The 58,528-nt window shown below is 39.6% G+C and overlaps 2 protein-coding genes across 2 annotated transcripts; one reads left to right on the top strand and one right to left on the bottom strand.

Moving 5' to 3' along the window:
• Positions 1 to 454: 454 nt before the first annotated feature.
• b4galt5 (UDP-Gal:betaGlcNAc beta 1,4- galactosyltransferase, polypeptide 5) lies at positions 455 to 25,155 on the bottom strand. The gene is made up of 9 exons (XM_028409814.1): positions 24,601 to 25,155; positions 8,468 to 8,584; positions 8,254 to 8,367; positions 7,815 to 7,942; positions 6,391 to 6,507; positions 6,098 to 6,285; positions 5,887 to 6,009; positions 5,310 to 5,411; positions 455 to 4,886 (listed from the first exon to the last, which is right to left on the bottom strand). The coding sequence occupies exons 1-9, from the start codon at positions 24,704 to 24,706 to the stop codon at positions 4,739 to 4,741; spliced, it is 1,143 nt and encodes a 380-aa protein (XP_028265615.1). The 5' UTR covers positions 24,707 to 25,155; the 3' UTR covers positions 455 to 4,738.
• Positions 25,156 to 25,986: 831 nt separating this feature from the next.
• Positions 25,987 to 41,786, top strand: slc9a8 (solute carrier family 9 member 8). Its single transcript, XM_028410206.1, has 16 exons — positions 25,987 to 26,326; positions 26,705 to 26,889; positions 27,909 to 27,989; positions 29,015 to 29,073; positions 33,194 to 33,277; positions 33,716 to 33,817; positions 33,995 to 34,029; positions 34,767 to 34,910; positions 37,371 to 37,512; positions 37,625 to 37,730; positions 37,829 to 37,945; positions 38,048 to 38,130; positions 38,236 to 38,347; positions 38,973 to 39,193; positions 39,939 to 40,085; positions 40,734 to 41,786. Exons 1-16 carry the CDS (start codon positions 26,094 to 26,096, stop codon positions 40,842 to 40,844), a joined length of 1,962 nt encoding a protein of 653 aa, XP_028266007.1. The 5' UTR covers positions 25,987 to 26,093; the 3' UTR covers positions 40,845 to 41,786.
• Positions 41,787 to 58,528: the final 16,742 nt, after the last annotated feature.

Genomic DNA, 58,528 nt, shown 5'->3' with positions numbered 1-58,528 from the left:
TCAGGATTCAGATCTGTACTGTACAAACTATCAGCACAAGCAAGTCGGAGTGACATAATTTGACAATGAGACTAAAATGGGCACACTAAAATGGAGCAGTCTGCTCCCAGGACACAGGAATTTTGTAGCTGTGGATCACAAGAGCCACGGGCCTGGTGCCAAAAATACAGACAATAAACCTCTGTTCAGGGAAGAATGTTTAAGAGCAGACGTGATGCTGTCAATATCTCACAGATATTCAGAGAACTCTCAAACCTAATATTGCATAATAGAGCATCACCCCCAACCCCCCCACTATCGTCACCCACTATTGAAATGACAGTGTATTCCAGCTCACTAGCAGCCTAACTGTGGCCAGTTTGTGCTGTGTCGGTAAGTCATGTGTTAACAGGAAGTGTGACGAGTGTGAGAAGTGTGAGAAGGCAGTGGTTCACAGAACATAGAGAGAGACATCTATCTTTACAAGTTTCATTTTATTGGTGTACTTTGACAATAACAATGATGGTATAAAAGAAAATCTCCATCATACAAATTTCAATAATCAAAAGATAATATGCCAATACACAAACAGATCCACATAAGGCTGACATCAAGTTTTGACAAGTGGCTTCAAATGGCTTCAATTCAAGGAGAACTGCTCTCCTTACAATCAGAGAGTTGTGTTAAATTTAGCAATCTGTATCTTTTTTTCTGGTTTTTTTGTTATTTTTTAAACAGTTAGCTTTCATACAAAAAAATAATTTGTGTGGATTTAGTAGTGGATTGTGTCACTGGTTGGTTGGGGTGCGCATATGTTTTTTTTTTTTATTTATTTATTTGTTTTTATTTTATTTATTTATTTTGGCTGACACATTGGTATCCTGCAGTACTTTCCTTGTGACCTACACCTTACCCCCAACTGCTGTCACTATCAAAGAGACATCACAGGCAGACACAAGGACACAGAACATCATCATCTAGAGGATAGATGCCCACGTCTGGTGTGATCCGTCTCTCCTACTGCCACAGCATGTTAAGTACAGGGTGGGCCATGGAATGCAGAACACCTCTGAGATTGTGAGCGGAATCTAAAATTTATGAGTTTTTCTTTATTCAAAGAAAAAAAAAGAAGCTCCGTGCTGGGAAGCAGTGATGTTAAAAACATTGATGTCACTGTGTAAGCTTCACTAGCACTTAAATGGCACCAGATAAACCCCTCCCCCCTCAGCCAAAACCCCTCCCCCTCCCCCGAAGCCTTGTTCTTTATGCTAGCATCTGTAGTGATTTAAGACCTTATAGAATTTCTAAAACACTACACACAACAATATTTACAATGATCATTAACTTGATATGCATTTTTTTCAATTTAAATATTTTTTTTTGCTTATAAAAAAAATAAAAACTTGTGTGAAAAAAAAACACTGCAATAAATTAAGAAGCTTTAAGGCTGCCAGTCTTGTCAGATGCCCAAAGAATGGTCCCTTCATTTAAACTGGCACAGAATGGATCAGAACAGGTGAGATTATGAAGCCTCTTTAGTGAGCAGCAGTCTTGATCTCAGTCTGGTTCGAGACCATGTGTGTGTGCGTATGTGTGTGTGTGTGTGTGTGTGTGTGTGTGCTGTACGCAACAGGAAAAAGACGACTCAGCATGCTCTTATCACCAACTGAAATGAATGTTTCTCATTTTGGATGAAAGCATGAGATTGCTGGCCATTTTGCACCCGTCACTAATCATCTAGATGACAAAGCTGTCTAGTAGTCATAAAAAAAACATCTTGTTAAATATCCTGTTGGCTGATGGAGCTGCTCGTTCTACGATGTTGTGTATAGAGCCTAACACTGACTCTAAAAATATCTAGATGGTCCAGAGGGCCTCTTTATTTTTGAGAGGTCCCAAATCCTCACCTGAACACTCATACTAAAACCATTTGGCTTTATTTAGTTATATATCCATCTAGCTTTTTAATTTAAAAGCAATGAAATGTTTTTAATAAAAAATACAGTGTATCATAAATGTTAAGAACTAGAAAGAAAACCTGTCAGTTGTTCACAACCAGGTCACAATAAATCAATTTCTTATCAGTGCTGGAAAACAAAATGGAAAAGAAACAAAAAATAATAGATGGAGGACAGTTAGACCTCGGAAAGGTTTAAGCCATTTCACTCAAACACACACGGAAAAGTAAACTCAACACAAACGCTGCCACGGTCTGCGACTTTCACAGCTCACCTCCAGAGTGATTGGCTAGGAGGTAAACACGTGCTTCTGCTTGTGGCAATGAACCAGAAAAATAAATATCGGCTCTACCTGGTACGATGAAAAGGCAACAGGCTTACAAATGTATGGATGTAACCACACGATATCTACTCCACTTAGGATGGAACTGAATGAAAGAGCCATAGAATGATGTTTCGCCTGCCTCGATAATGTCAGGACTGGGCTCCAGTAAGCACGTAAAAGAGAGAGTCCCTCAAAGAAAGGAGCTCTGAAAGGTCAGCACCATTGATTATCAATTATAAAAGGAGGTGATCAGTGAAAGGCAGCGGCCGCTAGCGTTTTCTGATTCTGTGTTTTGCTCTTCCCAGTAGTCGTCACACAAAATGGCCGCCTCCAACATGTCTGTGTATAAGATTAATAACACCAGGCTACAGGTCCATTCCATTTTATCAGAACCAGCTATTTCTGAAGAAAAACTCTGAATGAAATGGAAGGACCCCATTGTCCACATACCAGAACCTCACAACCTCACACAAATACACATAACTATGTTTCAGTGCATCTAACACAGGCTGTCACCTACTAAGTCATCACATCAACCGCAAGAAAAAAAAATTAACAATTAAGGAAAATAAATAAAATGAGGTCCAGCCTCTTTACTTCTTGTTTCATCAATGTGGGAACACAACAGTTTTGTCAACCACCCACATTCCCCCCCAAAATATACGTCATAAGAAAGGCGATTTGTGTGAAATGAAGTAGCTGCATGACTAGAGGGCAGACAGTGAGGAGAGCATGTCTGTGTGTTTTTATCTTTTTTGATTTTTAAAAGGAACTACATTTACAGTATTGGGATGTTTCACTTAAAATCAACACTGTCGAACACACAAATCAGAAAGGAGCATCACGCTGTGGTGTATTACCAGAGGCTGTCAATCTGTGTCAATGCACAGTGTTAATCTAGATAATCTTAATTCACGCAAAGAAACTCACGCACCAAAACCTGGCCACGAGTTATCCAGTGGTTGTCACATTAGATAAGCATTCAGTTTTTTTCATATCCAGGACTAGACAAAGACATTAAAAACAAAACAAAAATAATAATAAACAAGACAGCCACTGATTGATTTACAGCACCCACGGCGGAGGAGGGCTGGCTAACAGTATTACAAACACTAGACAATCTGAAAAATAACAAAGCAAAAGCTTCTGTAAACACCAGTGACAGCAATCAAGTATTCTCTACCTCAAATTCTCTTTGTAAAAATGAAGGTGAGTAAACATTAAAGATGTGGGACCTAAAAATAAAACTTATCTCTCCCTGGCCTGCATTTATACACCACACACACAAAGTGAGGTCGAAAGACTGTCTGTCAAGAGTTTGAGAGACGAAAGTCTCCCCGAGGTCACCTCGATAACTTTGCAGTGACGAGAAGATACATGCAGGCCATTTGCATAGCTCTCCCTCACTCACACGCAGACACACGCATGTTGTGAACAGGGTGGCATGTTTGCTTAGGCAAAGTTGAGTTGAATGTGAAGTTTGCATACACAGTCACTCCTTCTCTGTAGTCAAATGAGGGTATGCTAGCACCCGTGCTATTGCATCTGTATGGTGAAGAAGTCAGGGCTAAGTTCTTGCTGTCTGATATCACAGCTTATTGCTAACAGGATGAGCACTGCACTCCAACACACAGCCACTTGCAGGCAGCCAGAACATTCAATGCAACTATGCAAACACAAACATCATAGTCTTTAAATGGTATGCTCAAAGGACAAAAAATAGTTGGTAAGAGATGATTAAAGAATTAAAAGTCTCTGAACTTAGAATAAACTATTTCACATACTATATATATTTTTAGATATATATAAGTATATAGATGACAAGAAAACACTCACTCTTCATTATCTTCTCTTGCTCTCTTCACCCGTAGATTTGGCATACCTTATGCAGACCAGCTGCAAGAGTCCACTCTGTTGAAGTTGCTGCGTGGTGGTGCGCGTGCATGCAAATGTTTTCACAGGTTTACTGCATTTATGAAATAAGAAGTGCAAGAGAAACATAAAAATCAAAGCCTCAGGACCATGTCAGCACATGAAAGTCAAACTCTTGCGACCGTGCGTGTTTGTGCGCACTTGAATGTGCATGTGTATCATAGCCTGTTTCTCTTTTTTATTTTTAATAACCAAGCACAGCAGTGCAGGGCGGAGCTAACATGGACAGAATATGAAAGTACGTCGATGAATGGATGCTGAAGGCCAAAATGGTGCAAAAGGCATGTGGAGACTGAAGTCTAGATAAGCCCAGATGAGAGGAGTGATGGACTGTGGCACAAACAAGTGCAGCATTTATCCCTATTTTCTTAGATGATTTATCAAACATACTTATTTGCGTCTCCATTTTTTTTGCATACAAACAAAAGAAACAAAGCAAACAAATCCATAAACTAAAAAGTACTACGCAGTGCTGCAACTGGTGAGATATGGCTGACATCCCAGAGGACTTTGATTGGTGTTTTGCAGTCCAGCTCTGCCTACGTCAGTAGTTAGCTATGGGTGCAAGCTTTCTGCTCAAGCTGACTGTGATGTTGGTGTAAAGAGGCCTCCTGGACACTAGGGGGGAGTAGTTTAGGTTGTTAAGACCGTCCACTTTCTGCCTCTCCTTTGAGTGACGTAGTAGACTATACCTGCAATTAAAAGCAATCGATCAGGGAAGAAGAAAAAACAGTAAATGTATTTAATGTTTAAGTTAGATAAATAAGATTAAGTGGAGGTTGAGCATTAATCAAAAATCGGATATGTAGTGAAATAAGTGCTGTGTACTTATTATAGTATATACTCATTTCTTATGAACAAAAAGGGTAACATTTATTCTTTGTGCTCTTTAAGTAACTTTAAAATCTGGCCCCAAAGCATACAAGCACATCACATGCTAAGTCTTTAAAATTGTTGAAATTCTCTCAAAGTCACTGCACTGGCTTTTCATGTGACTGGCTTACATCACATGAGCCTAAGCCTGCAATTATCAGCTTCCACTTTTAAGTGTGTGTGTGTGTTTGTGTGTGTTTGTTTTTTCTGTGTGAATGAGCTGTGCATACATTGACACTAACCTTCCTAAGAACTGGACCTCTCCACGATGGTGATGTGGAATTGACATGTAGCGGCCCACGTCTCCGTGTGGTCTACTTACTGTGTAGTTGGCAAACCGCACCCTATACAAACACATTTAATGTTTTTTTAATTACATGTTGTACTGAACAAGCAATCCTTGATTGTCACATTTCCACAGAATAGTGGAAGTAATTAGTACTCAAAATAGAGATGCTATCTTATTACACACTGTCAGTAGCATACTATAGACATTTACAATACATTTACAAAGAAAAAGATTTCACAGGAACTTCACACAAAAGGGCCTCCGCTTTACATGAGGGAACAAATAGTCATTTAATGAGAGTTTGCAGTGTATATTGAGAATCTGTGTGTGTACAGCTGCCTGTGTGCTGTGTAGGAGGGGGGAATTCTGCAAAACAAAGGGGAAAAAAACACTACAAAAGCCTGCAATGAGCCAACTGGGCCAAGTCATCTCTAGAGCACACCTAAAGTCAACAACACTGTCAGCTTCATGCTCCAGCTCTGTCACACATGGCAATGACTGAGTGTGAGTCTCTCTCACTCTGCTCTCACCTGTTCCAGAGGTCATCGTCTTCTCCTCCCCAGCCCCAGAATGCATTAGGAAATCCATTAATCTTTTTGAACTGCTTCACCATCAGGCCACTGACACCACCGAAGAACTCATGATACGGAAGCCTTGGGGGGACATTTATACATATTAGATTCATTTTTAAGTAAGAATACTTTTGCTTTATACTCCTATGGTGATGGAATTGGGACCCACATGTAGGAGTACTTGTCCAGCTTGACCGCAAAGTGTCGGGGCATGTCTCTACAGCCGTAGTAGTTCCTGTCATTCTCCATGAGGTGGTCGACATCGTGGAAGATAAGACAGTCCCAGTCCAGGTCCTTCATAGCCTCCTTGTAGCCCACATTGAACAACATAGCTCGATTAAAAGGCTCTGTGCCCCCCTAAGGACAGAAACGGACACCTTTATTAGACAGTTATTCAGGACTTATTTCATTCCCATGTGCTTGGTTTCACACAGTAACAATGAATAGATGTGCACTTCATACCTGCTCTATGACATAAAAGGCAAACTGGAGTCTCTGCTTCTGTAGCACTGGCACCAGGTGTCTCAGGAGGATGGGCAAATGTTCATGTCGGTTCCTGAATGGAACTAGGATTGCCACCTGGGGGCACAAAATAGGGTAGAGCCATGTAATAAAGTACTGATGCATAAATACAGAGAAACACACATAGAAAAAGATACAAGGAGACTCAAAGACACATTTGATGTAAAACCAGGTCAACGGTACTGCTGGTACAAAGTGCATAGTATTTCCATGTTGTGATCTCTCAACGGTAGCTAAATGAGAAATGTGGGTGAGGACAGCAACAAAACCCACTAATCACCATAAAGCCTCATGACAAAAGAGTGGCAAGTTTGTAAAATCTCTTTTTCACAATGAGATCTGACAGGCATCAGTCAGAAGCACGGAGGCACTAAATATCTGTGAGAGGCAGTAAATGTCTGTATTTATTTTTCCCCATGGTGCAGTAACTATGGCAGTGCCCATTTTTAAATTTCTTTTGAAGCTCAATAAACAAAAAACAGTGACACTGTAATAGGATGGCACAAAAAGCAATGGAAATGGAAGACAATGAGAAGGCTGTGAGAGACATAAAGAGAGAGAGAGAGAGGGAAGGGGGGGGGGGTGATAGATGTGAGAGAGACTGCTGGCTAATAAGAGAGAGAATTTTTTGGTTGTCAGAACATACACAGTCCTTCAGGGAGAATGAAGAGAGACAGACAGACAGATGGTAGGCAATATTGCTCTGCTGGACAATAAACATGGACAGGAAAAAAATGCATGCTTTGCTTTTGCTTCTTGTATTTTTAGTGTATCTGTACATTTTTTTCTAATGAATGTGACACAGAGGCTTCCGTGTCATTCAGAATGAGGAAGAAAGCTAGACAAAAGGCTGGCATGTGAAAGATGCTGAATATTTTGACCACCACTACCACACTTTTTTGTGACACTAAAGGGGGGGTCAACGCTGTCTCTTATATACTGAGTGCTGCAATATACAGCAATAGGTTTTCTGTGTTATTAACTTACAGATATAAAAGAGGTTGACTGAACAATGGAAACACCTGTCAGTAAAATGTGATACAGATCAACAACGGCACAGCGTGTGGCCTCTGAAGTGATAACACGATAGTCAAACTTTATATCAACAAAAAAAAACTGACATTACACATGAGTTTGTCTCTCTGTTAGGATGTGAAACATTCAACATCATAGAAAGCCAGGTTAGCAGTAGCAGGCATTACAGAGATGTTTTGGTTAAATACTGGCTTAAATAAGATGACCCTGTTCCACAGGTTTCAGGATACTTCTAAACACCCCACTGTATTACATGATGCACACTGAAAATTATCATATTCAAAATAATAGTTGTATATTAGTGTTTATGTAATGTACTCCACTCTTACCTTCCACTGAGGTAAACAATCTGTGGGCTTCCAGTAGCCACCCAGGGCCATGGTAGGCTCTACTTCCAGCAAGGATCTTTCCACCTCCTCCAGAGATACCTCACTCATATTTACCTCCAACCTGCCCTCTGTGTGAGAAAGAAAGTAGAGTCCATGATCCATGACAGTAAGGAGGACTGTGACTGAGTAGGCCATGATTTAATGTGAAGAGTCATAAAGAGATGTGTAGCAGCAAAAAAAGGGAAATATACCAAATATTTGCATCATCAATCAAAGCTGAAAGCACAGAATGTGCTCTGAATAATGTCACCACTCATTCTTAGAACAAAGACGCTGCAACTATGAGACATGTTCCTCATTTAGTGCTTAATATACTGTATATATACCAGGATTGCAAGTCAGGATCTATACAAACTGTTAACAGTAACAAAGGACTTACTCATGGAGGGCAGCCTCTCAGGGCAAACCTGAGAGGGGAGGTAGGTGAAGTCCTCAGGAAGGTATGTGGTGGGAGGAGCCTCACTCTCACTGAAGTTGAAGTCATAGGAATAATCTGGAATTACACATGCACCTGTCAACACTACAGCTTTGTGTTATATTACATGAAAGCCAAGCCTCCCTAACAGTTCTGAATGTCAATATGAATGTTTTACCTGTGCCGTTGTTGTAAGCCCCTCTCACTACTTGCTCCAAAACCTGGGCCCCAATGTTCTTCACATTCTCTCTTATCTGGATCCCTCTGGCTTGAACCATGAACACATACTCATTCACTGTGGACAGAGGTGAGAACAAGAGCAAAGATGAGCTATTATGTGATTATGCACAGACTTGGGGCAGTAATTAAAAATTTGGGAGCAACATCATAACATTTACTTTGCAGTAATAACCTGCAACAGATGCAAAGGTCTGAGAAACAGTATAGAACCGATAAATAATGTCTGCCAGTTAGCACACTTTTCCATGTGATCTGCCCTGGCGTGATTAACGGCAATAGAAACTTAATGAAGGGGATTTCCCAACCACACATCAAGGGGCTTTCAGTCGAAAGACGCCAACAACTGGAATGTTAATCATTGATGATAGAAGAGGAACAGGGAGAACTTTTACTTATTTAAGAAGGAGAAGGGGAGACCAGGAATAATAAATTTGAAATTGATTGGTCGCTGCTTTCTGTGCATGATGATTGCAATGTTTTGCCTCATTATGCTGTACCATTTCCAGTCATTATATACTGCACCATTAATAGAGGATTGGTTGCAGTAAAAGGCCACAAATACAACCAGGGCAGAGAAAGAGGAAGAGTCACACAGAGAGGAAGCAGTAAAAGCATCTGAGTGCATTTGAATATCCCTAACCACCTCTCATACAGAAGCACTAGAGCGTACACTGACAGGAATCCAGTATACCAATATGTGGATTACAGTATGTTAACCTTCTAATACTGCAAGTGTATCAATAATCTCTTATAAGAATGTCCCATGTTGTACATTCCAAACTTAGTAGCAACTTTTCCACTGGCTGTCTAGTCCTATTTTTATGTATAAAGACTGTTGACTGCAAAAGTTCAGTAAATTTAAATAACTGAGTGGAATTTCACCAGAAAAGCTTAGTACAAGTTCTGCTCAGTGTGGTCTGACCTAAATAATACCACAACAGAGGTTAACCTGTCAATGAGAAGCAATGCACTGGAAAAAGAGTGGGGGGATGTGGTCTAACTTTGTGTCAGTAAAAAAGGCCCCAAGTTCAACAGATGCACTACATTCCACCATGTGCTATGAGAAGGTGCATGCACAGTATAAAGCTGATTTTGCACAACTTTGAACAACTTCATGATGTCAACAAGCAACAGAAGTAAGGACACAATTCCTGGAACAACCAGGATCACTAAGTACCACTCTTGTTTTCTTTGTCTTGGAGCAAAACTCCACCACGGTGAAGATCTGCCTTAGTGAATCTGTTTCTAACTGCACAATCACTGGCCATTAATCTAATCAGCATTTATCTTAAAGCAATCCCAATCCAATCCACACTCAAGTGTCTGTGTATTCGGTGCGTGTGTGTGTGTGTAATAATACTGCTGAGCTAGAAATCGACGGGATGTGATTTGTCATTAGTAATTGTATTACAGTTTCCATCACATTCATCTTATTTTACAAAAACTGCCAGGCTTGCAGGACTAGGCACTAGTGGCTAAGCTGTAACTGAAATCAATGTTCTCATTTTAATTTAGCGACATGCACATACTACACTGCAGTTGAAGCAAGTTTGCAAAAAGATAATAATGATAAAAAAAGGAAGCAAGAACACCCAACGGATACTGTTCACACTGTAACACATGCAGGGTAGGCTAAACATATGCATGCTTGCACACATGCAAACACTCACTGATGCCCTTCTGAGGCACCATATGATGGAAAACTGCTAGGAGGCTTCTGGAGTGTGACCCAGTGCAGGCAGAAACATCTTTGGACATGACTTATTCTTATGCCTGCCAAGCATATGTCGATATATTATTTATGTGCTGCCAAACCAGGACAAAGTCGAGGTACATGTCTACTATTTGAGGGGTGAATGGTAAATGCATGGCCTAAGATAGACGGACATGAGTTATACAGCTCACACTACATGAATGTGCAGTTCAAGATTAAGAAACCTTTATTAGTCCCACAATGGGGAAATTACACAACTAAGCACAGTCTGATAAAAGACTTTGGTTATTGTGGCATCATACAGTAATGTATGTTTAAAACCAACCCAAGTCTCTTGATATGTTACCCTTACTTACTCAGTACAGAGAACTCAGCAGTCAGTAGTCATGGTATCTAAGACAGATTTTTTCAGAAATCTGCAGGATCAAGGACCACTGAACCCCACTGTGTGCATTTCTCTGAGCCAAAAACTTCAATCAGACTTGTGCTCTAATATGTATTTCTCATATGTATTTTAATTAATCTTCAGGCTTTTGACATCTGCAAAGCAAAGTGTCTCAGCATGGCCTTTACTTTAAAACATTTTTTCAAAGCATCACCACTAGTTGCTGGACAGGTTGAGTTGGCCTGAAAAATACTAGTTGTCAAGTGAAGAATGTCAAAGCTACTGTATAGAAAGCACCAAGCACAGAGGCCCACTCACATCCACATGCCTCTAAAGACTGCAGTAATGGTTAATGCTGAGGTATTTGAGGCTACAAACTGTAACAAATGCAGAGAGACATGAGACCTGGACGCAGTAAGCTACAACACAAGGCCATTAGTGCTGGACATACTGTGTATGTGTGCATATACACACACACAGCACCTCGATGCATGCATGATAGACATGTAGACCAGTAGGACCCAGCACCACAACCCAACCCCAGTGGCTCATTCTTTCAGAAACCCCACTGTATCCCATCAAGCATGACAGGAGACCTTGAATGACCTTCTCTCTTATAGCTCTCACAGAACATGCTGTTCGCCTGCCAGGCCCAGCCTACCTCCTCCTTGTCTCAGTCTCTCCACATCACTCCTTCCTTTCACTTATTTGTCCTTCCCGCTATCTTACTCTCCATCTTTTTGTGCTGCTGTCTCTGTGTAATGTGGTTTGTATCACTTTCTGTCAAGTCCGTTTGTCCCTATCATCTAAGTAAATAATCTAAATGATAGATTGCAGGCTTATGGGAACAATTCAAGGCTGAGCCCCCTGCACCATGTTGCAATGCAACAGAGGTTAATCGAAAAAGAAAAAGCCAACAAACAAGCAAAAAAAAAAGGAACACACACACACACACACACACACCAGCCCCCATGCCTCCTGCTTTTTCTGAAAGGCAATTAACTCCACATTGATAGCTCAGCAGTGGGAGGTGATCGGCCCTGTTCTGCTCGCTTCCTGATAAGAGCTGAAAGGCAGTTTTTACTCCCAGCTGAAATGGTTTTTATACGTGCACACGCCATACTTACACTCAGAGCTTTCACCCACTCTGAGACGGATAGCCCATCTCAGAGTCATTTTAATGCTATCGCATATCAGTGACACCCACAGACCCACACATTCTTAAAAGATACCCAGGATGTAGGGCACTACAGGGTGCAAATTCATCATACTAAATGTGTTTGTTAGCAAGTCAGCAGAATTAATTACTCTTAGTAATGTAACACATTTAACTGCCTATGCATGACTTAGCAGGCTCTTTTCAATACCTTAATGGAAAGTAAACAGGTGATTACTCAAAGCATTAACACTCTAACTCCTACAATTAACTGGAACAACCACTGTAATTTGAGACTATTGATCTATCGAGGATGTTTGGTATTGGCATGCAATGGTGATGTAAGTCCTTTTTAAAGAAATACAATAAGCGTGTCTGCGTTCTCCTCTAACGATTACTGGATCTCAGCTGAAGGGACAAGCCTGTTATATTGCAACCGTGCATGAGTGATGCTGAGGCAAAAGCGGATCAATATATCCACAGCAGCCACTAAGTTAATGAACACACACAATATTTTTTTCAATATTTTGCACGCTTCATCTAAACAAATGAACTTCTTTTCAGCCTTGGTATTTTAAATTTTTTTCCCAGTTGATGCAAATATACTGCGATAAAAAAAATCGTAACACAAACTTTTCAAGTTGGGATTTCTTGTGACTCAATAGGCGGATGTGTAGTCTGATAGATCCAAGAAGCGATACCAAAGTTTATATCCTGTCTGTATGCCACCATGAAAACCCACTATTTTTGCACAATATGCCATCGTACCATATGCTTTCCCTGATGCTGACTTATTGTCGTGAAAGAGAGACTTAAATGCCTGTTTTAGGGAAGTATTCATTTACAATACTGAGCCAAAACCTAAAGAACACCACTCAATTCTGAGGAAAATTTCAGTTCCTGAGACGTTTTAGCAAAGGCTTATTACTGTCAATCTACACCACTGTAAGTTGTCTGCCCTGATATCGTGATGTATCAGGAAGCCTGCTCTTACTTAGAAATGTTGGAGTTGCTGTAAATTACCGTTTTCACTTCAGTTTTGGCAGCCTTTGCATACATGTTAACATAGGCAACTCAAGGGGGAATACTGTAACTGTAAAAGACACATATTGGCCATAAAAAATATCAAGTTGTTGCTTCAAGCACATTTATAAATTGGTCCAGATATCAAGGCCTGGTTATACTCTCACCAGAGGAAGGAAGGAAAAGAGGTCACAAGCAAGCAAAAGAGGAATAATGGGATGGAAGCGGACGTACACACAGATTGGATTTTTTTTTAGGTCAATCATGACAAAGACTATTAGTGCAAATTAATAACATGTTATTTGCACAGTGAATCTGTTTTCTGAAACAGGCTGACATGAGCATAAGTGGTTGCAGCACATAATGAAGAGAATATTAGTCCAGTGCTAGTTATTGTCACATGGCATTCAGTCATAAGTGGATCATGAGGCTTCCTCCGAGGGAAGGACAAAGTGAGAGACCATTGCAGTTAAAAGGAAGCATGAAATACAGGATTCTTAGAGCAGATGTCTTTTTGACAAATCGAGTACTATCCATTTGCTACAACAGAAGTGACATCATCACATCAGTTTCTGGCAGGCTTCCAACTTCCTGAGAGCATCCAAACCACTTGCACTCCCTCTTTACTGCTTCCACCACTTCCTCTTGTGCAGACAATTTCATCCATTCAATCATTGTTATCTATCTCCCCAGTGTTGTAATCCACACTCTCTAAACTGGTGTTAAACACTAGCCAGTGAAACAGCCTTATAAAAATGGAAAAATCAACAAAAAGCTTTGAATAGTTTTTGACGCCAAGCATCACCTTATCGCCATGTTGGTTAGAGCTAGTAAAACATATTATTGTTCCAGTCTATTGACTTGTGAATTATTGAAACCACCCAATCTGAAAAACGGAAGTTCCAAATCAACACCTGAAATATTTTAATCAATGACCTGAAAGTGGAAGTGACATGACTATTCAGTTCAGCTTGACTAAACACTTATGACAATGCACATTCTTAGGAAAAAAGCTATTCTTTGTGAGTACTCGAAGGCACATAAAGATGGAAGAAAACACAGCTTTCATGTGTAACTTCTCTTCTCAGCACACTGCTTTACTTAATTATTCTTAACTATGGGCAGAGCTGCTTCCTTTTCAATAGCGGAAGACCTATTTTTTACAGGTCCTAGTCAGACTGAACCTCCTCACAGAGGTTTCCTGCTTTCTTAAACTCAAGGCATTTAGACATGCCCAGGTAAATGAATGACACAAACTGACTGCTTTCCCATCCCATAAATGTGTTGATATCTGTGCTTAAAGATGAAACATGGCACTTGTTACTGTAAGGAATGTTGAACTTTTCAGCTGATAATGTCAAATACCAAAGATAGGAAAAAAAGGAGTGGAGCTGATAACATACAATAAGAAGATAAACTAGTGTCAATAGAAACTATGTGTAATGGAAAGAACTATTGTTTGAGTAAAATAATAAAAAACACTCTCCCAAATAACACATCACATCCAAACACAGCATACGGTAACACATGCCAGCGGGGACAACATGGGGTCTACTTTGGGTTCATTATCGGTCTTCCACTAGTCACTCTGCCCCTCCATCTGTTCTCCTGTCCCAAATGTGTGCGTGTGCCCATATCAGCCTGTTTATGTGATTGTGTGACCCTCCCCTGAGTCAGACTATGTCTGCCGAGCCACGACATGGCAGAGAAATACAGGGACCAGAAGCAGTGAGGAGATTACATAAATGGCACAGTAGTGCCAGGACCCCTTGTTTTCACACTACTGCAAGCATATATTGGAAAACAGATCTGAGGGAAGGAAAGTGAGAGATGGAGAGAGAGTCAGACAGATTGTATGTTATGTGTGCTCAAGACAGCGACTTCCTTTTCCTAGTACACATTGCTATTTGTTTTATCCTTTCTGCTGCTAAGTGATTTTTCAAGGTGGATAAAAAAGGAAAGGGAAGAAAATTATGCAATGTTCTGTCTGTCAATATCTACTCTTTCAAAACACTGGTGTTGATAAGGGGTACTATAGCTTCGGTCTGAAGGGGGGGAGGGAAGAGAAATTCAGAGGAAAAGATTTCTGTTGTGATATGTGATCACAACATGATCATGGCATCAAGGCAACATGACAAGAGAAAACAGGCGAGGGTTAGCAGAGTTCTCATTGTACAACTGTTTCAAAAATATGATTCAATATACAGTGAGCATTTAGAAACCAATGGGTCTTCAGAAGAAAAATTAACAAACATAGTACTGAAAACCCATTTCAAACAGAAAAAAGGCTGCATTATCGACTGGCTGATGAATCCAGCAGAGCAACAGCAGCTAAAGAAACAGACACTTCTATCAGACATAGAGACAATAATTTAAGTGAGCTGAAATGTGACTGACTGAATGAATATGTTGCAACAACTATGGGTCATACCTGTCATGGTTTTCCAGCCATTGAAAGGTATAATGTATAAACCAAAATGTGTTGAGCAGACAGACACAGTTGCACACACAAATGAGAAACAGTAACATTCTGGAGAGTGTTGGGTGATTTTTAAATAGTTCTTGGCTCCTGTAGTACACTCACCTGCAGGTGGTGGTTATAACCCTTCCTAACCTCCCCTCTTTCATGCTTTCCTCGCCCCCTCCACTGCTGCTCTTTGTGCCCATTTGACTGCATTTTTAACTAGTGTGGAGCACGTCTGATTTTCAACACATCTAAGCAGCTCCTTCACTAAATGCAACTATACTGCTGGTTATGAAATCAACGACTCATTTAAATCTCTTCCCTCGGTGTATTCTCTGTGGTTGTTGTCTTCTGGCCCAGCCCTTGTTTGTCCTTACTGTTCTTCTACTTTCACAATCTGTGACTGTGTGTAACGCTACATTTGGGCATGTACAGCCTTGCTTTAACAAGTTAACCTGCCTCACTGTAAACGTAAATGTCTGGTCTCCTCCCAGCTTACAGTAAGTGCTGCTGTTGTGATCGGGAAGTTGTTCTTTCCTGCAGTACCCCTGCAGCTCCCTTCTGCCCATTTCCGCCTGCTTTTATATTTGGCAGCTGTCCAGAACATTCTTGTGTTATTGCAGTGGCTTGGTGTATGAGGTGTACGGAGGACATACACAGTCAGGTACACACGTGCACACCCCCCACCCCCCAAGCACATCACACGCACACACACACACACACACACACACACACACACACACACACACACACACACACAGAGCCTATTTTTCTCCTTCTTGCCCCCCCACCCCCCCCCAAAAGATGAGGTCTCATCACAGCTGGAGGTTACTCCTGTTGACTGAACAAATGGGCCAAAGCAGACAGCTAGAATACCACACTGCCACAGTAGCTGCATACAGTGAGGCAAGGCATAGAAACACCAACACATGCCCTTCCCTGTGTATTCTCACATTTACTGTAACTTCTACTATGGGACACATATAGCTGTAAATGCTTCCGGTTAATTTGCACACAGCACTGTGGCTTGAGTAAGCAACCTATGATACACATAATAAACGTATAATAAATTTTGATAATATGACTAATAACATGTATGGCAAACCCTTAAAAACCTTTGTGTTTAAAGTTGTAAACTGTAAAGTTAGTATGATCAATGGGCAGAAATGTATGTTATGTGTATCACTTAACACTAGGATGATACTGTCCTGCAAGTGATGCAATTAATATTTTATTAGAAATGTTTTTGTTTTCATGCACAAAGACTATGTGAACAGCCCAAAATGATAGTAAATTGATTGATGAATCCAAACAACAAATGATAAAACCCCATTTCTGCCAAAGTCAATGCAGGTCATGACACCGATTCTGTTGGTGGTCCACAGAAACTGATGTTTTACAGGAAAGGTAATTTTGTCGTTTTGTGCCAAATCTCATCTGGCTACTTAACCTTACTCCATCTTCTGAGTCACAGTTTATACAGTAAAGTATAAAACAAAGCAGGCGGGGATAAGGCTTTATTGAATTTGCGCTATTATCATGCAGCTCAGAAGCTGTGACTCAGCTGTGGCCATACCTACGCTTTGTTAATCAACCAAGTTGCCCTCCCAAGGTTTCCTTTAAGCAGCCTTTTAATGAAGCTCCTACATTCTTTCTGTGGTGATTGTTTTGCTTTTGCTGCCATGACAAATGTAAGATGCTGATATCTGGCAGGTCAGCAGTGTTATATTCACAGTTTGGTTGTGTTCACAAAAACAAAAGGTCGATTAAATTATTAATCCTGCTAAGTCGGGAGGCCAACAATGGGGTTGTGGGAATGTCACTACAATGGAAACATCCAGCAAAGATCCAGGTTACACCTTTGAGTTAAAACAGTGCACTGTAACACCTAAGTTATTCAAAGCTGACACTGCAGGTAGAGAATGTTGTACAATGTACTACCTGTCAAGGCCTAGTTTTTGCCTCTGGGTGTAAATACAGTTTAATTTTATTTATTTATTTATTTTTTTGTTTTTCATGTATACTTAACAAACCGGCCCTAAAGAGACCCCTTACATTTCCAGTAAGACAGGGAGAGAAAATTCAATGTATGACTCAGCTAACCTAACCCTACGACTTCTGCAGACCAAGGCAGGGTTGCTTCACTGTGGCTCATCATGAAAACACTGAAGGACAGTATTTTATACTAAAGAGACAGTTACTCTGGAAGAGACCTACTTGATTTGCCTAAGCCAGACAAGTGAACCAATATATTAGCTTCACAAGGAATTTTTAATATATTACTGTGTGGAATGACGACTGTAGATTTTGTCATTGCTGTGTTTAAAACCATGTTAAGAATTAACTCTTTGTTCCTTTAGAATTTCAAAAATCCCATAGGAAAAAATAAAGGTAGTTGTGTAAAATTTCAGCATGGAAAGAACAGGTTTTGTGTTTCTGCTCTGAAGTAACGTTTAAGTACAGAGTAAGTACACTTGTTTTCATTGAATAATCATGGTTTAATCATGGTTTAAGTTTAAAACCAGTTCCGTCCTCACAATACTCCATCCACCATTTTTAACATTGTACATGTGTGTTCGGATTAAGCCTCACTGGCAACATCGCTGCTGTACTCCAGCTAATCACAAGTTACAGTTTGACTGGCTTCAAACACATGACCAAAGTAACCATGGTAACCATCTCAATAACAAAGGGAGACTCAGACCAGGTCAACAAAGACTGGGATTCTCCTCAGGATGATTAGGTTACATAAATGATTAGTGCCTCAACACAGCACCCTCAGTCAGCCTCTGAAATGACTCACAGCACTCATCTAAACATGGACACATCTCCGCCCCCTCACCTCAGCTCCACCATCTGTCTGTGGTCAAATATCCAGACTGCACAGGCTCAACAGGGGTCGTCTTACCAAAAACAGTTTCAGGCATAAGAGTATGTTTGTTATGTGTGTAGTGACCACCTCCAGGTTAGCTATGCTTGCAATGTCTATACACAGGTATTTCAACCAGACTGCAGTTACCATAAGCATAACAGAAATAGGAACATAGAGTGGGTTAAGCTGTGGTTATGATGTGCTTCATCATCATTAAAATTGAGGAAGCCATTAGTAATTTGTGCTATATACCCTCAAGAAACATCAATATAATAAATCACAACAATCAGTATCAAAAGAGTCATAAAGTACTTGCAATTTCTTTCTTTCTCTGCAAATGTACTGGAAATAAAACAGGTTTATTCTGTTTCTCCAAGACTGGGAAATGGCAGCACATGTGCTGAGCTTTCACTTTGGTCCAGTTACAGACGAAAAGATGATTTCTTTGGTTGACGAGGATGTCGGAACACATTAGAAACACCTCTATCAAACAAAGTGACATTGAGATCTTTTTACCCACGCAGGTATGGGTGCTTCACTGAAGGCCAAAGCAGAGCCGGCTCTTGGCATGAGGGACATAGGCAGTTGTCTTGGGAGCTACATGCTGGAGGGGGCATTGCTGCAGGTAGAGAGTCCGTGGTAAAAAGGGTTCTAACAACAAACATCCACTGACAAGAATTTGTCTGTGAATTAGCGTAAAACCTGTTGTATACCAAGGTACTCTGTAAAGTAGATGTGATCCAAATCTATGCACTTTGGACTTATATCAAGTTATCTCAATTGAGTGTACTCTGCTGCTGAAAATGCAAGTCTCTTATATGCAGAAAAAGAAGGAATGCTTTGGATTTTAGTGTCACAATCAAAACAGTTATGTAATCCATAACCTTTTCAGGGCAACGCTCACAGTTCCCGTGTTTTCTAGTAAACCTTATTTGGAGTGTACTGTAGAGGTGTGTGTGTGTGTTTGTGTGGGGGTGTATTATAGGCGATAGTGGGTAGAGTATCATGCGGTCAATGGAAGGCTTTAAGAGGATTGCTCATGCCTCTGACTGCCTCACAAGGTGCAATAACCTCCCACTCTATTGATGTTTAACTAAATTCCTTTGTGAACAGGGTATTTAGAGTCACATGTTCTTGGCCTGTGCATGTAAATTTACAACACAAGGACTATCACTGCAGGCAGAGCTGCACAAATGAAAAAGGTCTAGACGGCGGAAACAGAAATAACAATTTTGACATGTTTATTTAAATAAGGAGGCAAGTTCTAATCGGACCTGTCAGTGCAAAATCCAGCCTTACCTAAAGTTATTTTTACTAGCTGTAATGACTTTTACTGAAGGGTCCGATCTTAAGTAGACACATGTCCCAGACAAAAAAGACTTGGCTCATGACTGTAATGACTATATGCTAGGGGATTTCTTGTCACCCAGATCATCATGGGAACAAGGGTGGCATGTTTCTGTGGTTGCTGTGACAATAAAAAGGAGTCAGGCCAGGATGGGAACAAGTTCTCTGGGAACCATGGCAACTGTAGAGAAAATGTCAAATGCCAGATCTTAACTGTTCAAGCCAAAGGAATTCCAGTCACTGCACTGTTTTATGTCCAACTTTAAGTTTTTGTTTTTTGTTAGTTCTTAATCCATACATTCATGTTGAACAATTTTGCAAAACTATTATTACTATTTACACTGAAATCTATGAGACATGTTTAGCGCAAAGTTAATGTTTCATTGTGGCTATCCCTAGTCTCTGGAAATTAGCCTAAGGAGGCTGGCTGGTTTGAGTTAATGAGTGGATCAATTAAACACCAGTGGGAGTGTGGGTGTAGGGGTGAGGCTAAAGAGATGGATTGCTCAAAGTGTGCCAGAGAAGCTCAAGCATCAACTAAGTGAGACGTTGGCCATGCCCACCAAGCATAAAAGGAACAACAATTACTATATTCCACAGACGCCTTGCACTTAAACAAACACACTTACTCAACACTGCAGTGCACAAAGACAGAGACTTCTGTCACAACAGCAAGTGAATGTTTTGGAGTCTATCCAATGCTGAGCTCTATGGTTACCACCAACAATGCCGGCATAAATTTGTACCCTATAAACTTTGGAAGAAAACTACTTTTACAAGACACTGAAGAGGCACGTTAACTACATTTAGCAGTAATTCAGAAATAAAGTCCTACTAGTGGTGTAAAGGTGAAGATCAAGTGTTATCCTTTATTAAATGGTGCAAGTTTATCTAATCCATTTTACATGTTGAAGAAGAAGCTTAATGTGGAGTTGAACAGCACCTCTTCCTCCTGAACAAAGTTAATAATTTACCTACATTAAGCCTGTCAGGTTCAAGTCTAAACAATATTGTCACAAACACGTGCTAATGATTTCCATCTTAAGCACCAAACTGTAGCACTAAACCTGATCTATTCGATCTTTACACGCCTCTTATCTCTTTAAAGCCTACCCACCTCAACTATCATTTTTTACCCAAATTAGGATTCAAATCTGTCTGAGGTAAGGCTGTTGTGCATTGCTAATTTGGAAGGTTGGTTTTGCAGGACGTGACTCCACAAACAACATAGACACAATATTGAATAGAGTGTCATATGTGTACAATCTCATAGCTTCATAACCCTGAAACTAAATGTGGAAAAAAAGGTCTGGGGAAAACAGCTTTCTAAGAAACAGGCTCAAGAGAGGCTCAAGAGACAGGATAGGACAGAACTGACCTCTGAGATCTTTGCCATTAAACTGATGATGCAGGGCATAAATCCAAGCACAAATCAAAAACATGATCCTTCTGCTAGTCCCCACTAATTAATCCCATGAGACAGAATGAGATGAGTGAGAGACCATTCAACATTGAATTATCAAACCAAATTTATGATGTTTTTTCCCCTCAATGATAATGACATTACAAGCAGGTTCTGGAATATTTTGCAAATAAAATAAAGACTACAGCACAAGAAAAGTCACATCATTTAAACAGCCATAAACTGTGGTAAAAGGTTCACAGGAAGCAGAACAGGGTCAAAGCAGAAATGCCAGATCTATATCATACAAACAGCAAAAACAATAGTCCTTTTTCTAAATTTTAACGCACATGTACTATTATTTATGTTTTAAAGCATCCATAAAGCTATGCCAGCATGTAAAAAAAATGGGGTCACACAAAATTACACTTGGGAGTGAAGAGTATGTCTACTATAAGTTACTTTCAGTATAATAGTTGCTGATAAAACAGACCTGCCAGACATTACATCCACAGATCTATTATTATTTTCTGCTTCCGAGACATGTACTTACTGGCAGTCTTAAACATCACAATAGTTCTCGGCAAAATAAGTAGATGAGGCATGTAGGTGTCAGTGAACTGAGAGGGAGGCTGCTTCAAATAGTAAACACTGCATTTAGAAACAAATTCAGTACTACTAAATCATGTTACAGGTCAAGCCATATCTTCATTGCTTCATACATGTGTTGCAACTTTTAAAAAATCTTTGTCCCATCAGCAGGCCACACCTAGAAATGAATCAGGTAAATGCTAAGATATCGCCAGTATCAGACAGATGTACACCCACACAAAGTTATTTTGGCAAGGGGATGAACATGCTCTCTAGAGACATTGAGAAGCACCTGGTTTCCTGTCTTCCTTGCTCTCCCCGTGTGTGGAGGTGTATGTGCGTGTGTGTATCTGTGTTGCAACCTATAAATAGAGGTTGTGTCTTCCCTAGTGCTCATTCCAGTGGGATCCTCTCATGTTTTAATTAAATAAACTGCTACGATCAGGCCCAGCTGTGCCCTGCATCTCCAGCCTGCATCAGTCAGCATCCATGCTCAGGGGTGACATAGAGGCAGGGGTGTCAGTGCATATGAGTACATAGAGACAGAAACGGAAAGCGAGACAGGGGCAGACAATGAGAAAGAGAGAGAGGTGGACTAAGCTGTGAAATTGGAGCATTCTGCACTGAGGCCACCTGGGTATCATAGGAAGCCCTGTTCAGGTGTTCTGGATGGGATCCCCAATGTGCAAACTAGCAGAAGGAAAGGAGCTCAGCTCATCTCTTTCATCCTCTAAACCCCCCTCCTCTTCCTCCTCCTCCTCCTCTTGCCCTTTTCCATTTTTCTTTCTATTTTCTCCTGCTCCTGAATTATTCTGAGTGGCAGTCAACAATTATATTTCATATTTACAGTCAGCACTTGTTTGATTTGTTGTTTTGACACATAAGAAGTATCAAACTAATGGGGATAATAAAACAAGAATTTTGTTATGAGAGAAAAACAGGATTTTACATTGAATGTGTTGTGAAGTACTGGAAGTGGTTCAGACCACAATATGGAAGATATGGTCACGGTTCGTCAGACAGCAGCTTCTCTGTACCACACAGTAACAAAGTAGTGAAGTAAGTGTGGTCTATGAGGGTTAAAGCATCATTGATCATAAGACAGGATGTTGTATTCTGCTGGGGGTAGTTAAATCAGATGCTAATGCTCTGCTGTTAATTCCAGTGTTATTGTTAACCAGGCCCATTTGCTACTGTTTGTCTCTGTTAAGCGACCAGCCTACTGTAGCATCTTTGACCACAGGAGTTTATACCTCAGCTAAAGTCCATATATCATATCACTATCAGTACTAGTAAATCAATCAAAATAAAAAGCTCATCAGCCCATCCCAAAACCCTCACATGATGTCCAGGTTTAGAGCTTGTGTTGTTGCTCAACCAGGCACTGCAAGTGTAAAAAGACTAAACTGCAGCTTTTAGTATAACTGCAGTAAAAGCTGCCTTGTTCCTGGTTATCATCTATAATTAATGCACTGGTGCTGCTGGTCCTTGTTCTGTTCCTGAACTAACCCCCAGTAAGCCATGTGGCCATTACAGCCCTCCACCCAAGAGGATGAATATAGTGCAGCTCTTAGTCAATTACCAGACACCATCAATACTGAAGCTGGAAAAGTAGTGCTGAGTGAAAGATTATTTTTATCCCACTTACTCAACAATTTAATTGTTTATTTGTTTCACATTTAGAATAATCATTGCTCTCTGTAACTGGGGCCTATTTCTGTCAGTAATGTGTCCTCCATATGAGAATTGATTCTATTATTGATTAAGTTGTCCACAGCTGGTAAAAAGCGTGGACAGATCAATACCTTTTTTTGATGAGTAAGAATGACCAGCTTTCTGGTTGATGTTGACATGAACCCTATTTTTCACTCATTGTCATTCTCCACACCATTAGGCTCCCACTTAACTTCCTATTTTATATAAAACTGTCCTGGAAAGTTGAAAGTGCTCCCTCAATTCATTTTGGGTCTGATGGTGGGAAAGAGCTAATTACTACTAAACAATTGTTTCAAGGAAGCCCCGCCCCAATGAGCATGTTCAGCAACCACAACAGGATATGGCTCAGGCATATAGGAAGGTCCCGGTAGCTAACTTTCCACTGAACCTTTTCTTCCCTCAAAAAACATTTCCTGATGAACCTTTCTCAAAATAGAACAACACTAAAAACATTCACCAGCGTTCTTATATATCCAGTCTGTCATTTATAACAGATCTGGTTGGCTCAGAGTCAAGGACAGAGCCAGGCGAAAGTCCCATTTACAAGTGCAATAGATCAAGATAAGCTCTGCTCAGCTAGGTGTAATAAAGTAATTGATGTTAGGGTATCATAGGAGTGATGATCACCAAAACAGCAAACAGAATTAGCCCTACCCATCTGGGCTGATAAGATGAGTGGACCATGGCCTAAGCTTAGAAGGCCACCAAGAAAAAAAAAGAAAAAAGGATGAGCGATACACTCAAGAGGGTGACACAAATGTGTCCATACACATTCAATGACAGAGATGGAAAGGTGACAGAACAATGGGAGGGATGGCATGATGAGACACATTTATGAATTAATGACAGGACATGTGATATTACACAACTGCTTGTGACTTACAGGCAGAAAATGATGTAAGGAATGGTTGTAAGTGATCAAATGCCTTTTATGCCTATGATTCCATGATTCGTTATCTGACCTTTGGCCTGCCAAAGAGACAGCCAGCCAGGGTAAGACTAGTGAAATACATATAAGTCAATTCTGACTATTCTATGGGTGGCAGCAATGTAACCAGAATCAAGGCCAAAAAAATGCCACATTTTGCCTGTGGGCCCATTACTATAAGCATACTAATCAGCGCCGCTGGGCCTACTAACATCAGCATGATTATAATAGCCATGCTCATCAGGGTGCTATTATTATCATGGACAGGTACATGGACATTATAGGATTGAGCTCCAGCATCCAGCGGAGTCTCATCATCGATTGGGTGAGATCAAGGCTGAGCAGAGAGGCGCATGGCCCCTTCTCTTCGCAGCCGAGCTGTCACACATGACCTAACAGACCATTCAAACAACCTCACTTCATCCTCGCATCATACAAATGAAAACACAACAAGACGGTTTGGTTTAACTTACCGATTCCGGGGGCGGAGTAAATGAAATACAATGCCGAGGTGGACAATGAAAAAAGAAATAAAAGCCCAAGGAATGACCTTCTTCGGAACCGCAAATGTGTCGGCATTATACAGGCAGCAAAAGCACACACACAGGCACGTTCGCGTTATCTACAACGGCGACAGTCCAGTCCCGATGTGTCCAGATGCCAGAGCCGGTAGTCCGCGTACGGTCTGGGTTAAATGAGCCGAATGGGGTGGTCGGTCTGCGGCAGCGTTCGGCCAAGCGACTAGGAAGTCAGTCTTATTTCCGTGGCTGCTCGAGAACAGACTGGGACCCGCAATATTCAATTCAGGTCCATTCCTGAGGGGATGGTTTCGGTTTTAGCTGAGAGTACCTCCGTTGTCGAATTGGCTCACGACGAAAAAAAAAAACGCAGTGAGAGAAGTGGCGTGGTTTTCTCACTGAGAGACCATCATCTGGGTTCCACACTGTCGCTGGTGGTGTATTGCCGTTCCTGCGCTTCGCTTGCCTGATCGCCCAGCCCTATGAATGGAGCGGTCCCTCCGCAAAAAAAGAGCAATACCTAAAGTGGGCGTTAACACCAGCTCCCACTGAGCCAGCAAACATGTAGCCTACGTTCGTTAAACCGCGTAACTGTAGCAACCAAGAATTCGAACAACGTAACGTTCGACGTTGCAGCGTCGTCATTAACGTTCAGGCATATGGTATAATCATAAGCTAGCCATTTAGCTTAACATAATCACAGGAGGTTTAATGTATACTTAGAGTAGCAGCTCTGTAATTGACTATTAACAAAAACTGAATCAGATTACAAACATTTTTTCACTATAAACCAAATATGCGAGTCTATCAAACACAGAAGCCCTGCCAACTTTTACCCATTTTAACGTACAGACCTGCACATCAATAAAAATGTATGAGACACGCATTTATTTCATTATCAGATGGACGCGGTTTGTACTAGTTAATTAGTAGGATTTGTATTGTATAGTTTAGCCTTTTTAACAGTTCAGATGTATGTTTTGCAATCTTTGCATCATTTACTGTGACTTACAACAAATGGTTATGTGCCTTTAACGTTAACTACATCTGCAGGTATGCATGCGACAAAAAACTACAATATCCACGACAACCAAGCGATAGGCTGACGCGCACACTGCTATGACTTATGGGAAATCGAGTACACAAGGATTTTTGTGAACGTCGGGATTTTATGTACACAGGTGACAGTGGGGTTATATTGTGTGGGAAAAATATATACACATATTGCCAACGAAAGTTGAACCAACCACATTAAATTTGTTGATTTGCCACTTTTAGTTTCATTCGTGCATCCTAGCTAAATACTACAACTCCCAACAGAAGCTCAACCAGGATGTGGTTCCGTGATGTCAACATATACATGGAGATGTCGACATGAAACTGTCAAGTGTTTTTGTTTGTTATGATCATAATACGTTGTTTTTTTGTCTAAATTTAGCGGCTTGAGGATGAGAGGCGTTTGTCTGAAAGTTCTGTCGCTTTCCTTTGTGCTGTTATTTGTAAATGTGTGCGTGTCCGGGCGAGATGAAAGGGAAAACACGTTGGACCTGCATGAGAGAGATGACGACGGGGGAAATGAAAGAGATAATACGCTGGCTGAAAATGAACAAACGTCAGTAAAACAAAACAGAGAAGATGGACTCGCTTCCCATGACCCTGAGAAGGACGGGCAGTCTGTCAGGTTTGAGCACAGTACTGTTTCTTTAGGGTGGTTTGGCCTAGTGCGGTAGCTAGGTAGCGACTAAAATCGTAATGCTTTTAACCTGGCTGCTAATGTATTACCTACTATCAACTTAAAGATACGATTCTAACGTACTTTATCCTAGATGTTTTTAATGTGAACATAGCCTACTGTGTTTAAATTAGACCATGCAATAGTACTTTTGTGCGATTACACACCTAAAATTGACTTCCGAGCATGATTAAGAACTTTATCTATTAATGCCAGTTAAAATAATGAATTACTGTTTCATATCACACATAGGGAGCCTGTAAGTCATACAAAGTGCAGCATGGTCACTTCTAAATGTGTGTCACACCCACGCCTGTCTTTTTGCAGCAAGACCAATGACACCACAGACAACGACAGCAATGACACGCTCCACTCTACAACAACTGCTTCCAAGCCAACTACCCCAGCACCCCCGACCCCCAAGCCAATTCTGCCTGTGCAGACCGGTGTCAAGGCCCAAGAAGAAGAGCAGTCCAGTGGGATGACTATATTCTTCAGCCTGCTTGTTATTGGTCTGTGTTTATCCACATTCACTAAAGAGCAGTCTGTTTTACTGTTGTGATTTGTGCTGTCAGCGGAAACTTCTCAGGCATTTTCCCAAGACGACTATAGACAAGAGCTCCTCATACATATTAGAAAGTATGACATAAATGAAGCTACAACAGACATTATGCTCATTGTGATTCAAACAGTATTCATTACATCTTGCACTGCTAATATATATGAAGGGGATAATGTGGAGGCACTTAACTTTCATTAAATCAGGTTTGCAAATGGTGATTTAGGATGATGGAAAAGGGAAAAGCAAAGGATGTGGTTACATTGTAAAGTACTTCTTAAGACACTTAAAGTGGCCATTAGTGCACTGTACCACTCCACACGATTTTAGACCAAGGAAATGGCATAAATCATGCATAAGGTTTACTAATTTGACACATTCACTTTGTTTCTTAAACACATAGCTTTGATGTAACATACATTTGATTTCATTCATTTTCTTAAGATATTAGCAGCAGTATATAGTTGTTTAAAGGATTGTCTCAGAGTACAGACTACAAACCACTCCATAAACCATGTTTAGCCTTTGTCTGTGACTATAAATACATTAACATAGGCACACATTGATTTTACTCATTTATAAATGATACATAGGTTCCAATCTTACTGTCACAAGCTACTTTTATGTTTATTGAGGGCTGTTATATTTTATTATACAGTCTAAGAACAATAATTATTATGTCAAGCCATTTGCTTGTAGTGAAGAATGTCACACAATTATGTTTGAACCCATTTACATAAAATATTTTCCCAGTTATATTGATGCAAATCTGAGTGTGCATTATATTGATTTAAATTTCAGTTGACACTCTTGTTTACCTAATAATCTGAAGAAAAGAAACAGCAGCAGACACGATCATAATTATTTTTTTATTAAATTCCATATAAAGTGGACATGACTTTCAGAACACGGATGTAGTTGTATTCAGTATAATATTAATCATTCAGTGGTTTTCCTGCTCACTCCCCCTAGGTATCTGCATCATATTGGTGCACCTGCTTATCAAGTTCAAGTTGCATTTTCTTCCAGAAAGTGTGGCTGTTGTGTCCCTTGGTGAGTACCTGAATTTATTGTGTTTCTACTGGTAAGAGCTCTTAAGGAGGTTTTTAAAGACAAGAACAACAAACTGATGTAATCCTGAGACTTTGAGGGTTGGCCGATGCTACACTCCATAGAGTCTCCACGAGTAATGAAATTATGATCTTTTACTTTGCTGTGTTTTGTAATTTAATGTAAATATAAATGTAGTAAATTAGTAATAGTAAATTTAAAATTTTTAACATCTAAGCCTTTAAATCCGTTGATGTCATTAGCAGCCTTACCTGAAATGTAGGAAGTGCTTTATTTTTACAAAACAAGATTTTTTTTTTCTGAAATGAACGTTTGCTTTACTTGAGCTTAATTCTCTTTCCTCTGATTCCTTCCATCCCCCTTGTCTTGACATGTTTTTGCGGTTATACTCACTAGGTGACACACATCTGTCTTGACCCTGAAGGCCTTTTCCTCTTGTGCTCTTGTGCTTATGAGACTGCGCTTGTCTCAGTGTTTGTAGCAGGGGACTCTGCTGAAGAGAGATAACACTTTGCTTACAAATCAGGAAGGGCTGCTTTTCCTTCCTCATCACTTCCCCTCTCATCTACTCATTGTATTTCTTCCTCTGCACTATCCCTCTCCATCTGACAGTATATCTGGGTCTCACACAGTGGTTTGAGGCGTATATTTAATTTCTTTCTCCATCTTATCTGTCTCCCTTTCTCTGCCCTTTACGCAGCTTTGTGTTTTCCTCACCCTTTTAATTAATGTTCTGGTGGGCTCTGTAGCAAACGAGCTGAAGGCCCAAGGGAGCTTTCTCAAAGACAAAATTAAGACAATGGCTCTTTTATTCTCTATGTTTCTAATTTATCCCTGAACTACGGTGGATGTTTTTCAGGCATCCATTTATTTTAACCATTAAAGTGAAACTTAGCCTTAGGTTTGGGCTCCCATCTGTGTTTTGGTTGTATTAAAATTTTCATAAAGTGAAGTAATGAAATATTTAATCAGTGGTATCATTTTTCCTGTCTCCTCACTCTTTCCAGGGATTCTAATGGGAGGCTTCATTAAGATCATTGAGTTCCAGGAACTGGCCAACTGGAAGGTATAGTCTGACTTACTGGTTACACCCTGATTCACAGATCCTGTTCTTGTGTCCACATTTTACTGACTCCAGTGCAGTGTAAAAGCTGCTCTCATTCAATTTTATATGTAGCTGAGATCAAAATTAAGCCAAGTTAAAGATGTGTGTGGTTTGATAGCTTATGGGCTGTGACGTCCACATGAGGATTGGTATCTCAGCAGGTGTGACTCTATTATAAGGTAGTTTCTGCTTAAGGTAAAAGATCTACATTCCTCCACACAACAAACACCCTTTCCCCTTCCCCTCTACAGACCATCCTCCCTAAATGCTCTCTAAACACTGAAAGTTGCCTAAATGCTATAAAAGAAAAATGCTCTGGCTGTATCCGTCATATTGACTGTATTATGGAGAGAAGGGCAAGCACAACTCGTATAACCACTTTTCCTAGTTCATGTGTGATGCAATTTATCCCACTGCAAATTGCCTGGGAATCCCACACCCACCCTTGATAAACATCTGTCACCCCGTGCAGTAGACTTTCATTTTTCCTTCTGAGCCCTTATTTTCATTCATTTCCTGTATGCTGTGTTTGTCTCAAATCTCATCTCACTAATGCTCTTTTGTTATATATTTATACTGACAAACACCACGCTTTGCTTGCTATCTTTCCATTCTGTCCCAATGAGCCTTCCTTTTTTTCTCTTGGTTCTCACAGCCTTTAATTAACATTCCTTGTTCTCTGCCAGTGAGTGAGAGAACAAATGAACAAGAGAGGTAGAGAGAGATGTAGAGTGAAGGGGGAGGGAGCAAAAGAGGACAGGTTGTGTCAATGTTTCTTGCACACAGGGGTCCATTGTTTTTTTTAGCTTTGGGGCCCCAGGGTGTCGCTGAGTCATCAACACTAGTAACCGAAGCCCCGGAGCCCCCGTTTACCCTTTTCTGTGAATCCGTAGATGACTATCTGTGTTTGTGTTTAAGTTATGGCTAGCAGGCCAGCTAATCTCATATAGAGTTGGTTCTGGTATCATCGGTTATCACTCTACAGCTTCATAAAACAAACGCATTAGGTTATATGTTACGCACCAGTCTGGACATGGATGCTCAATGGAAATTTTAAAAAAAGCCCACTGGAAATTGTAGAAATCCAGGCAATGATGCAAATCCACTATGTCTGACCTATTTGTTTTTTGAAAGAGGCTCTAATAGTAGGATGCATCATGCAAAATGTTCAGTGAGGTGAGTAACGCAGCCAGTGGCAAAAGTGTGATTCTGTCAGCGTAGTTTTTTCAGTTGCTACACTTTTAAAATTGTGCACACATGTACTCACCAGTCTATAAATCACTGTTCCAGGTGTCTGTTCTCCCTGATAAACTGGGAATTACATTAAGTCTTAATCTACCTTTTTCATAAGGCAACAACTAAATACAGCACAGCATCTTTTCAGTGTAATCTCCTCCTGACAAAATACCTCTAAAACTGGCTCATTTGGCTATCTAGAAAGCCTTCAAGACTGTCCTACAAACCGCCAAGGGTGTACAAACCCTTCGGGCAGCAGCATCCTGTCAGCTCTGGATTTGGCCTCTCAGCTTTCAGCAATCTGCTATCTTTCCTTCTGGCTCCTTAAGCTCTCCATCTCTGGTCCCTACAGTCCTGCAAATGAAGAGAAGCTCTTCCCTTATGTCTTTTGTGGTGCTCCTTTCTGCATTCTTCTCTCATCTGCCCATATCTCCCCTGACACAGATAGAAGGAGTAATAGCATGTAGTACAAATGCTAGCAGCCATTTGTCTCCTAGCTAAAACACAGAGAGATAAACAGGTGAATATCTTTTCATTGTTGCTTTGTTTCCTCTTTGTTTAAGCGTTGATGTCTGTAGTGTATTATCGGGGCTCATCATTTCTCCTCAGTGGCTGCAGTGATGTGTTTTAAGCCCCAAAGGGCACCGCATACTTTTATTAGAGCTCTCCCACGCCACGGATAGAGAGCAACACAAGGAGAGAAGTTTTAATTGTGGTTTCAGGGGCCCTTTTCCCATGTGGTGATGTCACTAGTTAAAGCTGAGCCTCTAGAGAGTTTATACTCTGAACGAAGGTTCCTTCAACGGTTCCACTCATATATTTCTTTTAACTGTGCTCCCTTCATCTCGGCATTCATCTTTTCTCATTTAGTTCAAGCTCTGTGTCAGCGCTTCTCCAGAGTGTGAGCCTCTGCTCTCTGGGTTTATCCATTTCATCTTTCATTTTCTTGCAACGGCTGTCTATCAATATCATCTGTAACTGAAATCTCATTACCACTATTCAGTCCACTAACTGTTCTCATGGATTCAAGAGGCAACCTTTCTGAAATGAAATCGTATATGTTTTTTTAAATTCTTTTTATGCATGTTAATAACAGAACAGAGCTTTGTGTGCATGTTCAGTCACAGCTGTAGACATTCTTTTGTGCTGTAGTAAAGCATGTACATGTATGGCATTTCTTCTGGTGTGTCAGGTGTTAATATTCATTCCTGACCACATAGCTTGAAGGGCAGAGGTCTGCTGGAGACAAAAGTCAAGAAAACCTAGAACCTAGAAGCAGGATTTGGCCTGCTTTTTCTGAAATTTGAATGTATTAAGACAAGAGGTATGCAAGAGCATTACTTTTTGAGCCCACATCTTCTATGTTTGGCTTATTTTTAAATGCTTGAAACCCTAATACAGTTGTTTAGTATTAACAGATCAATAGACCAAAATTACAACTTGACAGCCAAAAGAATGTTTTTTTCAATTAAACAATGTTCTGTGGTGATGTTTTCTCTCTCCAAATGATGTCATTCCCCTTTGGGTCTGAGTAATTAGTTAGATAGGAAAATAAAAAATAAATTCAGAAGATTATGAAACAAGTCATGTCATTATGTTTTAGATGAACTACCAGCATTATCCTTGAGCTTTTATATCACCAATTTCCCAATGTTTTGACAAAATAATATACAAATTCAGATAATTGAAAATTAAACTTGCAAGAAGGAGGTGTATCACATTTTTATGTGGCTGGCCTCTCTGCTGTTGTTCATTGCATAGGTGTTAAAACACTTCTACAGAATCCCAAATGAAAACTGGACGCAATTGTCTTCATGTCCATGTGGGTTGTTGGAGTTGAGATTCAGGCTCTACCAGCTGTCAAAACTGGTTTTGTAATACAAAGAGCGAAATCGTTGACTGGGTGGAGTAAAACTGGCCCTACCTTAGTCCATGTTTTTTGACAGAAACTGGAGTGTTAAGCCCAGCCCAGAAATATAACATCTACATGAACATTCACTAATGCAAATATTGACTTTTACATTACTGACAGATTATGCACAAAACACACACAGAATGTTCATACACACACACACACAGTACAGGAACACATGGTGCATCATGCACAGACACATTGGCAGCCAGAGTGTAATGCATGGGCACATGATGCCTATGCCTGATCCGGGAGCCTGGCCCATTCAGCTGAGAAGCAACAATGATTTCATTATGTTGCTGAAATAATCAGAGAGCTAAGGTCACTGGGATACTGTGTGTGCGTGCGTGTGTGTTTGTGAATGAATGAGAGAGATTCGGAGATCAAAAGAATTTCTAGAAAAGGATGTCTAGATATTCATGTCTACAGCTTTTGTACGAGAGCATATTAGTGGAAGAGATTAAATGCATGTGGAAGTGGTGAATAGGATGGCTGGCAGGCAGGCATTGCCGCAGATGAGCACCTGATGTATGCGCTGTCCTGCGGTCAGTATTTGGATTTGTTTTGTCAGATGAAGGGTTGTTACTAGCAGCTACAGCATGGCCCCTACATCACCCTTTCCCCTGCTTCCATGACTAAGTATTAGGTCAGCTGATGATCACTGAAGCAACTTTCATTAGTCAGATGAATAGTAGAGAATATATCTAGACGACTGTGTAATAACCATGGTCACATGTTTTATCATTCACTGCAAAACACACATATTCAATTATTAGGATTTGTGTAAAGATAATTAAGAAAATTTGCGGCCTCTTTTTCATGATGGTAGAATGTGCAATCACAATTTTCTAATAAAGTTAGGGTGATTTTTTTTTTTATTTCTTTCCTTTTGATGTTGATTGCATGTAACGTTGTCGTTTTTTTTTTTTAAAGGAGGAGGAAATGTTCCGCCCCAACATGTTCTTCCTTTTGCTTCTGCCACCCATCATCTTTGAATCTGGATACTCCTTACACAAGGTGTGGTATTTGGGAAAAAAAAAAGTTTAACTTTTAGTTAATAGATTGCTCCATGTACATTATTAATTTGAAGAGCTCAGAGAGAACAGTACAGTTAATGTCTATTTAAATGTGCTGACTCAAAACAGCAAAAAAAATTAAATTAAAAGCTTGGTTATGTGTTTTGTGTTCATCCATAAGCATTGTTTTCATTTGTTATCACTATAACGGTTAAATTGGATGCAGAAGTGGCTCATTACATTTTATTATGCATTCATAATGAAAATGCTGAGGAATCTCTTTCACATCATTCACAGTGATACAGTTTTTTTTCTGCACCTTTACTGTGAGCTATGTTTCATTTCAATGTTGGCATGTTATGTTATGTAACTCTTATTATACATGCCTGCTGCTAAGCCCATGAATACTTAAGCTGTGTGTGTGTCCATGTATGTTCAGGGGAACTTCTTCCAGAACATTGGCTCTATTACCCTGTTTGCTGTGATTGGCACAGCTATCTCTGCCTTCATTGTTGGAGGCGGAATCTACTTCCTGGGCCAGGTGAGAATTCTAGTAATCAGTCAACTGCTCTGGCATTATCTGGGCCTGTTCAGACAAAACAAACTGTGTCCTGTGTCTTGATAAAATATGCTTTGACACATTTCCTAAAGAACCCTGTTAATACAAGGAATTTTTCAGATGCTATAGTAACTCACTGTCATTTTTTGTTTTAATCAGGCTGATGTGATTTACAAGATGACCATGACTGATAGGTGAGTGTCAGTCTTCCACTTTTATATAAATTAGCATTCTCTATTTTTCATTTAAAATTGTCCTTGAGGACATAAACACCACCCATCCATTTAGGGAAATCTGGATGGTGGTATTTATAGTTTTTGTTTTTTTTAGCAACTTTCACATAGTAGAATTGTCAAGTTACCAGAGGCAGCTGACAGAATGCATTTCTTTACTTGGCAAGCCCAAGTCCCCTTTGTATCTAATCTGTCATCCACAGTCAGCATAAATGTATGTTATGTGTTCAAGCTTCTTTCCTGTTCAACAAGGAAAACAACAAGGATAGGTCTCCAGTCCCATTTTTAGGCCTCTTCTCTCAAGATTTTTAATTGAATTTGTCGGAGAAATGCAGGAAATGGGCTAAGAAAGACTTGATTATATGTCAGTGGGGGAAGTCCCCACACAGTCCTGAAATTCTTTTTGCAAACACATTTTATCGCACACCCATTTCTGCCTACACAGAGTGTATGTACAAAAAACTTTTTTTCCCCACTTCTGCAGTAATTTGATTTAAGGTTCACCAAATTTTCTGTTAAACTTAGGACCGATTTTGTTTTTCCTTTTCAAAAAAACAACTCATGACCTATTATGAAAAATGGCTTTGGTATTTAGTTTGATGCATTTTTATCTCGTTTTAATATGTTTCCCCCCTCTTTTCTTTAAGGTTCATAACTGCTGACAATTGTTTGTCTTCTCTCTTCTGTCTTCCTTGCAGTTTTGCCTTTGGCTCACTGATCTCAGCTGTTGACCCTGTAGCTACCATCGCCATATTCAATGCTCTCAATGTGGATCCAGTCCTCAATATGCTGGTGTTTGGGGAGAGCATCCTCAATGATGCTGTCTCTATTGTCCTCACCAAGTAAGAGTCTCTATCAGTCCTGTCATGACTTCTCCAGTGCACATATTGACGCATTACATGCGTCCATGCATCATGGTATGGTTAAAAAAAAACATTTTTAAAAGGCAGCCAGCCGGACCTTTTTTTGATGAGGATCAGAAACCCACGCAATTCTGTCTTGCCATGCTTCATCAATCTATGTGGTTGCAGCCAAACAAAGGGTGCTTCAGACCAATCAATGTCATGAGGAAGTGTGGGTATATATGGGAGTGTTTCAGGTGTGACAATAGTGAGAAACAACAGTTCATTCATCAACACTTCTCTCTGCCATAACAGTTTTCTTGATGCTAGTAACAATTGCCTTTTATTGGCATGCTCTCCATGTGAACACTAGCTAAGTTCCTCAGTAGTTTGTGGTTTCTGCTTTGGCAGTATGTTGAAATGAGTAGTTGATTGATGGTGACTAACATATGGTCCACACAGTTATCTGCCAAGTATTCTTCTGGTCGCACCTTTTCCTTTTTAACGGAAAAGGAGAAGAAAGGATGATCACTTTAAAATCTAAGGAAATTCAACTGAAGCAAGACAATTGAATTCTGTAAAAAATGAACAGTGAGGCCTGTGGATATTAAATTTCTTCCACCTCCTCTGTTGGATATCCATTGAAAGGTCTCTACATGGTATCCATTCTATTCCTTTCCTAGGTAGGCAACTTAGTGGACACTGCACAATATGATTAAGTCCGGTGTAATTTGTCAACAATAGTACTTTAAAATGCAGTTTTAAAGACTGTAATTAATAATTAGTTATTTTAAAATGCATGGTCTTTCCATTATTGGTAGCCTAAACAAAATGTTCTGTTCAATTCAGTTCAGTTTGTATAGTTTTACAATTTTAGAATCAAAATTGTCTCTAGGTGCTTTAAAGAAACCCATAGCCCCCAAGCAAGCAGACAGGAACAGGACCCGGCTCACCAGGAGAACCATGCTGCTGATAGTCGGCCGGGTAAAGGAAGAGAAGAATAGACAGGACAGAGAGGATGAAAGAAAGAGAGAGGAAAACAAACATTACAGGACAAACTTGGCAGGTTGTTGTAATTGTAATGCTGACAACTGTGTATTGTATTTATATTTTAACTAGTATGTTGTTAAAGTTAATTATAATTATACTGAACAGATGAACAACATAGACAGGTGTTGACAGGAAACACTACAAATAGCACAATTAAAAACCTTGCCCAGTTTTCAATTAGTTTATTATCTGCTCCTTTCTGGCTGAATTATTTGCTTAAGATATGTATTTGCTTAGATAAACACTAATACATCAGTTCCTTACAGCTGTAAATAGCAGCTGTGCAGCCTGTGCTGACCCACCCAGTGTTTTACGGTTACACATTGCAGTCGGACACGTAGGGAGGATAAGTGACATTTTTATCTTCCTGAAAGATTAAAAAAAAAAAATCATAGTCACGATGCACTCAACATGTAGGAAGTGTGTACTGTTACATCTGAATGGATGTAAGGTAGCTGGAATGGCAACCTGATGAATGTGGTGTTCACTGATGAGTATCTGTGTCATACCTGGAAAGCTCAGCCTTCCAGTAGTTTGAAAATAAAGTTCCGTATTTGCACGTTTTTGAAGTTAATTTAATGTCAGTTTGCATGTTTACACATGAGAATGAAATTTGCCATTCAAACTAGCAGCATACAACAGACGCTAGAATAGTTAAAAAAGTTAAAAGGAAAAAAAGCATAGTAGACAGAACAGCGTGTTGAAAAAGACAGGTATAGTCTCTTCAGAGTATCCTTCTCAGAACTGTTTATGAAGTTCATACAGTATCAGCAGACAGACAAAAACTTGACAGACGAGTTTGACAGAAAGTTTGCTGACTTCCCTTGTTTATACCTATCACCGTCATTTTATCTGCTATCTGTACTTCCTTGACTGTTGCCCTGTGTCTCCTACTTACAACAAGCTAAATGTGCAAAGTGATCTCAAGTGACTGCATGCCTCTGTCGAGTAAATGAATGTATGAATAATAGATAGAGTGAACAGCACTGGCAGTTTACTTGTTGTTAGCACCTCAGAGAGTGCCATTCTTAGAAAACTACTTTACTGTTAGGCCAGTCCAGCAGCCATGCAGCTAACGCTTTTGCTTGGATACAGGTATTACCATCAGATAATTATACTTTGTTGTCTGGTTGTTTGTCTAAATAGCTTTAATTATAAATAGGATTTAAAGAGTACAATGAAACAGGCTGTCTCAAAATTGTGGTTTGTGATTGTGGTTCACAAAATGTCCAAGTATGTTTGTTTTTGTTTGTATTTACATTACTTTAATTTAGATGAAGGGTATTTGAAACTGCATGCACACTACTTCTGATGCACTTTTTCACTGTAGGAGTGTTTCTGCCATCTAGAGTAATATTTCAGTATTACAGTCAGAGTCACAGTTTTTCTTTTCTTTTTTTTCTCTTTCAGCACTGCAGAAGGTTTCTTTTCACAATCAGACAACTCCATGGTAACGGGCTGGGAGACATTTTTGCAAGCTTTGGGTTATTTCCTGGAAATGTTTTTTGGTTCTGCTGCCTTGGGAACCCTCTCTGGGCTCATCTCAGCTCTTGTATCCAATTCATTCTATATGTGTGAGCTGCTATATGTGTGTCTGTCTCCTTGGTATATTTGTGTTTATTTTCTGCTCCAGTTTTACATAATTTCCCTAACTCACTGATCAGTTTCTGAAACACTTTGACCTGAGGAAGACGCCATCGCTGGAGTTTGGAATGATGATAATCTTTGCTTACCTCCCCTATGGCCTGGCAGAAGGAATCAAACTGTCCGGTAGGTGCATACAGACCTACATTTTTCTATATGAGTTTGAATGTTTGAATGTTGCTCTTACTGATTCCTCCCTCCCATCTGATGCTCTTCACCTACAGGAATAATGTCTATCCTGTTTGCGGGAATTGTGATGTCTCATTACACCCATCACAACCTGTCTCCTGTCACTCAGATCCTTATGCAGCAGACTCTACGTACAGTGGCCTTTATGTGTGGTCAGTGAATTCCCATTTAGCTTCTTTTTTTTGCCCTGGTTTTAATTTTTTTCCTTGTTTGCATAATTTTCAAAAGTCTTCCATTTCTTTTTTTTTTTCCAGAGACGTGTGTTTTTGCCTTCCTTGGCCTCTCCATCTTTAGCTTTCCTCATAAATTTGAAATATCTTTTGTAATCTGGTGCATAGTAAGTACCCTCTATTTACATTCTATCTGACTAATCCTGTCAGTTTTTTTGGATTCACACAGTCCTCTTTTATGTCAGATTTAACAGCTTTTGTTCTCTTTATAGGTTTTAGTGCTTCTTGGCCGAGCAGTGAACATCTTCCCTCTATCATTCTTGCTCAACTTTTTCAGAGACCACAAGATCACACCTAAAATGATGTTCATCATGTGGTTTAGTGGTGAGATGACTCAACACCTTTCTTGTTATTTGAATGTGGACACATACACATACTGCAGTATAATATAGAACAGAGGAGATGTAGCAATCAACCAGCTTATCTAATTTTGCAAGTAAACAAAACGGAAACTGTGGTGCAACAACCTTCTGCAGAGTTCATTAACTGCACTGAGGGGAAAAACAAAAACAGGAAGTTTGGTGAATCTGGGTTAAATGTCTGAAGAGACACAGTCATTACAGGATCTCTGTTCTTCAGCTAAAGCTGGCACTGTGATTTATTTATACAAAAAAAAAATCACAATTATTAGCTTCTGAAATGGAAGAATATTTACATTAGTCAAAATATGTATTTTTTATAACCACAGGACACATAACTATTGCAGCCAGAGAACATATAAAGGGCTTAAATATAGTCCTGATAACCTGACACTTTCCCAATAGTGTAAGAATGATGATCAGAAAATGTGATTTCTAATGAAAATATAGTTGCTATCTTACACTTTCTATGTTAATATTAAATCTCCAAATTTGTCACAATTCAGCAGTACATGTGATTCATTTTAAGATTTGATCTTTAGGTTTTAACTATGCGTATTTGCATGTTACAATTTCACTCCTTTTGCTAGGTTTGCGAGGGGCCATTCCCTATGCTCTAAGTCTTCATTTGGGCCTGGAACCCATTGAGAAGCGTCAGCTAATCGGCACCACCACCATCATCATTGTACTCTTTACCATCCTCCTCCTCGGTGGCGGTACTATGCCTCTCATCCGGATCATGGATATTGAGGATAGCCAGTCGCGGCATAAGAACAAGAAGGACATCAATCTCAGCAAGACAGAGAAAATGGTAATGGTTGATGGACTCTGATTTCACACTGAAACACTGACAGTTAGTTGTATGCAGTGATGTTGGCTGTGCCATCCTCTTATCTGCCATCAGGCACTTACTGTTCTCCCCGGAGGGGAAAAACATCAAAGGGTTGATTGTGGTTTGTGTGAAGGACACTGAATCAGCAGGAAGCAAACCACTCATCACACAGGCACAGTTGGAAACACCGACTATTGGACGGACTCAAACAAACCCCCGCATTATTACATTTTCCCAGATACTAAAATACACTCTATTGTGCTTAATATTTGACTTAATGATGTTAGCTCTAACTCTACATAATGGATAATTCTTCTGAAGTGCGTCCTATCATTGAGGTCAGTGGCGGCCTGTGGTGGTTCGTTTGCATGACTTGTATGTACGGTATTGGCCTGTTTGAAGTCTTCCAAAGCTAAGTGTTACCCCCCTAAGATACCAGCCGCTTGATCCATCAAACCCACATTTTCCCTTACAGCTCTCATGCCCTCTTTGATATTCCCTCTCTTTGGTCCCTCTGCTCTTTCCCCCTCATCTTTGTTCCTTTTGTGTGTGATCTTGACTCCACCACCCTCACCACTGTCATGTCATGTCATTTTAATTTTCCCCTGTATTCACCTCAAATTTCTCCTCCATGGCATTCACCTCCACCTCATTGGTCAGCCTCTCTCCCTTCTTTTTTTCTGTTAATATGACTCCCTGCTCTCTTCTCTTCTTTTCTCACCAGGGTAACACCATTGAGTCAGAACACCTATCAGAACTGACAGAGGAGGAGTATGAGGCTCATATCTACCATAGACAAGATCTGAAGGGCTTTATGTGGCTTGATGCTAAGTACCTTAACCCCTTCTTCACTCGCAGGCTCACCCAGGAGGTAAGAAAGAGAAATCCTCTGCATTATATGGAGGGCCACAACCTGATTTGTTGCTTTTTTTTTCAAACTGCTTTTCAGTGAGTCCCTGTGAATAATGTTCAATATAAAAACATGTTTCATGATATAGCAACCACACAGTCATGGCCTGCTTTTATTCCCCCATTTTTTAAATCATACAGGGAGTTTTATTTATTACAGTATAATTGCAGGGCTGTTTTGTACACTAGAGAACTGAAGCAGGGATGGAGTGGTTTTGTCAGAAAAATAGCTTAACTGTTTGTGACATTTAGCTCAGTGACAGCACTAATGAAGTTACTTTAAGTTTCCTTTGGATTAACTATCCAAGCAGAATCACAGCACAAGGAATAACACAGCCTTGCAGCTGTCCATAGCCCTGGGTGTTCTGATTGCAGCCTATAAATGAGTGCATATACCTCTTGTAGATTACCTTTTCTACCTGTCCTCCAGTTAGTGGGGTTTAAAAGCTTTAGCAGGAATATCCAGGCACTGTTTTTTTCACATACAGCCACACCTCAGATCACTTTAGGTGCACTTTATGCAAAATCTTAAAAACTGCAGCAGACATGCAAAGTCTAAGTAAATGTCCTGTGGAAAGTCTTGTATATGTCTAATGTGAGCGTGTGACAGGACCTATTACATGGACGGATCCAGATGAAGACGCTAACCAACAAATGGTATGAAGAAGTACGACAAGGACCTTCAGGCTCTGAGGATGACGATGAAGCTGAACTTCTGTAAACACTTGCAGTTCATAAGAAAACAAGGGATGGACAGTATGTATCCAGAGCTGTGGGTGTGTGTCTGTGAGTGTGTCATTCTGTGAAGACATGCAGTCTTTTCAGTATGTCAGTCACATGCACTTCTTATTTGTTCACCTGTCACCAGGTTTATGTTACAGAGGCATCTTAGACGGTGCCCAGAAAATTGTAACACCGAAAAAAGAAAATCTGTGAAAACTTTGGCATTCAACTTGCTTTAAATGCCAAATTATTAGCAGCTAAAGAATGTGACAGGATGGTGGACTGTGTGCTCCACTAAAATGCTGAGCAGGACACATGGGTGTTTTTATCGTGTTCTACATGAAGGTCTATGACTGAAGGGAAAGCAGCAGGGAAGCTGAGGCATACAATTTCTATATAAAGCAATACTAGTGCACTTTCTCACCTTTTCTTTTCTAATTTCTATCGTATACCACTGTTTTCTCACTATCTTTCTGTTAAACCAAATGTAATTCTCACATACATTAATGATTCTGAGTTCATTTATTTAGAAAACATAAAAACCAACTCAGAAACTTTGCAACAAGAGAAGTGCAGCAGAAAGTGAAAACTTGTGAAATGTGTTAACTTTTCAACACATTAAAAAAACTACTGTAGGTTACAGGAGAATAATCGAGCTCAAGATGATTGTTAATGCTTTTATGTTTCCAAGTTTGGTAAACAAAATGAACTTTTCTGTGTTTATAACCCTTCTCTGATGAGGTGTTGTTACTACACTGTGTTTTTTTTGTTTGTGTGATTTTCACAATGGGCACCGATGAATGTGGGACGACTTGTCTGTAGATGTTCTATTTATTTATGAAATGTTTGTGTGACGTTTGTGCGATAATGGCTTTTTTACACGCTCTGTTACTACAACAGGGTTAGAAAATGACACCTATAATAAATGACATTGAGATTATATCTGCATTCATTGCTTCTCTGTTGAGTGAGCAGCTTCAAATATAGCAGTCACTTTTCTCATGAACTGTGTAGGAGGCTGTATGTGGTGCATATTTGTGTCCAGCAGACATGTTTAAATGTCTTTTTTATCTATAGATAAGATAAGCCACAACTAATTTAGACGGGATTATAGAAAATCCAAATTTAAAACTTGCTAAACATGAAACACTGTGTGTTCTGTGATGTGGGTAAAAGTAAAAAAACTTCTGACAATGCAGCTTCTGAGCTCAGGCAGCATTACTTATATGTATCCCTTTTTCAATTAGAGTTTCAATGATTGTTACATGTGTGGTCCCCCTTCCAGTTTCACAGGATGCTCCCACTAATTAGCCCACAGATTGTTGTAAGTGGGAGGTTACAGTGTGACTGGCGAGGATGGGGAGCCAGACCAGTCCTCAGAGTAATTAGAATACATAAAAAGGTTAAAGCATGGTGTTGCTGGGAAATGTATCCTGTAACCTCCAGTCAAAGTGCTCCTGTCCAGCCCTGAGGAGCACCAGACTGTCATGCCCTTGAAATGTCTCAAAATGTCACATCTCATTAGGCATACTGATGAGGAGGTGACACTGTTAAACTGGAGGAAGAAATCATATCACAATCTCCATGTCAGTGCCATAATTAATGTTGGCAGTGTGTCTGCGTGTATCTCAGGGCCGTGCATGTTGTGTATAGAGTGGAAGAACTGTGAGGGAATGATTGAAATTTTTATGCAGTGCATTTGCTATTCATAAAAGGGAGGAAATGTTGCCACACATAACCGGCCTGCACTGAATCTGGACATCAGTTTGTAAAGGCCTGAAAAGCTGGTACAATGCTTAAAATATATAAATATATTTTTAAAAAACGAGCAAGTTTTTCTGATAATTCAAAAAGTAGATTACAGAACATCAAATCGGTTTGCCTGCTAATTAGGTTTGTTGTAGTACTGATTTACCACCAGTAGAGGGGGTCTAAATCCACTGCATTGGTACATGAAAAATTAATATTGTCAGATGACAGTAGATAAATTTAAAATTAAGTGAGTTATTGCACAATTATACCCAATACCCCCTATTAATAATATATAATAAAAGAGGAAGTTACGTTTTGGATGGTGGTTTAAAAAAGTTCATTTTTTATATGAAATAATTATCAAGTAGTAGACAAATATTTCTTTGCAACTATCGGTCTATTCTATCGAAATTTTGATGGGTTTATTTGCTTTATAAACGTATGTTTTCTTTTAGATTAGATGAAAGATTATAAGTATTGAGTGAGTGAATCAAGCTAGATCCTCTGTCAAATAGAGAATGAAATTACAATCTTAGTTTGCACAGGTGATGAATATCTCATCCTGGCACCCTGACAGTCTCTGATTATGCATATATACATGATGTATAAATATGTATGTGTGATGGATTTAACATCAAGCCTGTGGACTATCACGAAGAATTTTACTATTTAACATGCATGTTCTGATACAGAGATATAAATAAACACTCTAGAATTAGAAGGTACAGATCAGAATGTATTCCACTGTAGCATACACTGAAAGAAGAACAATAGCACCTGAGTAATAATAATTAACAATAATTCAAATATGGTCAATGTGGTGAAGTGGTGACGTTCACTTATCTATCCAGAGAGGGAAGTTTTGTTTTTGTTTTTTTTGCTGCCGTGATGTTCAGTATTTTATTATGTTGTGTGGGGATTCATTTAAAGGCAGCCTCCTGTGGCCACTCTTGGTACTGCTGTTTGAAAGTTGCAATAGCCAATCAGATCGCAATCAGAGTCAGTGACACCAAGGCCAGCTAGAAGGCCTTACCCTGAATAGCACATGAACGAGTCCTGTGATTGGATAAGCAAGGCGGCACTTTGCAAAATCTTTGAATTAAACCCAGAGATCTGATTGTTACCAACACATGCTTTTCAATCCATGATGGCTGAAGGAGGAGAAAAGATAGACGTGGTTGCAGATATACTCGCGACGCCATTTTCGAGACGGAACTTCTACGAAAACCTGGATCTGGTGAGAAGAGGTCGGCTAACCCCTGTGCTAGCTAGCTAGCCTGTCCCAGCATTAGCCTACATGTCCACAGAAAAGGACTTACTGATGGAACTGGAAGGCACAGACAAACTGTACAACGGAGCCATCGAAGTCTTCTAGGGAAAAGAAAGGAGGATGGATTTTATTTAAGCAGACACTGGAGGAGATCTGTGTTGGTGAGTGCAAGCATTTTATGTTTATTTGAAATTTTTGACATTATCTGTCAAGCTTCCCACTCTTAATTGTGCTTATTGGTTGTAGATGCTCAGGAAATCGGTTTGTTGAGCTAGCCTGTATTGAGGTGATGTTATGTTTAAGTGTGATTCCGTATGTATTCTCGAGCCATGGTGTCATATTGATGTTATTATGAGGTGTATTCACTTAGTCCTATAAGTGGGACGTCGTTGAAGGCCTAGGTGTGGAAACAACCAATCATATGCTTTAGGGTTGGGGGTAGGTGGGGGTCATGGTACAACAGAAATGATCACCAGAAAAGCCAACAGCATGACAGAAGTAACCATTTCCTTTCTTTTGTTCGCTGCTCAGTCAGTTGCTCTGTTTCCAGGTATTCAATCACTATACCATTATTTCTGAGGTGTTTAAATCATAGATATCTATGGATTTAAAATATACTGTCCCTTTCTGACTTTTCATCTGTCTGTAAAGTGCATAGTTCTTTGAGTCATAGGTGAAAGCCATCATTTTAATGCACTCACAATGCAACAGCACATGATGAATTGTAGTATTGTAGAGTTCTGACTCTCACAGAAAACGACAATATGTCACACCAGGTGGGCGTGAAAGAATTTTGATTTCTATAAATGGTGTATATTCCATATTTAACAGTGGAGGGGTTTTCCAAAAAATTAATAAACCAAACTAAATCCAAACGTATAGCCATTACTCCTGTAGGGTTCTTCTGATCATGTCTGTAGCAGGGGTGTGTTATGCAGTATTGAGCAGTAGTCAGTGCAGCCATGTTACAGTAAATACGATGACTGAATGGCAGAATAAAAGGAATAACAGAATCAGGATCAGAACTTAGATTCATATTCTTAAATGCTATACTTATTACCCATATATACAAGTATATGTTATTTTCATTTTGTTCTAAAATTCTGTCAAGCAAAAGCTTAGCTTCCTAAATTATCATCCTATCAAATAAAACATGGGTCAGCAGGAGCATCTATTTTGTCATGTGTTTGATATGATAGGTATGTATACAACATAACTATCATCATTTAGATGCCAACAAAATAAAGCCTGAGTTAACTTTAAGCGGTCTTCTCACTGACCCTGCTATTAGCCTGAAGGATTGTTTAAACCAGCTTCAAGGCATTTTGCAGTCTGTGATGTGCATGTGCGTGCTCTCTTGAATGCTGATGTACAGTGGAGAGACAAAACAGGGAGTGTATGTTTGCAGGCTGAATTGACCATTCAGCAGAAAGAGACACAACGTCAATGGTGGCGATGAGAGTGATCAATAATGCATAGTACAGTTTGGTGGTTAGATGGTAGGATTAAGAGGCTTATGGTGGCTAACCATAATGACATTTTATTTCAACATTTATCCAGACGGCATATCAATACTTGAAACCTTATGTATTGACATAACGACTACCATCCATAATGTCTGTTTTCCTAGGATAAGCCATAATTTTTTTGGTGACATCATTGGAGATTGACTAAATTGTTCATTGATGCGGATGGATGGTCTTTTTGCAAGTCATTTATAGTCTGCAAGTATCATGTATCATCCAAAGGTGTGGTCCTGTCAAAGGTGTTATTTAACTGTAAAAATCCATGCATTTTAGCACCAAGCTAACATGCCTAGACATATTATGCAAAGTGGGTCCAATGTGTCATGCTATTTACGCACAATTTATAAATAAGTATATTACAATATCAGAATGCAAGATATGTCACAAGTTCTAAAATTGAAACTGTGCTGTGAGGATGTCCTGTATTAAATCATGGCTGTAAGTCATTCCTGTTGATCATCTTCCAGAATCTGAAGTGAGGACAGTGCAGGTCTTTCATACAGCTTTTGACTACGTGGAGTTACCCTCTTCCCATATCCACTTGGCACTTGGTAGGACTCAATATGTTAAGAAATATAAGAAATCATATTCTTTAAAGAGAGAATTATATATATAAAAAAAGCGACTTTATCATTAGATACACCAGACACACAGATTTTTCTTCAGCAAGCAGACAAATCACTTGAAAAGGTCAGAAGAAGCACAAGCTGTGGTGCATGTCTGCTGTTAAAGGTCCTGAGTGTTACATTTAATGGCATCGAGGGGTGAGGTAGCAGATTGCCAATTATACTTTTTTTCCCTGCTGTGCCTATTGTACTCCTAGAAAGTCTGTGTGCAGTCTGTGCTCAAAGTTTTCAGGTGTAGGCTGCACCTACACCTAACACAACCTTTCTGCAGCATCAGCAGATTTTTTAGTTTTCTGGAGCGTGTACAGGTGTTTGTCTTGCAGCCTCTTGGTGCAAAAAGTTTGTTTTTATGCACGATGTTCAAGCAGATACCTATTATCACCCACTGATTTACATCCCACTGATACTGAGCCACAGACACAGTATGAATCCCAAAGTAACTTTATAGATTATATTTGAAAACAAAGTTATCAAAATTAAGCTAACATATGGTGTATGTTTGCTAAGTTCTGCTCATTCTCTCAGCATACACAGAGCAGCAGGCTGCAGTGTTACCGTGTTAAGGTCAACAAGCAGAATGATACACAGACTCCACTGTGCCTCTCAGATGTCCTGCATTATTAATTTAGCATCCAAATTGTAGTCAGTTAAACCACAAAGAACAGAAAGCAGTTTGCTTGAGGAAGGAAAAAAAAAGGAAATCTCTGCTGAATCGTGTTAACTCAATGAATCTTGTGGCTTTAAGCAACTGAAGCAGCTCCCTTCCTTTTATGTTATTGAGTTTAACACACTCAATAAACATCTGACCAGTGTTATTGGTGCATTCAAGCCATTTAACAAAGGTTGGATATAAACTAAGGTAGAACAGCAGCTAAGCTAAATGTATACCGTACACATACAGTATATACACAATCAATACTTTTGTGAGATTAACATTACCAGCTCTGACTGGTTTCCAGTTACATATAATGATAGGAAGAAATTCATAATACCGTCCTTATTCATTATTTTGATCATGTACATAAAACAACCACGTTTCAACCATCATTAGATGCTACAGGCAAATTAAGCCATCAGTATAGCATGGTTTGTTGTGCTTGGTAATTATGGTAACTAATCAAACATGAAAAAGCTGCTTGTCCATGCTGTTGATGTTGAAATGTTACCAGATGGATGATGGAACCTCCTTGATTAAGTCTCCAGAAACAATCTAAAGATAATGATAGAGCTTGAGGAGGCTGTATAATACATGCTCTTGTATCATTGACATGTAAGTGACAAGGATATTTAGAGACCAGCACCACCCAACTGAATGTGTAGGTGCTAAGAGAGCTGATTGATTGGATGAAAAGATAAAGATGCTGGAAATACACGAATGATGAGTGACATGAAGGTGGGAGAAGAAGAGAGGCGATCATTTATGTAAAGATCTCCATCTAGTTAGTGACTAATCTTGCAACGTGGAAATTGTAGATGTTTATGAATCTCATTTTTTAGGCACTGTAGACATTGTCAGTCAGTTTAAAGCTATTTAACAACACATAAAGGACAAATGTAGATTAGGGTGCTTGTATGTTTTGGGCCTGTATAACATTAAATGACCCCATCATGAATTCCTGACTTTTATGTTCAGAATCTTTCCTCTCTCCTTTCATACATGGATACACAAACATGGTGTGAAATGCATCACTTCCAGTCAGCTCTTTTTTGTTGATTTGAACAGACTTGACTGCCTCTGTCAGTTTGAATATGTACCACAAGCCACAAAAAGCTGATCAACATTTCATAATCACGGAGCGGAGAGTGCATCCCCAGTCACTCTAAATATCTCACAATGGCTAGCAATTTCCTGCTTATGAAATGTACCCTATTGTACCTATTTTAAAATTTCGCTCCTACCTAATCTCCAGCTTCCACTGTGTATTCCTCATTGTGCTCTTCTGTGAGCACGACGTGTAAGGCATTGATTTGATAGCAGTTTTTATCCATGATTGTCATGCATGGGCGTTCCTGAGGTCAGTGGCCCCTATCTGTAGCTGTAAGCTGCAAAGCTTAGACGGTTGCACGGAAATAAAACTGTACAATTTCAACAGCTCAGTGTGTGTGGCTGAGTGTGTGTGTGTGTGTGTGTGTATGATTACTAGATGTACACACATTTCTAATATGTGTGTAAAACTTTCATTACCCTTAAGATGGGCTTTCATGGTGCTGGCAATTGCATGACGACCTTCACTCCCAGAGTATAAAGCGAGATGTGTTTGTGTGTGTGAGTGTATATGTAGCATTACAGGATTGAAAATAAATTATGAGAGGTGTGAATCCCTAGCTTTTTTCCAGAAGAGTGCCCAGGCTGATTATTTTACATGTCCTCTGAAAAACAACCGCAGAGGTGAAGCACAACCTTGGAATTTGCATCATCAACAAATTGCTCTTACCTAATGTGATGACAAAGTGCCGTAGTGTGCACCATCAAAGATTTATGTGGGTCAAGGCAGAGGTGGTGATGATAGAAATATGAAGAGTGACTAAGGACTAAAGAAAAACACACTGAGAATGAGACTGAAGAGCAGAGCTGGGGACGGATTTGTGTCACACACCCTCTCGGTCATATTCACAGTGACATCATTGAGATGAAGCTGTTGTTTTCCAGAACAATAAATCAGGAATTTACCTCTGTCACATGGTGAAGACTGAAGTGTGCATTAGCGATAACTCATCACCTCATCATCCCGCCACTAAAAAAGCCAATTTAGACTAAATTGAAGTCATGACCTTATGTCTACTTTAATTCATCTAAGTGTTATTTTGAATGTCGCCATGATACAAGGACACATACAATACCCCCTGTACTGGATAAAATAATTTTGAATGACACTCCTGTTTTGCAGGAGTGTGCTTATCAGAGATTAAGGGGAGAGAGGAGAGAGGAGAAATAAATGCTGATTCTATTTAAATCACATTGTAATTCTATAGGTATTTGTATAAACACCTGTTGCCAATAATGTAAGGTAATATGAATTTATAGGATGTAATCTGTATTACCATATTGGATGATAAGGAGAAAGTAACCCAGATTACGTTAGCTATCTTTTGTAGTTGTGTGAACAGTATGCTGGTGCCTCCACTGCGACTGGAAACAGACATTTGCTTTGAGATGTTAGTAAAGGATACAGCTAACCAATCATTTTTAGTGGCTAATTAAAGATGAATGGAAAGACATCATCCCCACACTAGGAGGTGAACCCCAGTGTCCAAGGTGAAAGTAGTCAAATTTGCACACTGTCAATCATCTGATGATAGTTGAAAGGTTTGATGCAAGAACAGTTTCTGTTCTATTTTTTATCAGTTGCTATAATTCCATAATAATACAACAGACCCACAAACTGTATGTGAAATTCAAAGGTTGCCAGACTTGATTTCATAAATATTAAATGCTGCACTTGATGACACTCAGACTGTTACTGGCCTTACAGCAGGACCCATTCTGATCTTTGTGGTTTAAATGGTGCAGTGCTGCCACAAGAACTTAGTGATGTAGTAGTAAGAGCTTTTGGTGTTATTATGGACAGATGATAGGTATGCCTCAAGACTGTAAAATTGCTAATAGTGTATTAGTGATATGCCCTGCTGCTTAATGCTTCTGCTGGCATCCTTGCTGAAATTTGTATACTCTACCAAGGGGGTCATGCCTGGCTGCTGTCCAGGGTGCTGATCTGACTTTTAATCCATGGTCATGTTCACAGCCCCCCTTTACAACCACTGGATATATTCCACAGCAGGGCATTGAGGATATGTGATCACTGAATTATAGAGTGCTTCAGTTTGTATTGTTCACTCCCTGTGTGAGCCTGTGGATTGCTGAGTATTGACAAAAGACTTTTTTGGGAGGCAATGCCACATTCTGTGCTTCAGTCAGCATGATTTAACCTTTGTAGTTTTGGAATACTTTCTACCTTTGACCAATGTTTGATAAAGAACTTTTGCCTTGTGTTAGTGACGGTCTAAGGAAAAAAACATATGCATCAATGACAGATATTAATTTAACATGTTACATGTAACCATTTGCTGAATGAGGTGAAGTGATTGTTGTAAGGTACCTTTTCAATTCTCTCCTCTTTATTTAATCTTTACACTATATAATAATAATACTAATAATAATATATAATATGTAGGTAATAGTAATATGTAATATTTTAGTTTTGTTTGTCAGCATGTAGCTTAAATAAGCATTTGTAAAAAGGTTCTGTTTTTTTAGACTAAATATTATAATAATATAGCCTAAGGGCAGAGAAGGAGATTTATTGACATTGATATTGATCATTGCAGCTCACCTTCTCCTTATGAGAAATATTTGCTGAGCTCACTCAGAGACGACTTTATTATTCAACTACAACATCAATGTCACACCATTGAATTACACCCATCACCCAATGTACAGATTACAGCAACAGTAAACATGTATATGTGATAAAATTTGCCCTTGGGGCAGGTCTGTGGGTCAGACAAAGAGCTTTACAACCCAGTGACTTTAATTATAGAAATGAACTCTGGCTTTGTTTGGTATTCATACAATCTCAACCTGACAGCTGTTCTACATCTTCCTCTTCTTCTAAGGAAAGATTTATTGATAAACTATAGCCATTTTAGTGCCTGATGAGCTCCACAAACCCTTGTTTTTCTATATACCAGCCAGTTTCATGGGATTTATTAAATGTAAAAATATGTGCCGTGGTCTAATCTGCTTAATTTAAAAAGCAAAATGCAATAGAAATCTTTCTACCAAGATCTGAGAGAAGGGGCTTCTAGATTTATATTGAATCAAATAGCCTCTAATTGATATTCCTACTTACAGTAATTGGACAGGAGAGGATACAGTGTGTTCCTGAAGGATGCTCTAAATGAACACACAGCAGGTAATGGTGCTGGATTGATTTTATTCCATCTAATAAGGCCAACTTTTTGCCTTTGCGCTTCCACATTTCTATGTTTTTGCATTTTAAGTGTTATAATCTCATATCGTGGTGAGAAGGTGAAAAAACACGTCATCACAGCCCCACTGCTTTTATAAAAGACAAGAAACGTTGCATGAAGGAAGCTTGGATGCAGTCACGCATATCAAACAGTGCTTTGAATGCCAGCATTTCTTTTTTCAGATTTTATTTTTTTTGTATATGTGTCTTACAGAGCACTTTATTCCTTTGCCAACTGTTGCCCAAAGTGATAATGATATTTGTCCATCATGATACATGATTTCTTTCTTCTTGGAATTCTTTGACAACAATTGTTGTGTGTCACATAGCAGCAATGTACAACAATGGTATCTTGTCCAACACTAATCAAATGAAAAGAATCTTCTTTGTGTGAAGTTATTACAGTATATTATAAAGTTGTCACTTTGTATAGAGAAATCAGTAAGGCTGTTTACTGCTTTGACTGTGGATAAATAATGGAGGGGGGTGAGGGTGGGACAGGGGGCTGGTGTAATTTACTCTAAGGGGACTTGCCCTTGAACATAAACACCCCTTGCATTTCCACCAAAAAGCACCCCATAAAGCAGCAGAGGAATCATAATTGACCATGAGTGCACAGTGCTGGCTGGCTAAAGTACTATGAGGAGTGATGTGACTTACAATGAGCTGTAAGTCAGGTGCACAGTAAGCCAGTTGGTTGCATTGCTCCTCCACCCAGTGACTTTTGTGTTATGCACAGATTTTCAAAGACATTTTGTCAAGAGCACACTTGTCGATGTTAAATTGACATACAACCCCTGGGACAATTGGTGTGAAATGAGCCGGTGTTCACATATTACAAGGCTGGGTTGTAATCTAGTTAAAATGAAAATGTATTGAAGAGAGATGTACTGTAGTGTGCATCACTCTGTCAGCCTACTCATATTAGAACCAGCATTGTATTGGCTGCTGAGATTTATAACTGGTTGTACTTACTAATTTAATTAAGGCTGTTTAGGCTTCAGCAGCGATGGGCTGAACCTGATGGATGTCAAGTTATTATACATGATTCTGTGCATGTGATAAATTAGGCAGTAGTGCGTTCATAGCTCCTGTCCTCCTTTTCCACATGATGTAAATGTTAAGAGGTCTATGGAGGACACAAATTGCCTACTAAAAATATGCCAGCTGTGCACCCTGGATGCCACCCAGCTCTCTGGACAGATGGATGGGCAGGAGAATAGAGCAGCACCAGGTAGATTGAATGACTAAATTTTAAAATGGCTGTGCAATCTTATACAGTCATGTGAATGGTGTATATAAAATCTCCTGTCTGGCAGAGCCATCTGCTTATTGCAGATGTACCACACCATCATCTATTTTGTTTGTTTGTTTTGTTTTTTGCCCATTAATTTAAGTGTTTAAATGTAGACCATTAGTGCTGTAGTGCTTTGTGCCTAAACTGTGCCAATTAGTGTTGGTTGCTAATTGTGGTCAAGTACTGTTGCTATTCCGTTCCATTAATGCTCTGACCATTTAGTTTAAAAAAAACAAAAGGCAGACAAGAAGTAAAAGCTTCTACAGGTGCAAGGCCTGCGAGTGACTACCAAGAATCCAAGAATTCTGAGAACAGGGTTCTCAGAAATGATGACTGCAGCCAGCAGTCTCCACAGTGACCTTTACTTCTTTCTCTTTCAGTAATGATTAAGAGGCTGTGTCTACTTTCAGGGCCATTAATACCCAAACCGAGTAAAAGCTTTATTGTTTGCGATGTAAGACACTTAATTACATTTTAATATCACTGTATCTATAAGACTTACTTTCCTGAGAAATGCTTAGATGTAAATGTCTGACTCACAGATACATGTGCAGATGCACAGATTACCCAATACATTCATAAATGATGGATGAAGTAAAATTCTGAATATGGTTAAGGTACATGGAAGAAACATAGCAGTGGTGAAAAGAGGGATAATTTGGAGCAGGACACTAAAAGGGAAAATAAAGTGATTAAAAGAATCCAGGAGAAAGACAGGACATAGACTCTGACTGTGTTTTAATGAGCTAAACTGAACTTATAGTATGCAGCATCACCACTCCCAGCATTAATTAGTGTCAGTGATTCTCTGCCCTGGCCCCCTGAAGCACCAAGCCTGTCTCGTCCTTACCTTAAGCCAGCCGACAGTCTGTGTAAGTGCTGGGTGTTTGTGAGATGGTACTTCTCTTAGCTGCCTTGAGACACCTTGAGACACCATGTAACATCTACTCCTTCCAGCTGTTGCACACACATACAGTAGACCAACTGGCAGTGCTGAAATGCAGCTGTGTGGAGGCATGTGAGCAGAGAATGGCAAAAAAATCATTGTTTTATAAAGAAGATATTTAAATGAATGGAAAACCATTACATCTCTTTAGTGACATGTCCAGCTTTATCCAGATGGTTTCCTCTCTAAGCGTGGTCACAAAATTCAGAAAATTGCCTGCCATATTTACAAATGAGGAAAAAATTCATAGCACATACTTATCAATGCCTTAATGATTCTTGATTAGTCCTTTTTGGTTTGGTTTGCCAGATAAAAATGGTAAACATGGCCTCCCTCCTTTATGCAAGTTATGATCAAGAAGTGAAAATGAATGGGTACATTTAAGTACTGTAGTTTGAAAGCACCTTGTTTGATTTACTTAAGATATGTCACACTTTCGGAGTTGCTGTGGAAACCCAGCTCTGTTCTTTAAGTAGTCAGTAATGCAAGCACAGACAGTTTAGCCTATACAGAAGGTTAGTCAATATCAAAGGCACATCAACTCGGTTGGCTGCTGGCACAAACAACAGCCACACAAGGGTGAAAGCTCTGCTGAATATATTTATATGTATGGTATGTCAGCAACAATTGAACAATCTATAATCACACTCTGTACACCCTGTGTTTGAAATATGAGCTCTACAGAGGTCAAGGGGAAAACTGTAACCAAGCTGATTTCTTTTGTGTATTTGGGCAACATACAGGTCAAAGGGGATTGGCTTTTGGAGCCAGCCTCAAGCAGCTATTCAGGAACCTGCAGTTTTTAGGGAGAGTGCTGCTCGGTAGCAAATGTAAATTCTGTCAGGAATAGCAGCCTCACAGATTACCTATCTAAGAAACATGTGAAATGAGTCTCTCTCTCTCTCCCACTTTCTCTCTCTCTCTCACATACACGGTGGGCTGGTTTATAGCCACCCTCCCTCTTTGTTACAACAAACACCGTTTTATACTTATTATCATGCCCTCACATCCAACAGTTGCAGGTTGCGTAAAACTGCAATGACGTTTATCTGTGTTTAGCTTCAGCCACATATCGTCCCCACAGTGTGATGTACTGTAAGTGTGTATGTACAGCGCGTGTTGGCCACACGTGTGAAGTGTCCTCTCTCGTATGTAACTAAAGGGCTTTCCACATGATGTGCAGGACAGAAATAGTCCCCCTTTAAATGAACCATGAACAGCGCCTGGCTATTGGAGGTCTAAAGACAGATAGGCCTCCTAATGATGCAGTGCACATATGCGTGTCTGCACAGATTCCACATTACAGTCATTATCTTAATAACTTAATTGTCTATTGAAATTGAATAGGGACCATGAGCTTGTGTCACAGGCACATCATAGAAATGGATCAGTTCTGAAAGGGTGAGGTGTCAAATAAATCTCCCAGAATAGTTTTGTCGTGACATACCTACATAGTGCACAATCCTTAAGCTGGGGCGTGAGTGGGAATGTGTGTGTGTGTGTGTGCGCGCGCACATGCACATATTTTTATGTGTGTGTGTGTTGCAAAGGCTGATAAGAGTCACATAGACGTGTCCTCTGGATGTTACAATACCCCGAGGAAGAAGGTGTCACTGAAGAGGATATCAGGCAGAACAAGAACTGCTCTGTGATTCTCCTTTCTCTCTGCCTTCACCTTCTTTTTTTATTCCTGTGCCCTAGCAGTACATTCACTCCACTGACCTATACATTATTTTTTATTCTACCCATAATGAAGGCTGAATATGGTCTGAAATGATTCAATACCATTTTTTTCAATAGCCTGCCTTCAGAAAAATCAATGTGCCTGATATATTTCAACACCTGTTGGACAGAATGCAAAGAAAAAATGTTCCAGCTTTCATTACTAATAGGACTAAGGATTAATCTTGTTATCTTTGTCGAAAATTTACCTGAGTTTGAATGCAGTACCCTGAGGCTGCACTTTAAATGATATTCTATGTGACTTTTTGCAGCCATATTATCTAGTAACAGGTTGGAATGTTAGTGTTTTGAGCTCATATCACAGCCTTGAGATGCCTTTGCATACCATGGGTGTATTTATTTAATTTTTAAAATCACTACTGTTTCTCAAGCAAATCTTGTGAAATATATAAAGCAAAAAAAAAAAATGTTGTTGGCTGTTAGGGTAACCTCCCACTGACCAAAATGATAAGAAATGATAAGAAATAGTGTAGTAATGTTGATAAGCTGGTACCAAAACCAGCTACCAAGGAACTATCAATTTTAATATACAGTACCTCACTCGCTTACCTTTATACATAATAATAATAGCACTGGGTTGAGTGACAGGTGGGAGCCTTCTCAGATCAGTAGCTTATGCAGCCACCTCTTTACTTCAGACTCCACAGTTATCCACAGTCTGTCACCTAATTCCAAGCTAATCTTTCAATCATCTCTCTTTCAGTGAATGAGTTTATCATTTAAGGTGACTTTGATCATATTGATTGATTGAGCCTTCAGGCTCCAGCTCCAACACACTGACATAATACATTTCCCAAAATGCTGGACTTTAAATTTACTATCCAAACACATGCTGTCATGAACTGTTCATTGATGTTTCTCACACATGTGCGGTTGTACAGCCCGGTATTTCGCCTACAACAACAACAAAAAATTCCCACATCAGGCTCGTGATTCATTCATGCTGTTGACTCTGATGAACAGAGGGGGGCTATTTTAAGTAACTCACACTCTTGTTAGGGGGTCTGAGCCAGGAGGAGAATGAGGCTCATCTCTTAATGACTTCTGTAATGTTTTCTTTCTCTCTGTTGAGGTTTGGATTACATAACTCTCCTTACAGGAGCTCAGACTCAGATGTGAACTGAACTGACATGCAAACTGACAAATTATGCTTCATGTGCGTTCTTCAATCAGCAAACATTTTTGGAATGTTGCATGTAAGCATTAAATCAGATGAATGCAAACTCAATACAGCAAAGTGATTTTTTTTTTTTTTATAGTCGCACTCTATTTACCCCTGAATGTGTTGTATAAGGGTCTCACTATAGAGCCATGCTGTCAAGAGAACAGTTATTCTCACAATAACACAGCAGAATACAATTAAAGTACTAATTCCCCATCCGCCATTGAATGGAACCCTGTATGGTGCAGGAAGGCTAGCCCGTTGATTTCTGAAAAAATGAGCAAGGAATTGGCATTACACTAATAATAATAATTATTTTAAAAACCCCACACACAAATGCACCTGTGAATGTATCATTTTTCCATGCATTTATTGCTAAGGCTGCAGTGGGAAAATGTATCAGCATGATCTCTAATTGAGGCTCAGAAGGACATAACACACTCTTAATACTAAAAAATCCCCCTTTTTTCCCTCTCATCTGTTTTTGTTCTTTTTCTGCATGCATCAGAGCTTCATTATGTCATGATTTACATTTACAATATAACCTCACAGGCATTCATTTATATCCACATAATCATGTGGCTAGCTTTATATTACTCTGTCTTTACACCCCTACATACCTACTCGGAATACTTCTATAAGATCTTGTTGGTCTTTGCCTGTTTTCTCCAAAATCTTCCAGTGTATCAAAATACACCATACATTCTATGGTGTGCTGTGAAATGCTCTGCAATTTGCTGGTTGGGTTAAAGTAAATGATACATCAGTGGCTGCTCTTGATGATGCTGATCAGAAGAGAACCCTTTGTGAAGACTTTATTTGAATATTTTTCATCTCTTCAGGGTGAAGAAGTCATAATGATTCTTCTTGTGATCTAGTGGTCTAAGTTTAGATTCCCTGCATGGTGAAAGAAGAAAACTTGCTGAGGACATGACCAACCATTTGCATACACACATGCTTGTGTGGTAAAGACACACACACACACACATATATATATATATATAGTTTATAATGGTTATCAGTGATTTTTACACAAGTGCAAGTAATAACAAAATGTAGAGGGAAGTGAAGATTTGTGGATAAACGCTTCAGGGCAAACAGAACTGCAGCTTTCAAGGGCTACATCTGACAACTAATGCCATCAGTTTTCTCCTGATAGCAAAGGATCCAGTGGTTGGAGTCATGTGTAATGTGTCATGTGAAATGGCTTTAAGTTATATAACAGGAGCATGTCTTTGTGTAGGAAGCTGAATGTCTATAGTCATGTGTTTTCACAGATATTGATCTGGGAGGTCAGGGGATATTTCCAACTTGCACAAATTAAATGACACAAGGGAGCAAATTAATCAAAATGGGAATTAATTAAAATGTAGGAATGATTATTGTTCTTGTCTGCACACATTAGTATATTGAGAACTCCAATATGTTCTCTCTGTGTGACCACCTGTGAGAGGAGTGCAGAAAAAACACTGAATACTGCCACACATACCCTTAAGCAGGATTCGGCCGCATCCTGATCAATCCAGATGTGTTTTTTTCCGAGTGTGAACACCTCGAATCCGGCTGTATCCAGTTTGATTTCAATCGATTGGCTCAAATGTGGCTCAGGTGTGAACGCAAATGTGGCGAGCGGTCCTACCGCGGCGTGAACAGACTCTGTATATTACGAGGTGCCACCTAGCGGTTTGGAGGACAGCAAACACACTGGATGAAGCCGGATTGAGTGCGGACACAAGTGTGTGCTAGCCAGATTTGAAAATAGGTCTGAACACATCCAGCTTAAAGGCTGTCTGGGCTCAATCCTACTCTAGCTGGAATGACTTTCTCCAGTGTGAACGGGGCCTAACAACAGCATCCAACCTCGTAACACAATAAAAAGTGAGTCGGCATTAGTGTGCATCTGCATTGTATTTTAGCCTTACATGCTTCATTTTTCGTCTTCCTGTGAGACATGAACACAGATTCTGATATTTACATAGATAATATGAAAGACACCTGAAAGTCACAGAGAACAGGATTTTCTGAATAGTGAAAGGATAAATAAAGCCAAAAGGTCAACATGTTGATTTTTGTATTGGATGGGTTATTGAATTGCCACTTGTGTACTTTTGTACCTCAAGGTGCCTTAGATCATTACAGTGTAATCACCTGCTTAGTGAAGTGACCGTGATGAAGCTTGTGGGACATGTTTGTGCCCTGCTAGCACTCTTTTATACCGATTAGTTGTCTTTCAGTACTGCAAACCCTGTCTGCAGACACAAGCTTAAATATTTGTGTGTAGTTTTTTGTTTAAGTGGTTAAAGAAGTGTTTTATGTTCCGAGCTCACTTGTTCATTGGTTAGCCAGCACTCTGTGTAAAGAAGTGGTAAACAGAGAGGTAGGTTCTATTC

The sequence above is a fragment of the Parambassis ranga genome, chromosome 7, assembly GCF_900634625.1.
Source record: "Parambassis ranga chromosome 7, fParRan2.1, whole genome shotgun sequence".
NCBI classification, from domain to species: Eukaryota; Metazoa; Chordata; class Actinopteri; family Ambassidae; genus Parambassis; species Parambassis ranga.
Note: the sequence above shows the minus strand (reverse complement) of the source record. Positions and strands in the feature narration are given on the sequence as shown.

Coding starts and splice junctions, on each gene's coding strand:
- b4galt5 (XM_028409814.1), bottom strand. CDS start 24,706: ATGCCGACACATTTGCGGTTCCGAAGAAGGTCATTCCTTGGGCTTTTA. Junction 8,585..24,600: donor TTACTCCGCCCCCGGAATCG/GTAAGTTAAACC, acceptor CTCTGTCCACAG/TGAATGAGTATGTGTTCATG. Junction 6,508..7,814: donor ATTGTTTACCTCAGTGGAAG/GTAAGAGTGGAG, acceptor TTGTGCCCCCAG/GTGGCAATCCTAGTTCCATT.
- slc9a8 (XM_028410206.1), top strand. CDS start 26,094: ATGAGAGGCGTTTGTCTGAAAGTTCTGTCGCTTTCCTTTGTGCTGTTA. Junction 37,513..37,624: donor CTGGGCTCATCTCAGCTCTT/GTATCCAATTCA, acceptor CTCACTGATCAG/TTTCTGAAACACTTTGACCT. Junction 39,194..39,938: donor TCAGCAAGACAGAGAAAATG/GTAATGGTTGAT, acceptor TTTTCTCACCAG/GGTAACACCATTGAGTCAGA.